A 70,958-nucleotide genomic window follows, 5' to 3' on the forward strand; every position below is an offset into this window, starting at 1 on the left:
ATGGGTTCAAGCCCCGCTTTGGGCTCTGTGCTGACAGCTCAGAGCCTGGAGCCTGCTTCCGATTCTCTGTCTCCCTCTCTGTCCCTTCCCCGCTCATGCTCTGTCTCTCTCTGTCTCTCAAAAATAAATAAACGGTTTAAAAAAAATTAAAAAAAAAAAAGTGCCTCTAGAGATACAAGGCAGGGCAGGGAGCATAGCAGCCGGGGGGAGAACGAACTTTTCTTTCTCAGCCATGCGCAAAAATAAAATTTCCAGAAAATGGAACAGAAGGGAGAAGAAAGATGTCTGTCAACTTGGTACAGAATATCAGTAATCCAGAGGACACGTATGTGGGGGAAGCATGGAGGAAGTGTCCTTTCTTATGGTGGGAAGCTGGGGGAAGGGGTACGGGGAGAAGGGAGGGGAAGGAATCCCACTTAGGGAGAAGATGACTGAGCAGGTTCTGGAAAGGATGCAGCAAAAGCGATGACCATGGCCTCCCCCGGGGCTGAGGCTGAAGCTTCTGAACTGGAAGTTCAGCATCCAGTGCCTTCCGAGAGGGAAACAGGGCCTGTGAGCGAGGGCCCTGTGGACCCCTGCTACCCGCGTCACTTTTCCTCAGGAGCTAGTTTGTTCTGTGCTGTCTGTATCGCTGAGCAGCACCATAAAATCCCACAGGCTGGAAGAAGCAGCGGGATTGTTTGGGGGTGATGGCAGGGAACGAGGGCCATGGGGATACTGCATCCTGCTCTGTGGTTAGTCTGAGGGTGGCGGCCCCAGAGAGGAGGTGGCTGGGTAGCTCAGAACTAAGGGGGAGGCAAGCTCCTTGAATCCTTCTAGCGCCAGGGAAAGGACCAAGGAAGGACCAAGTGTTCACCTCCATCGCCCTGACCACCGTGGGCAAGCGCCCACATGATGCGGCGCATTTGGGGGTCCCCTCAGCCCCGCCCTTTGCAAGGCACTTGTGGGATGGGGAAAAGGAACCTCTCCTTTTGCAGGAGTGGACTTCCACAGGCCAGCCTTGACTGAAATCTGGCAGGAGGCGGGGAGGGCCAGCTCTGTTGGAACACGCTGGTGTGTGGCAGGCTGGCCCTCGGAGGGCTCTTGATAAAGTCCCAGAGCGTTGCCAGCTTCTGGAGGAGGTTGTCAGGCTGTACGTGCATCAGACACACCCCCCCTGCTGTGGCCTTTACCTCGCTGGTCTTGCCATACCCACGCAGGGACCCAACACTCACGTTCCAGTGCTTGATCTCCTTGTCCTCAGGGTCTGCTCAAGCCCCCCACCCCCTCTTCAACCTGTCCTCAAAGTCCTGGTCCTTGGGACAGACCTAGACTTGGTGTCTAGAGCTACTTGTTAGCTGCACGGAAGGACAGAGTCCCAGCTCGTTTTCTTTGAATCGGGTGGATGTGTGTTGATGGTGGTGAGGCAGCTGGGTCAAGGATGCAAACCGTCCAGTTCCCAGTTGCCCGTTTAACTTAATTCAGTTCTGTGACTCTTTTTGAGCACCTCCCATGTGTCGGGCGCAACTCCACGCCTGTTTTGACCGTTGACTTCCATCTCTGCTGCTACTCAAATGCTGGTCATCTGCGCCGCGTGGTGAGAACCCAGGTTTCCGTTATAAAATTTTCCCCTTCGCTTCCCACATTCTTCATGTCGATTGCTTCTCTGATTAAAAAAAAAAAAAAAAGCTATGAACCTCCTTATGGCGTCTGGCACCCTCAAATATTTGGAGAGTAAGTGCACAAATGAACTCTGACTTAGGAACACAGGTTTTCCTGGCAATTCAGTGGAACCCTCAGAGGGTCAGCATAGTTTTCCAAATTTTCCTCGGTTGCTAGATCAAAGGGGTGGGTTTATTTTGACCAGTCCCATCGGCCACCCCCAGACAGCCGGGCTGTCCCCCACAGACGGCTCTACTCTGTGGCAGTCAGGTGGATTTCGGGGAGTCTGCGGCTGTCCGTACTTTCCCAGGCCTATCTTTATTGATGGTGATTAAAGGCACACCACCACATGGCAATATGAAAGTACAAAGCAATTCCCAGGGTAAGGTGCGTGGGAAGAAGTGAGATACTGAGCTCCCAAACCATTCTACTGTAATCACGGTCTGCCAAATCGATGTATAGTTAATCAGTAAGATTCAGGCAGGCAGGTTCCACCACCGGGCAGCAGATAGAAAGGGGGAAGAGGCTGGGGGGGGGGGGGGAGCGGGGGTGGGGAGGAGATCACTGTTCCTCCTGGAAAACTGGGAAAGAAAACGGGAGGGAGGCCACCTGGGCAAGGAGAGTCTGGTGGGCTGTCCCACCCAGGAGCGTCCTGAGGAGGGACCGCTGCTGACCTCTTCTCCGGCCCTCATGCTCTGTTCACGCCAGCCCCTCGTGGAAGATTCTGGGTGACCCAGAAAGATGGAGTGACTGTGCGCAGACACACTGGGTTACATAAGTATAAATACGGTGCACAAAAACACCAGTCTTTATAGAGCACCCCAACACACCTGTTGTTTTACAATGCTGATGGTATTGATAAAGGGGGCTATAAAGTTGAGGGTGAAATGGCCTCTTATATTTAAATAGCAGCTTCCTCTGTGAACTTCAAGTGTTTTACAGCTGAGACTCGACTGCCCTGATGATTATTTCTGTTAGGAATGTGGAACGCATATCTCTCTATACGTTCAGGGAAAACTATAGCAGTGTTGGTTACGAAGCCCGGCTGCCTGGGTTCGTGTTCCAGCTTGTTCGCTTTCTAGCTATGTGCCATAGCTATTCTGTACCTCAATTTACTTACCGCTTAAATGGGGAGATCGCCAGCGCTTATAGGATTGTTGTGAGGACAAGGTATATAACGTGCCTAGAACAGTGCCTGACGTATTACAAATACAGTGTAAGTTTTCAGCTGTTTTATCACTGCTCTCTACGTATCTTTGGCATATAAGATAGGTAGCCTCCTTTCTCTGCAAAAATTCACAAGGTGTTAAGATTTCAAAGAAATGGATGGACCACCACTGTCGTAAATGGGTCCATGCATATTTGACAAAGCCAAAGGCTTCAGCCAGTCTTTTATGAATCACAGGCTGTGGAACCAGGAGAAACTGAAAAAACTATCTGGCTCCTTCTCCTTTGCCAGGGGAGTGGGTCTCTACCACCCGTGTACTATGGTTATGGCTCTATGGGCTGTAGACTTTTGGGTAGGTCTGCTTTGCATTAGTGAACTGAGCCTCGGGCCCACAGAAGGGAGAGTTCTGGAGGCAGGTAAGGGCATCAGTGTGGGCCTGGCATACAGGATGTGTGGGCTCCCCCCTCTTCCTCGGGCCCAGCTGGCCCCAGCCCCTGCCCTCCAGGCAGGAACGGGAAGGGCTGGAAGGGACACTTCATCCACAGGAGCAAACGTGGGCAGGCCCTCCCCGGATCCGGTCACACTTACATGCGTTACAATTGGTGGAAAGATGCATGTCTGAGGCCTGCTCCAGTGGGTTCTGGTAGAAGACCTTAGGGTTTATGGTCCCGACTGGGTCACTTTTGAGAGTGAAAGGTCGTGCTGGTAACAGTCATGGCAGGACACCTGGCATAACCCGGGACTCATGGCCATCCTAGTTCTGTGGTGACACATGCTCCATTGTTTATCTGTCTCTTCAGCTGTTTTTTTATCAGAGATGCTTCCTAAGAAGAATTTTATTTAAAAAATTTTTATTTTATTATGTTTGTTTAGTATGTCTGTTTATTTTTGAGAGAGAGCACCAGAGGATCAGAAGTGGGCTTTGTGCTGACAGCAGTGAGCCTGATGTCGGACTTGAACTCAGGATCGCGAGATTGTGGCCTGAGCTGAAGTCGGACGCTCAACCGACTGAGCCACCCAGGGGCTCCTTTAAAAATTTTTTTTAATAAAGGGGCGCCTGGGTGGCTCAGTCGGTTGAGCATCCGGCTTCGGCTCAGGTCACGATCTTGTGGTTCTTGAGTTCGAGGCCCGCGTTGGGCTCTGTGCTGACAGCTCAGAGCCTGGAGCCTGCTTCAGGTTCTGTGTCCCCCTCTTTCTCCGCCCCACCCCTGCTTGTGCTCTGTCTCTCTCTGTCTTTCAAAAATGAATCAACATAAAAAAAATTTTTTTAAATTTTTTAATTAAAAAAATTTTTTTTTAAGTTTATTTATTTTGTGAGAGAGAACACTCGCGTGAGCAGAGGAGGGACAGAGAGAGAGGAGGGGGAGAGAGAATCCCAAGCACACCCCGCACCACCAGCACGGAGCCAGATGCGGGGCTCGATCCCATGAACCGCAAGATCATGACCCCAGCCAAAATCAAGAGTCAGATGCTCAAATGACTGAGTCACCCAGAAGAAATATTATTTTTAACTCACTAATGTTTTAGCACTTCTATGCCTATGGAAGGTGATGCCTTTGATCTACCAATGAGGCCACTGTTGAACCTAGAGAGCCTTAGTGTATACAGGAGAAGGGAGGGACAGAGAGAAACCCCACAATGGTTGGATGGTTGCTTAAGGTATGTTTGACGGGACTTGTTTCTTCTCTCATAGAGCAGAGGGGCCTGGAGCTCCCCACCTTCTGGTTTGCACTAGGTTGTGTGCTAATATGGTGATGCGACCAGGGGACTTTGCACCTGCCAAGCATGGCCGAGAACATCCATCTCCCTTGGACATGTGAATGCAAAGAAAGCAAGTGCTGTAATCTGAAATCCAGGCCATTGTTTAATGGCAGAAGGAAGACCCCAAAGGAAGGAGCTTTTTCCCACCCCAAATACTCGCCCCTCTGGTCTTGAATTTGACCGTGTTCTTTTATGGAAAACAACAACAAAACAAAACAAAAACACACAAAACTTTTTTTCTGAATAGCTCAAAGTCAAGGTTTGCTGTTTGTTATTTCCTTAAAAAAATTCAAGAAAGAAAAGAAAATTGGGTCCCTAGCCTGAATGTTCTCCTATGTGCCTATTTAATGATTAATAATACCTTGTGGGCTATTGTTTGATGTGGCCTCTGCTGGTTTGAACAGGAGAATACTGATTCACTCTCAAGGCATTTATGAATCACAAGTGTTTACCCTGAGACAATAAATGAAAGGGGGAGATTGAAAAAAAACACCCAAATATGCTGAGTTCTTTGAGCAAAAACTGGGGGTAATAGTCTTTGATACCCTGTGTGGGGCCCACTGTTTTCTTTCACAGAATAAAGATGGTGTAGAATGACCAAGAGGGCGCTTTTGAGTTTTATACATTCTTTTTTTCACTTACTGATAGGGTTGAGGCAACTTTCCCCCTTATTTTCTTCCTTCCTTCCTTCCTTCCTTCCTTCCTTCCTTCCTTCCTTCCTCCCTTCTTTCTGCCCCCAAATCTAGGGTCCAGTGAAAACAGACTGTTAAATTTGCCCCTGATGACCCTTGAATTTTTTTAAATTTTGAAATGATTTTATTTTATTTTTTTTTACTTGTTTAGTTATTTATTTTGAGAGAGAGAGAGAGCTAGAGAGCGAGCCGGGAAGGGGCAGAGAGAGAGGGAGAGAGAGAATCCCAAGCAGGCTCCACAGCTGTCAGCACAGAGCCCAACGCAGGGCTCGAACTCATGAACCGTGAGATCATGACCTGAGCTGAAACCAAGAGTCGGACCCTTACCCGCTGAGCCACCCAGGCGCCCCAAGATAACTTCAGACTTACAGAAGAGCTGCATCAATAGTAGGAAAGCTCTCTTATACCCTTTAACCAGCTTCCCGTCTGTTAACCATCTTCTATCACCATGGAGCGATTATCAAAACTAAGCAGATGATCGTGGTACAACGTTGTAAACTACAGACTTCATCTCAGTATTTTTTCCTGTTAGTTTTTTCTTTCTTTCCCAGGATCCCATCCAGGATTCCACGCGCATTGAGTTCTCTGGTGTCCTTATGTTTTCTTCCCTCCGTGACAGTTCTGAAGTCTTTCCTTGTTTTCCTGACGCTGGGATGAGCACCCAGCCCATGGGCTCTGTCTGATGTTATCTCACGATTATGTCAGGGAGCTGTCTTTTGCGGGGAGAAGGTCTCAGAGACGGTGTGCCCTTCCCAGGACATCGGGGCGGGGGGCTGCATGACGTTGCTCTATTTCCCTGCTGCTGTTGACCATAATTACGAGATTAAGATGGTTTTTGCCAGGATTACCCACTGTAACATTACAATTTCCCCCTCTCTATTCTCCACATGTTTTGGGGGTAACATTTCAAGATTCTGCAAATATGCTGTTTGCATAATGCTTCTGCCCAGCAGATTTAGAATCTATCAAAGGGTCTTGCCTGTGGCAATTATTGCTGTAGTAATCTAATAGTGATTTGTGATTTCCCTCATTCTTTCTACATTTATTAATTGGAACGCTCTTTAAGGAGGAATTGCATGATGTTATACTGTAATAAAGCAGAAATAAGAAATCCATACTCTTGGGGCACCTGGGTGGCTCAGTCGGTTAAGTGGATTTGATTTCAGCTATTGATTTCAGCTCAGGTCATGATCTCATGGTTCAAGCCCCGTGTTGGACTCTGTGCTGACAGCAGGGAGCCTGCTTGGGATTCTCTCTCTCCCTCTCTCTGTGCCCCTCCCCCTCCCCCCTCTCTATCCCTCAAAATAATAAATAATCATTAAAAAAAATCCATACTCTTTTGGAGCCTACATCTTAGAGAAATAGACAAGCAAAATAAATTGAGTGGGTTAGATAATATATTAATAGGTGACAAGTATATTAATAGGTGACAAATCAAGTAGGGAAGGGGGGAGGGGAAGTACTGGGAGCAGCAGGTTGAAATTGCACGGTCTTCCTCTAAGGGAAGGCCTTAGAGGGGGGACTTGAAGCAGGGGAGGGAGCCAGCTTGTGACTATCTGGGGGAAGCTTTCTAAAGAGGAGAAACAGCAAGTGCAAAGGCTCTGGGGCAGGACCACACCTAGCCAATGTGCTCTGGTTTGCTGGTGCAAAGTGAGCAAAATGCAAAGGGGAGAGAGGGAAGAGGAAGCAGAGATTAGCAGGCCCGATGCTGAGGACTTGAGGCCGTTCCAATGGCCTGGCTGTCGCTCCGAGGGAGACAGGAGGCATTGCGAGGTTTTGAGCAGAGGGGTCACAGAATGTGCTTCGTGTTACTGAAGGATCACTTTGGCTGCCCTGTGGTAGGCAAGGGTGGAGGCAAGGGGACCACAGGTAGGAAACTGTGACTTCTATCCAGCAGGCGGCTGCATTTTGGATATAGTTTGAAGGTAGAACTGCCACTGCAAAGAAGAGGCTCCCTTGTGGCCAACAGCGTCAGGCGACCTCCAGAACCCCCCGGGGTGGGTATCCTCTTCCCCCTGTCCCCGCCTTCCCCCCCGACCCCCCGGGCCTTGAAGTGGGGCTTCAGGTACAAGTTTGAGAAGTGCGGTCTGGCACCCTGAGTCTAGGCTCTGTGACCTCTCATAGGAGCCTTCTGTCATCCGGGTCCCCCTTCTGTCTCCCTGCCCCACAGGCTCTCTCTGCCCCAGGGCCAGTCCACCACCACCCGCTCACAGTCTCCCGCCTCTCAGCGCCTTCTGCCAGTCAAGATCCTTGCCAATCAATCCTTCCACGGATTCAGCTCTGCCACCCCCGCCCTGCCCTCCGAACCCCCGCCCCTGTCCTCTGAACACCCCCCCCACCTTCGTCCGGGACACTAGCCAGACCTGCTTCCCACGTGCAGCCCCTGGAGAAAGACGCCACAAGTGTGCCCGGGCCTCGGCGCCCCTTAAACACAAGCACTGGCACCAAGGGCTTCATCAGTCTGTAGCTGGTTTGGGAGGTATATAGTGTACCTTACGAACGAAACTATTCCGTCTCCCATTAATCATGTAAGTACCTGTTGCGTTATACTCCACACATATTCATATTTCTTTTAGTATAAAATTAATGTATGGGGCACCTGGGTGGCTCAGTCGTTTGAGCATCGGACTCGTGATTTTTGGCTCAGGTCATGATCCCAGGGTCTGAGATGAGTACGGAGCCGGCTTGGGACTCTCTCTTTCTCTCCCTCTGCCCCTCCCCTGCTCTCTCTCTCTCTGTCTCTTTCTCTCCTTCTCTCTCTCTCAAATAAAAAAAAAATGTTTCTGCCTCTCCCTCTGCCTAACCCTTCAAGTACAATTGAAATTCCAGGTTTCTTCAGACCGGGCCACTCTGTCCCCAAGGAGGGGTGCTGTAAAAAATAGTTTGGCAAGTCAGGTGAGGGGTGCAGGGAGAGGTAGACATCCCTGAGGGTTCATTTGCTGCTAAGGAGTTTCTCTTTATCTATTGACTGACTTAACTTTATTATTTTTTTTTTATTAAAAAAAAATTTTTTTTAATGTTTATTTATTTTTGAGACAGAGAAAGACAGAGCATGAACGGGGGAGGGGCAGAGAGAGAGGGAGACACAGAATCTGAAGCAGGCTCCAGGCTCTGAGCCGTCAGCACAGAGCCCGATGCGGGGCTCAAACTCACGGACCGTGAGATCATGACCTGAGCCGAAGTCGGACGCTTAACCGACAGCACCACCCAGGCGCCCCGATTGGCTTAACTTTAAAAAATGCATATGGTGGGGTACCTGAGTGGCTCAGATGGTTAAGTGTCCGACTGTGGCTCAGGTCATGATCTCTCGATTCGTGAGTTCGAGCCCTGCGTCGGGCTCTGTGCTGACAGCTCAGAGCCTGGAACCTGCTTTGGATTCTGTATCTCCCTCTCTCTCTGCCCGTCCCCTACTCGTGCTCTGTCTCTCTCTGTCTCTCAAAAATGAATAAATGTTTTAAAAAATGCATATGGTTAAAAACTTCTAGCAGTACAAAACGGTAGAGCGTGAAAAGTACCCCTTCCCTCTGTGACCCCCACACCCCAAGCCCTGTCCCAGGGGCAGTCACTCTTTTTTTTAAATGTTTATTTATGTTTGAGAGAGAGAGAGAGAGAGAGAGAGAGAGAGAGAGCACGAGAGGGGAAGGGAAGACACAGAATCCAAAGCAGGCTCCAGGCTCTGAGCTGTCAGCACAGAGCCCGACGCGGGGCTCGAACTCATGGACCATGAGATCATAACCTGAGCTGAAGTCGGACACTTAACTGACTGAGCCACCCCGGTGCCCTCAGGGGCAGCCACTCTTACTCATCCCTTACATACCAATCCGGGGATTGCTAATGAACAGTCCGTGGCTGGTAGCCGAAAGTAATGACCGATGGAAGGTAAACTGAGGCATGGGTGAAACCCAGCCCCCAGCAACGCACTTCCCAGGGTTGAAGCAGCTTCCGTGCGGCAGGGTCAGCTAACCTGCCATTTTTCTTCTTGTCTTTGGTTCAGACCCCCCAAAGTGGAGTTTGCAAAGACTCCACACTCAAGTGGCATTGGGGCATTCAGCCCTATCGTGTGGGGCTCTGGGTCTGTGCCCTCCCAGGGAGATTTGTTGTCACTGGGATTTCCCAGGTTGGCTGTTGTCTCTCCAGAAAAGTCAGCCAGCCCGAGGGGAGGAGCAGGGCCCAAAGCTACATCAGGAAGAAAGGCAGGTGGGAGCGGTGCTTACAGCAACGTGAGTGATGACAGTGAGGTTTCGGGGGGCTTTATCGATCGTCCTCCCTCCTCCTGTGCCTCAGCGGCTCACCTGAGAGGCAGTGTTCTCAGCTACCTTTCCCGTGGGAATTCAGCGCAGCCAACAGAACCCCTGAACTCTGCTGGGCCTCTGCCAGCAACCTTCAAGCCTCCCCCCCAGCCCCCTAGCCCCCCAGCCCCCCCGCCGATTATAGTGACATGATGTCATTTTTATTGAGGCAAGATTAGATTTTTTTTTTTTCAGTTTTCAAAAGTGTGGTTCACATGATCTCTAGTACTTTTCCTATTGAGTGAAGACTACAGAGCTGCCAATTCCAATTTTCTTCAGCTTTTATCACTAGAAGAAGCTTAACAGAAAAAAGGCAGGGGGAGGAAGGCTGAGTGAACATATTGCCTTTGGCCTGGGCTGTTGGCGTGAGGGTGGCGGGGGACACCCGCATCGCCCACACCCTTTTGTGTAACTGGTGTATAAGGGGAGATGTCAGAAGGCTGGTGTTGGACCCGGCTGCTGGGTAACACACAGCATCTACTCGCCTGCAGGGTTTTAATGCCAGAAAAGGGAAGAGAGGGCCACCTCGGGTCACTCACGGGAGCCAGGAGGGTGTTAGGATCCCGGTCCTTTGGGCGACTATCGGGTAAAACAGACATTACGAAGAACTTTTTCCTCTTACTTCTAATTTTACCAAGTCCCATCTTGGGAGGCCAGATTTCCCATTCATACATCGGTTCAGCGTGTTGACTGAGCATCTACTATGTGCCTGGCTCTGCCGCAGATATGCCGCGAGTAAGGGAAAGTACCTTCACTGCTCTTTGAGGAAAATTGAAGAATGCTGATGGGCATGAATCGTCGTTTTTCGGGTGTCAACTCAGCCTTCAAAATGGGTGGCGTGGTGGAAAATCAATCACGGGAAAACCCGGGATCCCATCACATTTTGGGGGCGGAAAATGAGAGAATGAGGTGTGGAAGAGGAAAGGACATGCAGAGGAAATAATACATGCCTCCCACTTCGCGGGAGTCTTAAAGTAGAGGCAACATTTACGTATTACCACCACTGACCGGCCACATTCAATTCCTACCGGTGTGTTCCTCCCCACAGCCTGTGAAGAAGTAGGGGGTGGGGGCAAAGTTTACCACAGGTCTATACCACACCCGGCCCCTGGCAGGTGCTCATTCAGGGTTTGTTGAGCAAATGTGGAGTAAACCCCCAGTTCCCAGAGGTCAAACAGGTTCAAAAGTAATCAAGAGGTTGGTCGCAAGTCACTTGGTAGGAAGTGGGAGAGTCAAGACTTGAACTTAGAGGTCTTGAGTTCACACATCGAGGCTCATTAGCACTCAGTTCTAGGGGCACCGCCTCTGGAGAGTCAACTACTGTCCTTCCTTTGACCGGCAGGAAGGTGACTCTGGAGGCCACCTCCTTGAGGGTTGTGGTGAGTCTTTGGAGTCACGTGAGTGGATGGAGGCCAAGCTGGCTTCAGACGTGGATGGGACACCTCATGAGGAGAATCTACTTCATGGAAAGGTTCTCCTAGGGTTGTTCTTCAGGTGTGGATTTCTAAGTGGTCCCAAACTGGGTGGGAAATACCCTTGTGGAAGTCTACACAGCTTTCCAATTCCCTGTCTCTGTCAATTATGTGGAACAGAAGAAGCTGAGTTCAGAGCAAACTTGTGAAGAAATTTCTCCCCGTTTGTGTCTTGTGAACCTTGATTTTTTTCTCCTCCAAGGAGGGAGAGAAGGACCATGTTGTGAGTGAGGTAAGTCCCAAGTACTTTGAGCCCCTTCCCCTGCCTCCGGGGGAAGAGAGTCAGAGCACATGCCCAGAAGCTGGCTTTGGTTATGTCCCTGGCAAAAAAATGCAGTGTGGGGACAGGGGGAGGCTGTAGGAAAGGAGGGTCTGTCTGGATGAGAACAGAGATCAGAGCGTGAAAGTTCATCTTGTGTTCTACTCTATGCTAAGAACACGAGACAGTACAGAAAGTTTTGTCCTCGGAGTCGGAGAAGAATCCGGGTTCTAGTCCTGCCTCTTGTAGACTCATGGTGTATGTCCCTCAAGATGGCAGCCATCGCTGCCTCTCGGGTTTCATTTTCCCCATCAGCAGTCTAATGGTTTTCAACCAATGCGTTCGGAGGAGTCTCCTCCCCACGGAGTAAAGAGTCTGAACGTGGGCGGGGGATGCCGAGCTGGAGGGGCTTTGGCAAGCCCTCTGATCCTTCTACCAGAACGACTTGGCTTTCGCTTGTTCATTCGTTTCGCGTCCTCACACGATTTTGTTCAAAGAAAGCGTTCCGTTGCTTTTTGTGTTTCAGCTTGGAAACCACCAACTTGGAGGCGTTCGAAAACCCTGTCCAGCACTAGAATCTTATGATTCTTCCCGTGTGCCTCCCTAACTTTTGGACTCTGTCTCTTCTACCTTGTAGCACGTTATGTGCCAACTACTTGTATCCTTGTTTCCCTCTTTCCGAAGGCTCCTCGCAAGCCAATTCCACAAATAATTATGAGTGTGTGGGGCCTGTTGCAAAGGTTGCCTGGGACAGGGTACATGGCCCTCAAACTGCTTACACTGCAGTGGAGTGGGCTGGAGATAGTTGAATTAAATATCACAATACTACACTGTGCCTTACTTCTAATATTCTTTCCCAGGAACGGGGGGCCTTGTCGTATGTCTCTCAACCGTAGCCAGCATGTGTAGGACACTTAGTAGGTGTCTTGTAACTATTTGCTAAAAGGACTGATGGACGAATGGCTCGTCCCCCTCCTCGGGAGGAATCACAGATGTCCCGTAGTGAGGGCCTTCCCAGGACTGACCGGAGCTATGCGGCCGCTGTGAGCTCTGTGTGCTCCTTGGAGGCGCTGAGCTGGTGACAGCTCTCGGGGGCCAGCCCGTGTTATGGGTCACACTGTGTCCCCTTAAAAAAGATGTTGAAGTCCTAACCCCCGCTGCTTCAGAATGTGACTTTATTTGGAAATAGGGGTTGTTAGAGGTTTGTGAAGGGTTGTTGCAGGTGTCATTAGCCAAAAGGAGCTCGTGCGGGATGGGGTGGGGAGGGCCCTTCATCCAGTGTGACTGGTGGCCTTGTAAGAAGAGGAGAAGACACACAGACGTGCAGGGAGAAGACGGCCACGTGACAATGGAGGCAGAGATGGAAATGATGCTCGTAGAAGCCAGGAATGCTAAGGAATGCCAAGCAAGCTCCAGAAGCTGGGAAAGGCAAGCCAGGGTTCTCCCCTATAGGTTTCAGAGACAGCAGGACTCCGCTGGCTCCTGGATTTCAGACTTTCCGCCTCCAGAGCTGCGAGACAATAAATTTCTGTTGTCTTAAGCGACCAGTTTGTGGTCCTTTGTTATGGCAGCCCCAGAAAATGAATAACATCACCCTCCCCTCGCCAATATTATGCTTAAAAGGAAAATCTATGGCCTCTTTTTCCTTTGCCCTCTATGAAGTGTTCACGGGAAAATAGGTGTGGCTTGCATTTACTGTTTTGAAGAATTAATTACAGTCTTTTATCAAAATACTTCGTGTATTTAAAGCTCTAAAGGCTTTGCATATTGGGTCATATGTGTGCGTATACGGGGTTGTCAAATAAACAGATCAAAAAAGCAAATGGCTTCCCTCCAAACAAACGGAAAAGCTCCACCCCCAGCCCTCATCTTTTCGAAGGCACATTTGCTGAGAATTGGCTGCTTCGGCTCGACGTGAGAACTTGAACACTAGTTTGGTCTGGGGATGAGTGAGTTTCACTTTCCTCTCCAGGCAGGACTGTCTGGATGGGGAGTCACTGTTCACTCCTCCGCAGAAATGATACCACTTGCCTCTGCATGTTTTCCTTGAATTTTGTTTCGTTGACCATCTTCCTGGGTGCAGGTTGCCAGTTCTGGCTTCTCCTCGGGTGCCTCCTGAGGAGATTCAGGAATCTACAGGACCCCCCCCCCCCTCACTTTTAACTGGCAGGGCATTGAATGTCAGGGCTAAGAAAACAGAGCTGCCCACCTGCGGGGCCCAATGACCTCACAGCCCCAGCGGATCCCCTGGTGTGGGCTGGCATCTGTCAGCGACACCCTCGTCCCAAGCCCCACCTACATCATCACACTCTTCTAAGCACCTAACCTGATTATTGTCACTGTGCTCAGGTGAATAGCAGCAGCTTAAGGTTCTGATTAAGCCTAGGGCAGTCTTGCATGGGGGAGGGGGGGGGTGTCTTTTTTTCAGCCTTAAGAACCGAAGATGTGAATAGAAGGAATGCACAGCATTTTGTATTTTAATTCAAAATTCACCACTAACCTCCCAACCTGGGTTTCCAGCCCTAGTAGGTGTGGAGAAGCCCGCCCCACCACCTCCCACCCCCCACCCCTTCCCCACATCTGACTTGGCTGGCCCGGGCTTTCCTGCAGGAAAGGGAAGGTTCTGGTGCCATTTTTCCAGCATAGGTACCATAGTAGCAACACTATGGGTATCTTTGCTCCTCACGTCTTTGGTGTGGAAAACAGTCTTTGCTGCGTTTCAGTGGATGACCAGGGGACCTCCCTTAGGTTGTCTCTGTGGAACCACTTTTCTTTCTTTTTTTTTTTTTTTTTTATTTTTTTTTAACCTTTATTTATTTTTGAGACAGAGAGAGACAGAGCATGAATGGGGGAGGGTCAGAGAGAGGGAGATACAGAATCCGAAACGGGCTCCAGGCTCCGAGCCGTCAGCACAGAGCCCGACGCGGGGCTCGAACTCCCGGACCGCGAGATCATGACCTGAGCCGAAGTCGGCCGCTTAACCGACTGAGCCACCCAGGCGCCCGATGGAACCACTTTTCAACACTGCCCCTGGCTTCCCGGGCAATGTCTCTGAGAGATGACCACAAAGATGAGGAGAACCAGGAGTGATCTCCAAGAGGTGGAAGAACTGGGGGAAACTGAAGGGGAGGTAATTATTCTGCGGCGGTGTTCAGTTCATGAGTTTGTTCACTCATGCATTCACTTATTCATTCATTGACTCGACAGACGAGTGTCAATTATAGGCCATGCACGGTGTGATGTGTTGGGGAAATAAAGACAGTGTCATACATAGTTCAGCGATGCCAGTGTGTGACTTGTGCCTGAGGAGATGTCCGTCCAGGGGGCTGAGAAAGTTCTGGAGAAGAAGAGACATCAGCCAGTGGCCCGCAGAAGGGGGGCTGGACATCAGAATTACCTGGAGGGTTTGCTAAGATGCAGATTCCAGACTCTCGCTCCAGACCTACGGAGCCAGAGTCTCTGCAATGGGTCCCCGGAATCTGCATGTCGATTTTTAGGTACTGAGTTGGAGAATGTCTGCTCTAGGATGTATCAGACTAGTACATCAAACAGGATGGCTCCTGTGAGATCTGGAGCTGGGGTATGTACAAGCCAGTAAGTCTGGCTTTGGGAGAGAAGCCCAGAGCTCCATGTACTTGTAAATTCATTCATAACTGAGACCTAGCGTTGACCAAAGGACAGCCTGTGACGTCTTTTTGCAACATGCAAGGAGAGAGTCTCAGTGTACCATAACCGATTTTGTCTCAAAATGTTTGAACATCTGCTTTTTTTCGATTTCTCTCCCTGTCTTTCCTGAGGACACTGTTTGTATAAGGAGATCGGAAGGCACACGACCATTCCGAGGGGACCGCTGGGGTGAACGGTTTCTGTTGCCTGTTGCTGGGCTGCCTGCTTGAGGAGGACTGACACTCCCTTCTGGGGCTCCTTTTGTGGAGCACCTGTTAGGGCTCTCGCTTAAGTGTCCGGGTAATCTTCAGCCCAGGAGAGAGAGCCCCGCCGGTTCACGACGGCTCTCCTTAGCTCTCCATAAAAACCAGGGGAAAGGGCAGTGAAGGGGCAGGCCGAACACCACTACATGTAATGTGCCATTTGGCTCAGTGAGTAGTCACTGCTGGTGGGGATCTCAGCTGAATGCTGGGTTCCCTGTCCATCCACTTAATTCTTCAACAGAAATCTATGGAGTCCCTTCCATGGCACTGCGTGAGTTGTAGGAGCTTTGGGTGAAAGAAAACAATGCAGCCCCTGGCCTCATGGCATTCCTGATCAGTATGGCAAGAGAACCGAGTCAACGGTGGATTATAGGGGAGTGTTCAGAGAGTTCCCCTGACTGTCCCGGAGAGATGATGACCTGAGCCAAAGTCGGACGCTCAACCAACTGAGCTACCCAGGCACCCCTATTTTTATTTATTTTGAGAGATAGATAGAGAACAAGCAGGGGAGGGGCAGAAAGCGAGGAGAGAATCCTAAGCAGGCTCTGCACTGTCAGCACAGTGCCAGATGCAGGGTTTGAACTCATGAACCGCGAGATCCCGACCTGAGCCAAAATCAAGAGCCAGATGCTTAACCAACTGAGCCACCCAGGTGTCCCTGAGCATATAACGTTTTAAACACTTATTTTCCTGAAGATAAATTCCCCAAAGTAGACTTGCTAGTTATAGGGAGAAGAGCATTATTAAGACTCTCAATACTTATTGCCAAATTGTTTATCGAAAGGTCATGCCAGTTTTCATTTCCATAGTATGTGGGAATAAATGAGTTTAATTCTAAATTATGTGCTATTTGTCTCTTGCCCAAAACGTGATTGAGAATGAATTCAACCCCATCCTTGTATCTGATAGTCAACACAAAGAAATAGGTTTGAATTACGTTAGTTTCATTCCTTCACTTTGAACTCTAAGTCAGACGTGACTTTAGCTTTTCTTATGTGTCATTACAAAACAAAAAAGGTGCTTTTTGCATCACCTGCTAAACCATCATTGAGAACCCCAACCACTGGGCTACTCAAGGTCCCTTGTATCAGGATATATTAACTCTTTTCACTTCAGCCTTGTTTCCATTTTTTATTTTTTAATCAAATGATGATACCTTAGCTCTCAAGAGCTCAGAGTTCACATCCGTGCTTGCGGGAAGTAAAGCCCTCCAAAGCCATCTCTTCCCCTCTTTCGGGGAGCTGGAGAACGGGCTCCGGGACCACTAGCCAAATGCACATCAAATATCAGTGTAACTGATGAGGAGGTAAGCTTTCAAACTGCAGGTTCTTTTTTAACCCCTGTATCGGGGAGTGAGGTGGGACCCCCTCCCTCTTCCCTGCACTAGACTTTGGGGCTTGCATATTCTGCCAAGCAGACCCCGAGTCCGCGTAGTTAAGCTGCTATAAGGAAAGATGGTGGCTTGTCGCTAGAAAGCCGGGAGAGTGGTAGCAACAGGAGAAGGGCGACCGTCCTGCTTGGTGGCAGTGGTGGTGGTGGGCAGTGAGGGGTGAATCCCTGTGCGGGGGGCCAACGACAGAAATCTGGGAGGGGGCAGAGAACAGGAGCCTGTTCTGCTGCGATGAGACCAAGGAGCAAAAGGCAGGGACTGCATCACCGTGCCCCCGATTCCGTGGCTACCTCCTGGTGGTCCTCACCAATCTCATTAGTTACTCTCTTCCCCAGGAGAAGAGAGACGGGAAGGTTCCGCTCCAACCCTCCCTTTGTGTGGGCTGCAGTGTACAAGTCCCTCCTCCATAGAAAAGAGGAGGAGAGAAAACGAGGTTTACCCCTGGGGTGCTTAACTGCAGAAGCCAGCTAACCTGGATGTCTAACATAATTGTCCCTTCCTTCCCTCAGGGATCTTTCTGAATTTTCCCTCCATTTGTTTCTTGAGCTTTGCTATTGTAAGTGTGTTTGTTTTTTAATTGTAAGCAACCTAAATTTCTGTATTATATTACATACAAGTAAATAACCACCAGCTTGGAGTTCTAAGGCTAACGTGTGTAAGAAATCGTGATTAAATCAAGACACTTTGGGGAGCCTGGGTGGCTCAATCAGTGGGCGTCTGACTTCAGCTCAGGTTATGATCTCACGGTTCACGGGTTCAAGCCAGCTCAGAGCCTGACATGTGCTTTGGATTCTGTGTCTCCCTCTCTCTGCTCTCCTGCCGCTCATTCTCTCTCCCTCTAAAATAAATAAACATTAAAAAATGTTAAAAAAAAAAAAAAAAAAAAAGACACTTTGTGGGCGAGGGCTTAAAAGCTAGGGTCAGCCGGAACTCAAGTTATCAAGATTTCTCTACAGGTGGCAGGGCTCGAGTTGGGTCTGGGTGTAAGAGTTGTGAGATCACAGGCGGTGTTGAAGGCAGGAATAATCATGACTAGATATGAACAATTGTCATTCCTTTAGCCCTTTACAGTTTGTAAAGTACTTTAACATCCATTATACCCCTTAATCCTCCCACCAAGCCCATGAGTGGATATTATCATCCCCATTTTGCCCATGGGAAACTAGGTTTAGAGAGTTCCAATGGTAGATCTGGGACATACGTGTCTTCTGGGTCTAAGTTTCGTCTTCACCCCACCCTCTGTCCTCCACACTCTGGGCTGCATGAGGGGACCAATCCAACTAAAAGGGAAGAAGTACTCTAGAGAGCAATGGAAAATTATGGTGTTGAATTAAGGGTGAGCCAGACTGAGGAGGTCCAGTGAAGATTTCATGCAGAGGAAATAGGGAGCCATTGAAGGCTTTTGAGCAGGAGTGTCATACGATACAAGTGGTAGGATCCACCAGTCTATAACTGGTGTGCACAGGGGCTTGGGAGGTAGAAAGGAGGAATATGGGAGTAGAGAGGCTATGAGGTGGCTTCTGGAAGAACCCTGGGTCTCCCGATTTATTGTTAGTACCCAGGATGTTGTTGACTTCCTTCTTGGGATTCACCACTGGGCCCTGGAGTTGGAATTAGACACAACGGAACTATTCTGTCCCTTTCATTCACTGTCTTTATTAATGAGCCAGTATCTCTGATGTTTGGCGCATGTGATTTTCGGCATTTTTGTTCTATGTCACCTCAGGGCCCCATCTCTAAGCAAAGCTGTGATTAAAACCATGTGCTAACATGATTTAGAGTTGGAGCAAACATCGACTTGACTTTTATTATAGCTAATGAATGTTTACTGAGAACCAACTATGCTCTGGGTGCTGTGCAAAGTCCCTCTGTTGGGGAGACCGGAGGAAGGGGTGGCAGAGAAGCTTGTTCAGGTGCTCCCTGTCTCAGGTGGGAGAGGAGGCGGGGAGGGAGGGTGTGGGGGAGGGGAAGGGGGGGAGGTTAGACAGGGACACAAAGAACGCCAGAGGGGACTACCAAGGCTGGCTCCTTTTCACACCACGAGGACCAGGATTAGGCATGGATCCACCTGCAGCAGTGAATGTCCCACTCTGAGGTTGCCTTTGTCGTCTGATCAAAGGTTGTCTCGGAGCCCCAACAGCCCCAGCCCTAGCGAACTGCTCCTTTCTGCTCTGAGGTGGCCAGCCCTCTGAAACTGGCTTCTCCAGAATATCGAGCTGGGAGTCTGTCTCCCGCCCCTCCTCCCTCAGATCTGCTCCCCGGGGGCTGCAGTGGAGAGCCCCACCCTCTAAGGGGAAGTCTGTGCTTCGAGGTGCAACAGGACGCCTGAGTCCAGCGTCACTGTGTGCCCTTGGGCAAGTTTTTTCTTCTCTTTGGTTCCTTCCTCTTTCAGAATCGGAGCGGCTGTAAAGATATGATGGTGATTTACTGCAGAATTGCAATGTACGTGCGTGTGTGCGTGTGACTTGCTGTTTAATAGGGTGCTAAGACAGCAGGGGGGCTGGCCTTTCTGTCCCCCACCCCCACACGTGTGGCTCTCATTACTGTCAGGAGGCCTTAAGTCGGGCCCCATGGAGATGAGAACAGACCCCTTAATTAGGCACCGTTCCCAGAGCGAGAGAGGGACCAGCCTGGGCCTGGCTGCCTGGCGTCGCGGGGAGCCCAGCCTGCAGGGCTGAAGGGGGGTGGGAGGGGGAGGCTGAGGGCCGGGGCATCTGAAGGACTCAGCAGGTTTACACTTCGCTGACCCGATGGATGAATGGGGCCCTGTCCACCCACATGGGGGCCTGGAATCTTCAATTATGGCAATTACATCAACAGGTCGGAAGGGCAGCACTTTCCACTGAAGAGGTTCAGGGCTTAAAAGAAAAATCCTAAAGCCACTGTTTTTTTGTTGTTTCTCTCTCTCTCTCTCTCTCTCTCTCTCTCTCTCTTTTAAAGGGATTGGGTCGATGGAAGAAGACCCCCATCTGCAGTCTAATTGGGCTGTGGGCAGAAAACAAAGATGTGGCACGTTTTGGGGGTAAAATGTGGCTGGCACGTGTTCACCCGCCTCTGGACTTCTGGCTCTTGTCTCGGTCGACTTTGTGTTATAGTTCCCCGTACACGTGCATCTCCCCTGTCGTCTTCCTGAGGGTGGGACCTGGCACCTTCATCTCTGACGCTTCCCAGCATGCAGCGCAGTGGGCCCCAGTCCAGGCCGCACTGAACTGGCATCCGAGGGTGGGATGAGGACTTGGAGGCGTCATGCAGGCTCTCTGACCCTTGGTTTCCCTCTCTAAAAAATGGGCATGATGCTTTCTATCCTTTCTCCTTCCTAACATTTTATTTTTTTTTAATTATTTTTATTTTTTTAATTTTTTTTTTTTTAATGTTTATTTTTGAGACAGAGAGAGACAGAGCATGAACGGGGGAGGGTCAGAGAGAGGGAGACACAGAATCTGAAGCAGGCTCCAGGCTCTGAGCTGTCAGCACAGAGCCCAACTTGGGGCTTGAACTCATGGACCGTGAGATCATGACCTGAACCGACTGAGCCACCCAGGCGCCCCCTTCTTAACATTTTAAAGCAGACTGGTTCCGGCTACGTACTCAAGCTAACTGGACTTTTTTTTTTTTTTTTTTTTTTTCTCTCAGCCACCCTGTCAGGTAGGCAACACTCAAGTGAGTCTCCGGCACTTAAGGGCATGGCTGTGACCTGGGAGCCTGCTAGAAATGTAGAATTTTAGGCTTCACCCCAGCCAGGCTGAATCCAAATCTGCATTTTTTACCAAACTCCCCAGGAAATTCGAGTGCACATTAAAGTTTGAGAAGCTCAGGGGTGCCTGGATGGCTCAGTGGGTTAAATGCCCCACTTCAGCTCAGGTCATGATCTCGTGGCTCATGGGTTCGAACCCCACGTCGGGCTCTGTGCTGACAGCCCAGAGCCTGGAGCCTGCTCTGGAATCTGTGTCTCCCCCTTTCTCTGCCCCTCCCATGCTCATTCTCTGTCTTTCTCTGTGTCTCAAAAATGAGTAAATGTTAAAAAAATAATAATAATAACAAAAAGTTTGAGAAGCTCAGCTCTAGACCGAAGCTTGCATACAATAAGCATTAGTTGAGTGAGTGGACGAGAGTGAACCTTGTGGCCTTGCCCTCTTCTACAAAATGGGGACGATGATATTTGTTCTTTCCTATATGAGGGGTGCTGGGAGATCACATAAAGAAACATAGTGGACTGTGGAATAACATGGGTTTGAATCCACTTATATGCAGATTTTTTTAAGTAAATATACAATGTTGTACTGTCAATGTATTTTCTCTTCCTCCTTTCTTAATAACATTTTCTTTCCTTCAGCTTACTTTATTGTAAGAATACAGTATGTAACACATATAACATACAAAATATTGATACATCGACTATGTTGCCCATAAGGCTTCTGGTCAACAGTAGGGTATTAGTAGTTAAGATTTTGGGGAATCAAAAATTATACTCAGATTTTCAACTTTGAAGAGGGTCAGTGCCCCTAAACCTTGCATTGTTCAAGGGTCAACTGAACTTTGTAATTATAAAGGTATTTTATCTGGTCACTCACAGGTCCACTCAATAAACATTTGCTGAGAAGCTACTATAAGGCGGGCTTGGGGTTTGTACAATATCATTCCTGTTTGAGAACAATTTGAAGTATTCTCAAAGTCTGATTTTTTAAATTTTACTTACTTACTTCGAGAGAGCGCGTGGGCACAAGTGGGAGAGGGGCAGAGGGAGAAGGAGAGAGGATCCCAAGCAGGTTCTGTGCTGTCAGCACAGAGCCCAGCGCGGGGCTCAAACTCACAAACCCGTGAGATGGTGACCTGAGCCGAAATCAAGAGTTAGACGCTTCACTGACTGAGCCACCCAGGCACCCCCTACAAGGCTGAATTTTACAAGCAATAACTACAACAAACGAGTTGCTATCAAATAGCTATGCTCAATACAGGAGAGGGCAAGAGTGGGCAACAGTCTATTCTGATTGTTGGGTGGGTTAGGAGAGGCTTCGCAGAAGGGGTAGCATGAAGCTTAGCTAGGCATGAGCCAGGTGAAGGAGGAGAGGGTCCTTCTAGATGGAGGCTTTGAGATATGAAAGGGGGGGGGGATTGGGGGTGGCCTTTAGTCTTGAGGTCTAGTGAGAGTGACCAGAGTGAGAGTGTATTTGCAGAGGGTCCCGTGACTTGACTGGTAAGTATAGACGGGGTGGGGATGTGGGGAGTCTTGCTACCTGTTTGGTTTCTTTGGGGCCCATTGTCTGGTTTATTTTAGGTTCCAGTCCTGTGTTGGGGTTATCAGCCTGAAAGTTATTGTCCGGCCTACAATGTTAACTGCCTAAGAGGAAGACATCGTTTTAGGTTTTTTTTTTTTTTTTTTTTTTTTTTGGTCTGTTTATTTGTTTTTCTTTTTATTCCTCACCTGCTCTAAGAGGTGATGGCTTACTGCCAACACCCATGTTCTACTTCTGAAGATTTTAAAATCTTTTTGTTTTGTAAGTTTTATTTATTTCGAGATGGAGAGAGAGACAGAGAGAGATTGAGCGTCCCAAGCAGGCTCTGCACTGTCAGAGCAGAGCCCAATGCGGGGCTTGAACTCACGAACCATGAGATCATGACCTGAGTTGAAGTCGGTCGCTTAACCTACTGAGCCGCCCAGGGGCCCCTACATCTTGAGATTTTAACATCACACGGAGTAGTGGGGGATTAGTTAAGGAACGGAAGTAGGCTTCCAGATATATGCCTTTTCTTTTTATGACCCAGTTGGGAGGGCAAGCTGGCACCTTTGCTGAGAATTGAGATGTCAGCAGTTTAGGAAATGGCCAAAGCCCTCCTGCAGCACCAGTGACACGTATCACCGCCCTGCTCCCCTGCTGCCACCCCACTGCGTCCACAGCAACAGCAGTCACGGGCTCAGGACAACATATGTGGCTCTCAGCCGCCAGCGGACGACAGAGTAGAGATAGCAGAAACTCTGGTACATATGGAAGAGGCGGCTCTCACCCGAAGCAGCCAACGATGCCGCTGGGCTCTGCCTGCTCACGGTGGGTGAGACCAGAAGTGAGTGGGTGACGCCGTATGGGTGCGTGCAGAAGTAGGCACAGAGCAGAGCAGGTACAGGGTGTGGACTGAGCTCTCCTGGGTCAGGAGACTCTCAGCTTTGACATGAGGCTTGACTCTCTTTGCTTGTCCGGACTGGCTGTGTGCGTCTGCGTCGCCCGAATGCGACTCCATGATGGAGGGGGACGGACCCCAGCGCTGGGGGCTCTGGGGGCTCCTCAGTATGGCGGGAGAGTGGCTGGATGCTGGGGCTCCTTTTGCTCAGCTCAGAGGTAAAGGCAGGGACTCGGTCTTGCTTGTATGGGACAGCGCCCTTGGGTGCTGAGTTAATATATAACCAAGCTTGCAAAAAGGTTTATCTGTTTGTCTCTGGCAAGGACATTTGGGCAAATGGTTTTCTGCCCCACTGCCCTCGGTATTAGTGTTTATTCTCTTTGGGCAAAGGAAAGAGATGATAGAAGTGTCCCATACCACTGGTCCCTTTTAGTTCTCCGTTGCCAACTTTGTAAAAGAACAACTCTAGGGGGCTGTTGCTATGGGTGGAGCCTCGCCATAAGCTTGGGAAGCAGCACCATGCGGAGAATTTGCCTGAGATTTGCAGCCAGGTAGGACTGGATTCAAATCTGGACTCCTCCACGTAGGAATTGTGATACTCGGGAAAGTAATTTACCGCTTCCCGCCTCAGTTTCCCCATCAGTACCACAGGAGTGACCTGCCCTTCTTGCTGGACTGGAGGGAGGGGGAGCAAAGGACACAGTGCAGAGACAGCTGCTGTGCTTGCTGGTTTGCTCGCCACTGGGTGTGACCCTGGCCCCACTGGTCTAGAGATGGAGACTCGGAGGGCTTTCGGTTCACGAAAGCCATTTCAGTGTCAGCCGGGGCAAGCAAAGGAACCCAGCGTCAGCCCTGCAGCAGCCAGAAAAGGAAACTGCAGCCAGGAATGCCCCACCCTGCAGGGCCCCTGTGGCCACCACACCTGCCCTCAGACCCACACAGACACCACAGAAGAGGGAGCCCCGCCGCCCTCAAGTTTCCTGGACTCATTCTCGACACCCACTCTCACTCCGCCTGACCTGGCACTTGCTCTCCCAGCTCCGGTTGCCCTGCCTTTCTGGGTTTGACCCCTGCCAGTTCCCTGTTCTTGTCTTGAACCCACTCAAAAGTAACTCCGATCAAACACCCATGGCACGACTTTTACGGCCCCTGGTGTACCCGCTGCCCCTGTCAGTGGGGCCGGCAGCTGGGTGCCGCTGAAGAAGCCTCCTCCCTCTTCTGGGTGCTGTGTTGGCTTCCGGGGTGGCATTTCCTCCTTCCCTCTCTATTTCTTTTATTTTTTATTTTGTTATAGCTGGGGAGGAGCAGTCTTGGAGGAGTTTTTGAGTGAACACGACATATGCCTGTTTCATCACGAGTGCAAATCAGCAGGAGGAAAAAGGATGTCCTTAAAGTGACGTGAAGCCATCAAAGGAGCTCTCAGGCCCCCCTTCAGAAGGCAAAGGGAAAAAAAAAAAAAAAAAAAAAAAAAAAAAAAAAAAACCTGAGCAAGTTCCTGACATCAACATCTGAATCTTCCTCCTCTGAATCCTGTAGAGATGAAACGTTTCTCTGTCTGCTCTGAGCCTCAGTTTCTTTTTTTGTAAAATGAGGACAATAACGATTCCAGCGTAGGCAACTTCATCGTGTTGCTATCTGGACCACAGCAGGTACTGGATGTGAAAGTACTTGGTAAGCGACGCAGCCCCATGCACCTGACAGGGGCGGCCCACGTCAGGTCTCAGCCGCATTCTGGGTTGAGGTCTGTGTATCCTCAACTAGGTCATTCCTGGCTGTGCGAAGCAGCCCCCTGCAACGGCCCCTGAGTTTCCAGGACTGGAAAACAGATGAATTCCACATGCTCCCTTTCCTCAGGCTTTTCTCCCAGATGGGGTGTGCCTTGCGGGTGGTGAGGAAGCTTGAGGAATGCTCAAGGGTCCCTTTACGGGAAGTCTCCAGATGCGATCTCCTGTGGCAAACACCTGACCTGAGGACCCCAACTCCCATCATCGCCCTGTTAGAGGAGGCAGACTGTGGGAGGTCATGTGGTGCTGATACGTGACATTGCCTCCCCACGCAGGCAGGAAAAAGAAAGTCCTAAAGGGCACATAGTTATTATTCTGATTTCATAGACGAAGAAACCGAGGATAAGAAGGGTTAAGCTCCTCCTTCACATTTGCATGGCTAGTAAGAGGGAGAGGTGGCATTTGAACTTGGGGCAGCCTGACTGCAAAGCCTTGACTGGTTCCTTTATATCACCACGTGTGATACAATGGTTGTCACGTGTGTAATAATGCTTGTCTCACAAGATGGAAAACTGCAGAGGGTCCGTGAAAGAAGGATGGGTAATGTGCCGTGCAGTTTTAGAGGAGGGAGGGATCACTTCCGGTCGGAGAAATCTAGGAAACCTTCATTGAGGAGGTGGCTTTTGCCTCCAGGTCTTGAGGAATAGGCCAGATTTGGACATTCAGAGATGTCTATTCTTCCCGTCAGTTGTCCCTTCTGCAGGCTGTGTGGCTGGCTTCCCACATCTGGTGAATCTTCGCAAAATCCATTTAGTCCCCAGCCTCATCCTCGTTCTCACTGTCCCCGCACAAGAGAAGTCCCGGAATACTGGGAACGGGAGAGGAAGTCACTCCAAACTGGGTTCCACTAAAGAACCTTCCTGGAACAGGCCCTGGGGAGAGGTCTGATGCGGTGGGTCAATTAAGAACCGGATTTTATTGCAGATTTATTGCAGCCTTCCTTCCTTCCTTCCTCCCTCCCTCGTGTCCTGAGTGCCTGCTCTCTGCCTAGGGCAGTGCTGAGTGCTGGGGACGGGGAGGTGGGGGCCCACTCTGACACAGTTTTTCGCCCCCGGGGAGTCTCAGTGTTTAATGATGGGAGGGATAAGGTTGCAGGGCCCCAGGGTCCCAGTGTTTGCCTAGAAATTCAAGAAGCCCCCAGGGTGGGGCAGGGTGACCCCGTTGAGGGGTGTGGGTAACTAGAGTAAAAGAAAATAAGCTGGCCATACAGAGCAGGGGAGGGGGCGGGGGGGGGGGGGCCGGGAAGAGGGTGTTTGGGGGAGGGGCAGACGCGGAGGGGAGAAGCTTGCAGGGCAGCCAGAGGGGGAGGCCCGGGCCTGCTGCTGAATGAGTCAGGAGCCGGGCAGCTGGCTCACCCAGAGGCCGCCCCACCGCACCTGGCCTTGCCCACAGCTGTGCTCCAGCGAGCGGCCCACGCCAGCAGCCAGCTTTCATCAGGGCAGCCAGAGCAGAACTTGGCTGCTTCATTGATTTTCTTCTGCCTCTCGCCGCCCACTCGGTGAGAGCTTGTAGAACACGGCCTGTATCAGAGACGATTGGGTATAAACCAAGGATGAGAGACGCTGCACGACGTCCTTGCACCCGCTTCCTTCCCAGATGCAGGGGCCGCCAGCACAGGGCCTGAAGTTTCTCTGCCTACGACGTGCGCCCTTCAGCCGGCTCTGGGTCCTGGCCCAGCCGCACCATCAGGGGGGCGGGGGGGGGGGGGCTCGGCCTTGGAAGGATCTGAGGGTAGCTAGGCCAGCGGTTGCTAAACTGACAGATGGTTACCTGGGAAGCTTTGAAAAGTACACGGTGCCAGGCTCTGAGCCCAGACGTATGACTCAGTAGTCAGGGTCTCGTCCCTGTCCGGTTGTTGATTCTGCAGGTCCCACGCTCGGAGGGGTGGTCCCCTGGGGCCGGTGAGGCCCAGGCAGCACTTTCCTTCCTTGCGCTTGGCAACCAGCCTTTTCTTGTGAATTTATCGTTCTCATTAAGGGAATGGCTCTCAAAACCTGCTGAGAGGACCAACGCTATTGTGCTCCTGAATGCCGGGCTGACCGGCCAGGAGAGGGTTTCTGGGCTGGCTCTGTTCCATTTCATCATGGAGAAGGAGGCTTTCCCCCCGGGGGTGGGCAAGCGTTGTCTGTTGCCTTGAGATGCTCCCCCTCAGCTGTGGGGAGAGCTGGTCAGCCAGAAATGTCCTCCCCAGGGCTCAGGCCTACCCGACCGAGAAGAGGGTCTGTGGACAGACGCTGCTGCCCGCCTCCCCTCGCGTGTCACCATCCCAACCTCCAGGGCTGGCTAAAGAGCAGGCTGTCTTCTGGAGGAATTGAGACGTGGGGCATCTCTCTGGGAAGTCATTTTAAATCTCATTTCTAAGTCCCAAGAGGTGCTCAGCAAATGGATAGTAATGATTTTTATTCCATGTGCCCGAGATTTGCTCGTGCAGGCTTTCACGGGTTCGTTCCCTGTGACGCCCTGGGAGGAGATGGGACAGGGGACCATCTTCCCATGCTGAGCTCAGAAAGGGAGTGGGCTCCCGAAGCGTTTGGTCCTAAAGGACCAAAAGTGTGTGTTAGGTACCGTCACGTTGTTGAGAAAGAAAGAGAGGGAGAGAAGGAGGGCCAGAGGGGGAGAGAGAGAGATGGAAAGACAGAGGGAGAGAAGAAACAACTGATAAAGCAAATGGGGTAAAATGTTAATAGTGAATCACCTGGCTAAAAACATACAGGTGGTTTTGAATATTTTGACAATATTTTGAAGTTTTAAATTTATTTTCAAATAAAAAGATTTTTGAAAAGGGGATGTGGTTTATTCAAGGACATAGCAAGTTGATAGTGGGCCCCTATCCACATAAGGCTCACCTGTGACATCACCTCTGGATTTATTTATTTTTTAGACTGGACTTAAGTGCCAGTTCTCGAGTGAGCCTTCCCTGCCCTCCCAGACTAGACCGTGAACCCCGATTTCATGTACTTATCACAAGAGTTACGAGTGAATTATTTTCAATTTGATGCCTGTTTCTGCTGCTGGACGGTAAGCTCCTTGAGGACAGGACCTCATCTGCCTCATCCCTGCCAGATCCCAAGGCTCTAGCACAGAGACTGGGATATAGTAGATGCCCAGCTAGTATTTGTTAAAAGGCCGAATGAGTGTGTGAGTGTCAGAGCGCGGCCCCGGATGTGCACAGGTGGACACACGCACAGGTGCGACCATGCTCAGGCTCCGCTCTCTTGTTCCATTGCTCTGTGTCATATGCCAGGATTTACAGGGCAGCTGGCAGGGTGGCATCATGCCTCTGGAAATGACATCTGGGAATGAATGACATCCTTTGGGAAGACAGGATGACGCTCCTTCCCAGCCAGTGCCTCCCTCCCCTCCCCACCTCAAGCCCAGAGGCTCTTCCGGGGGGGGAGAAATGATGCTCTGGTAGCAGGTGGTGGAGGGATCCCAGAGACAGCAGGCTCCGAGAGGGGGGCAGGGATGCAGAGGGGAAACCGCTGCCTTTCCGGAAACAAAAGAGCCCTTTAAAGTCACTTGATATCATGTCTTCCTGCCCTGGGCCTCTGCCAAGCCTCCCTCTTCCTATTGTGGAGCAGCAGGGACAACAGAGACCTGTATTTGCTCCCCTGCTGGTGCACTGCCCTGGGGACTGGGAGCAAGCGTCGTGCTGGCAGGCCTCCTGTGCCCACAGTGTGCCCGCTAACTGAAGAGTTCTGAGTTTAGGTTTTGATGGGTCACACATCCACATATTTCAAAGTCCAAAAGTGTGGGCACATGGGCGGCGAACGTCCCCCTTGCGCCCCGTCCTCCATCCATCCAGTTCTCCTTTGGGAAGGTTTTGGTTCTTAGGAATCCTTCTAGAGATAGTTGATGCACATACAAGGAGATATGCAGGTGCCCTGCAGGGGCAGAATTCCACATACACTGTTTCTATCTTGCTCTTTGCACTTAATGATGTGTATTTTACTTTCTCGGTTATGTAGTAGTCCGCGGGGTCGGTGTCCTGGGGACACGGTGCTCCAGACTTCCCCTGTCAGGCCGTGTGCATGAATCGCACACTTTTCTTCCTGGATTGTACTGAGTATTGAGGACTGATGGAAAGTTACAGGTGAGAGGAACCTTACTCCTGTGCTGCTTGCTCAGGCTAGTAACCACTGGCCACAGGTGGCTCTTGGGCATTTGAAACATGGCTAGCCAGACTGGGATGTACTGTAACTGTCAAATCCTCAGTGAATTTTGAAGATTTAATTTTTTTAAAGTGTCAAATATCTTATCAGTAAATACATGTCTATATTTATCACAAGTTTAAAATATGATTTTTAAAAATTATCTTGGTTAAGTGTTTTTTTTTTTTAACAATGTGGCTACTAGCGTATGTAAAATTATATAGATGGCTCACATTTATAGGTGGCCAGGATGTTTCTAAGGGGCTATGCTTCCTTGGAGACTTGGAGCCCCGGGAGGGGGCTGGGGGTGGGAAGGAGCTAAATAGATCAGAAGGGGAGGGAGCTAAGGAGTGGAAGCAGATGGCTGGCAGCAGGGTGTTGAAAGCTCCCCGGGGCAGGGGTCAGGAGGACTGGGTTCTTGCCTGCCTCGGTGTGAATTTCTGGGGAGCCCCAGAACCAGCCTCCTCCCTTCTCAGTCTCCATTTCCTTCTGTGCGCAAGATGGTGGGCAGGATTTGAGAATGTTGCCTCTCTTCTCTATCCCTGAGCTAAAACAGCGCCCAGCACAGGGCAGATGCTTGCTGACTGAATGAATGAATGAATGAACGAGAATAGGAAGTGGAATGAAAACTGGGAGTTTCCCTTTCCAGGTTAAGTGTTAGCCTCATCAAAGAATCAGGACCTGGAGGCCCCCTAGAGATCGAAGGGTGCCTGGGACTATGAATCCAAGGCTCAGAATTGCAGGAGTGACCTTGCCCCAAGTCTCCCTGGGGTGTTGGTGGCAGACCCAGTACCACAACCAAAGCCCCATCCAGAACAAAAAGGCTGTTACAAATTAGTAGCACTCTTGGGAATGTCTGCTGCGAATGCAGCTGGGCCACGGCACCCCTCCTTCTCCCCTTCTAGCCATTTTCAGGGTGTGGGGCAACATGTCTTACTGCTATCAGGGGTCAGCGAGGGGGTTTTCATAGATTATATTGAAAGAATTACAATGGTGAGGGAAAGGAGCCGAGTTCCCACAGAGTGTCCGGTCACTCCTGTGGGGGGCTCTGGGAGCCGGGCCCGGCTGCCTCTTTCTCTCTGGGAAGCAGCACACACAGTTTTTAATAATTAAGTAACTTTAATTGTCCTGGGAAAGCCGAGCTCGCCTTGGGGCACGCTGCACAAACTCATAATTAATGTTACCAAGAGAGATTAGCAAAGGAGAACTGAGAAATGATTCACTTTTTAAAAAGCGCCTCGCTGTTAAGCCTTATTATCCTAAGTTTAGAACCTCATTTATCTGCTTTGAGGGGGGGAAAAAAAAAGAGAGACCCAAGACCCAGAAACTAATGCATGTGAAATTAAAACTCCATGTCTTTGTAATCTCATTTAAAATCATCAGATGGGAAAATGTTGCCATTTATTGATCCCACTCTGGTGACCGAGGGAAGATTTAAGACAGAGGAACATAATTAATAAATAATAATGCATTAATAAAAACTCAAGCTTTTTCCTGTTATCCTGTTATCATCGCATTGTAGTTTTTTTTTTTTTTTTGTTTGTTTGTTTTTTTTTTGCAACAGCGTTTTCTCTCTGGCTGTCTACGAAAGACATCCCAAAGTCTGCGTGATTACGTCGAGTCATGCAAGGATTCTGGTGGGGTGTCTGGCCTATCAGTGTTTGGTGCGTATTTGATGAATTAATGAACGAGCGAGCACATTCACGCAAGATGGGAGGACTCTAGAAAGCTCCTTCCTCGCACAGACATGCCCAGGTGGTAGGAGCGGTGAGCCCGGCCCGTGCCTGGGGAAGGAGTCTGCGGTGGTGACGAAGGAGGGGGAAATACAGTAGGTGGGGGCGGGCGGGGCGAAGCCGTGAAAATTAGGAGTGGGTGTAAGCGCCAGGGCGCAGCGTGCAGCCAGCCACAGAAATCGGGCCTCTGCTGGCCCCTGTGCATAATTAGTAGCCAGAAATAGCACCTGATCGGTGGCCCTGAACGAGCAAGTGTGTTTCCGTGCAGGTCCTCATGTCTCCACAGCACTGCCCTGCTTTCTTCTTCCTTTCAGACAACAACTATTTGCATCCCAAGTGATGGGTGTTCCACTCTTTCCAAGCACCATTCTCCACAGGGATAGATGGAAACAGCTGGAACGGAGGGGGGAGACTTTGGCTGTAAACCTAGACAGATGTTCTCTTCTTCTCTCTGAGCCTCAGTTTCCCCATCCACAAGACAGGAACCATGTTTGGGCTTCCCCGAGGCTCGACCAATGGTGTGGACGGCAGCTCCTTGGCAGGTGGGAAGAGGATACCAGAGGTGCCTGGAGCCCCTTTTCCAGGTAGCTGTGGGGGAGGTTCTGTGATGCGTGCTTCTTTCCTTCTGGCTTCTCCACAGCCTTGGTCCTAACCCAGGGGTTCGCTTCTCACCGTGTGCCCACCAGATCCGGTTCAGACAACCCCTGTTCCCTCATCCTGGAGTGGGGGGAGCTGGAGGGGGATTTGCTTCCTGTGGCCACATGCAAGGGCACTTTTCCTGAGAGCTTTGCTGTCCCTGAAATGTCACTCAATCCTGGGGGGAGGCTGGTGGGTAAATAATGAGGAGGTAGCTGATTCAGCTCAAGATGTGTGACTTCTCTCAAGTTCTCTATGTGTAAGCAGACCACTTACAAAGAATGAAATCTTTTAAGATGTGAAGGAATGAAGCCATTCTCTTCCTGGGGCTGTCCCTTTGTGACCTCAGGCAAATTGTATCTGGGGCCTTTGTTGCCTGAGGGGAGAGGGTAGAAGACACCCCAAGGAGACTCCCTTAGAGCTTTTCCTGAGCACGTAGAAACTGAGGCACTGGGCACTGAGGTGTTGAAAGTGCCTGAGGCTGGGGAAAGCATTCAGACCTGCAGGTGGAGAGGAGGGGTACAGGGGGACAGGGCTCGCCATAGTCCCCCAGCCCGTTCTATACATTACACATTGCTAAGTTCTTTCCCATCCACGATCCCACTTGATCCGCATGAAAATTCCAGGAAGGAGATATTACCATTCCCATTTTGCAGATGAGGAAACTGAGGTTTCTGAGATTTTAGGTGACCAACGACTCAAACCCAGGTTCTCAGACTCCCACCACTCTGCCCAATGAGAGGCTGCCCATCATAATCTTGATACTTTCTTCTGGCTCTTAAGTACTGTGATATGTTCCTTGTCTCGTCCAACATGTGACGCCATATATTTAATTACAACCTTGGGGTTCAGACAACATTTTGTTTCTTTCACTCATCTTTCTGGTCATCAGTCCATTGCCTTTTCAGCTTATATGCTTATATGTTCCGAGACTAGTACCCACTGTAGCTAGTCAGGATTGCTGACTCTGAGTCTCGGGCGAGGTGCGTGTTTTAGATTTCAGTTTGATCACACAGGCCAATAGTAGATAATCCGAGTTGTAAGAAAGAAGAGTAAAAAGTAAGCCCGTCCCCTCTTGTTCTCTATACTCTGCCCCTGAGGGCTTCTCCCAGACACAACCACTGCTGTCAGTTTTCCATGCATCCTTGAGGTGGTTTATGCAAAGGCAAGAGCACACACAGGTATGTGTGTGTGTGTGTGTGTGTGTGTGTGTGTGTATGTGTGTGTGCTTCCCTTCTTCCAAAATGGCAGCATACTATAGGTACTAGGTCGTATTCTCTTGCTTATAAAACTCTATCAGGGAGATTGATCCATACCAGAACATAGAGAGTCAGGCCAATCTTTCTACATGGCTGATTCACATTTCATTTTACTTAGCCTACATCTCATTAAAAAAAAAATTTAATGTTTATTTTTGAGAGAGAGAGAGAGAGAGAGAGAGCACGAGCAGGGGAGGGGCAGAGAGAGACAGAGACAGAATCCGAAGCAGGCTCCAGGCTCTGAGCTGTCAACACAGAGCCCAACGCAGGGCTCGAACCCACGAGCCATGAGATCATGACCTGAGCCAACGTCGGAAGCTCAACTGACTGAGCCACCCAGGCACCCCCATTTCATTTTTTAAAGCTACTTGCCTACTGATGGACACTGGGTTGTTTTTGTTATTTTGTTATTTTGCCATTCACATCACCCCTTACCATCCAAGCCTTAATATTACGATTGCCTAGGAGTAGTCTGGTGCGGTGGAAATTGCTGGGGCCACAGGACTGAGATATGAGAGTTCTATCCCATCTATATTAAATTTGCTATTTGACTTGCAGCAAGTGCCTACCTCCTTGGGCCTCAGTTTCACCATCTGTCAAGGGGGACACTGGGCTGATCTGGTGTCCTTCCAACCTGTCTCTGAACCCTTGAGTCTCCCCACACCCCAGAAGCAGCAGGGCTCCCCATCGAGGGTCAGCCAAGGCTGCGGCTGTGGGTGGGCTCCGGGGGCTTGGTAACCTGTGAACCTCTCCCTTGCTGCGCTGATCTCAGTAATGCAATATCGAACCCAGTCAGGCAAGTTTAGCCTTGCTCTCCCCAGGATCCAGTGTGATTCAAGGCCCGTAGCGTGGCTTCCTTCCTCAATTAATGACTTGAGCGTTATGAATGACTAATCAGTTCAGCACTGAGAAGAACTGGGTGGCTGAGTAGGGGCTGGGGTGGCAGCGAGGCAGATGGGCTGGGTGTGGAGGGGGCTTTAGCCTCTCTGCCCTCTGCTCAAATGCCTTTGGGTCTCCATGCTTTCTTTTAAGGGGGGAGGGGTGAAGAGGGTCAGATGTCCTACCCAGACGCCAGGCTCCAGTGTCTCCTAGAGTACGTGTCCCTGGGTTGTTGTCCCTGTAAGCAAACTTCTCCAACCTCCTCTTCCATCCTGCAGTGGGAAAGCCAAATGCTCATGGAGAAATCCCAGAGTGGAATCTGAGGCAGGATGGCTGGATACGTCGTTTTGTATGATATACTGTGTACCTAGGAAAAAGTTTTGAAATTAATCTATTCCTGGGAGAAGGCATGACGTGGTGGGGGGGAGTGTTCTTTTTGCTACCCACCCCAGACGGACGGACTCCTGGCTTCTCACCCTACTTATCTTAGGCAGCTTGCTGCAGTTTCTAGGATTTCTGGGGACTGGAGGGAATACTTCTCTAAAGCAAGGCATCTGGTTCACAGCCCACTCTACCTCACTCCACCCCCTTTCTTTCTTCACTGACCCCTTGCAGGCCGGAGCGCCCAGCCCTCTGTTTTCTAGTGGTGGTTAGGCAACCACCCTTTGTGGTGGCCCCTGAGGGCACGCCTGGACCATTACTGCCCAGCCTATGTCCCCATGGGGCCTCACGCCCTGGCCTCACCTGGCCCTGTCCCCCAAATCTTGACCAGAGCTCCTCCACTCTGGACATTGTGTCCTGGCATGGGTCCCCCTCCTCTCCTCCTCCACCAGGTTGAGCACTCCCTCGGAGCTCCCTGACTCCTTGGAGAAGGGGGGGGGGGGGTCCTTTCCTGCTGGCCTCTCTTCTTCGGCTTCATTTAGAAACTGCTCTCCTGACTGGCACACGAGATGTGCCACCTCAGCCTGTGCCATTTGGAACTCAGGCCACAGGAAATCTCTGAGCATCCTGTGTGTGTGTTGGGCCACCTGTCTCCAGCAACATGTGCTGGGCCCTGTCTCTGGGGTTTGTATTGGGACACTTGCTCTGGCCCTTCCACAGGCAATCAACTCATTGGGATGGCGGGGGGGGGGGGGTGGTTCTCTAAATTTTCCTTTCTTCCCAACATATTTCCTTTCCAGGGCTTCATGGGCCCATGTGCCCTCTTGAGGTTGAAAGGCATCAACATTTAACCAGTGCTGTGGCCAATGCAGACGTTCCGTTGTTGAATGAATGGATGGGTGGGTGGTTCTTATCTTGGGCAATGTCACATTCCCTTCACCTCCAAAACCTTAAAGTTGCCTTTTGCTACATTACCTGGACCAGCCAGCTGCTCAGTCCTCCATCACTTTCTTGGGCACAACTCTGCCTTCCTCGGGGCAATGGCAGCCAAGTTCATCACATCAGAAGTTCACTGGCTTCCCGACCTGATTGAGTGCAGTTGGATTTTGTGCAAATCATCTTCAGCTAAAATCTTTAATGATTTAGGATGAGTCGCCCTACTTGGCCTTTTTCTAGGAATCCCACCCACAAATTTGCTTTAAGATGAGAACCTCCCCAAGAGGGAGGTGCATACCCCAAAAAGTGCTCTCTGTGCCCCCCCCCCCACCTTCTGCTCAGTGGCTCTGGACTCTGGGCCTTGGGTTTCTGCCTTTCCCCTATAGTATTGGTACCCTGGGCCTATGGGTGCATAGGCCCTGGTCCTCGGTGAAGAGGTGCTGCTTGGGGATGAAATATACACCAACATGTGTATTTCCTGAGACTAGAGAGGAAAGCTAATGCATTGCCTACTTTAAGATTAACAAGCTATTTGACTAAAGAGATTTTTTTTTCCTTTCTGTTCTCCACTTCATCCCCTTTCTTTCGGGTGCTTTTCACACCAAGTCACTGAAATCACAGGGTATGGGAGGTATTTTTTTCTTTAGAAATCCTTTTTCAGGCAACTATGTCAAGAATGTTTTCATACTTTGGGTCGGATGGGGAGGGAGGAAAAAAAAAAAAGGCTTAATCCCCCCAGATGGGTATTTCTCTGAAAACAGACATGCAAATGTTGGGCTTGTCAAACCCTAAAATGTTTTCTTTATTCTTGAGAATTATGGCAGACTGCCTGCTGAGCCTGGGAGATCTGACAACTGAAGGAGGGAGCAAGCAGAGTGTGGGAAAGGGCAGGCAGTGGAGGCAGAGGCACGCGCCAGATCAGCCAAAGACAAGGGACAACCGTCCTATGCCCTGTGCTGCAGACTATCCCTTCTGGCCCCCTCACGTTCTGTTGGGGGGAAGCTTACCTTTCAGGAACTGGGGGTGAGGATACAGAGCGAAGCTAAATGCAGGCTCAGGAACATCCTTGCCTTCGCTCTGCCCGTGGGAGGCTAGCCTGCGTGCTCCCTCCAGGAGCGGAAGCTCGTGCCTGACAACCCGAGTGTAACATAGAGACATAGAAATTGGTCATGCATGCAGTCATCACCTGAGGCTTCTGCTGAGACCTGGGGGATGGGAGAGGGGGCAGATTGAGCAAATGCTTCCTCTGGGCTACCAAATAATTGCAAAGCCCTTCACTGAGACCTTGCCACCCCTAGGTGATGAGTTCACAGCTCTGTGGGAGAGAGAGACAAGAAAACACGCATGTTAGCGCAAGGCAGCCTGGGCCGAATGCGTGAAGAGAGGTGCGAACATTCCCCACCCCACCCCACCCCCCAAATATTGTTCAACCATTTACAGCAGGTGAGAAAATGGCTTTAAGATATTTTGTTGCGTCCGGAGCTCTAGAGAAGAATGATTCTAAGTCTTTTAGGCTTCAGTTTCTCCTTCTCCTGGCCTTTTGCCTAATGAAATTATGGAAACAGGGCAGGGGTAACCCACTCTGCATGGATGGGGGTGCTTGGATTGGGTACAAGTCTCACCAAGGCCGCAGGAAGAACCATGGAGTGGCCTGCTATCTCCCTCTCTGGGTTGTTTTGAGAATCAAATGAGGGAATGGTTATGATTATATTTTGTATGTTACAAATCAGTAAATAACTAAAGAGTAGGGCTACTTCTTTGAGAATTACTGCCTTGAAAGCCCTAACGATGGCTTCAATTTACCGAACAACTGCTATGTTCCAGGCAACGTCTAGGGTGTAACGTAAGCTTGATGGGGGTCAGGACTTGGTCTTGTCCCTGGTATAGCCCTAGGGCCTGGAGAGAGCTGGTCACATAGTAATCCTTCAACAGCTATTTTGTAGAGATTGGAAAAGTGATCTCCAATCCTGACAGTCCCCTGGGGCTTTGGCCCTGCTCTGGGATCTGGAAGCTTGGAAAGGTTGAGCAGTCTTTCCTAGGTTGGGATCAGAGCTGAGTCCATCTGTCTGTGAAGTTCAGGCCCTTTCTATGATGTCTGGGTCACCTTGGGGCCTCTGGGTCATCTGTCTCCTGACTTTGTTGGGTTTAGTTGTCGTTGGCAAAGTAGGCGGCTGGCAAAATGTGGGGGTCATAGGGGCAGCCTTGGAGACAGGCAGGTTCTTCCTTTCTGGCTCTGTGGACCAGACAGGTCCACCCCAATTAACTGCAGAAGTGCCCTGGACTCTTCTTTTCAGGAACAGAAGAAATAGTATCTGGGGTAGGTGGGAAAATGGTCCCTCAAAGGCATTCACCACCTCATCTCTGGAACCTGTGGATATGCTATTTTACATGTGAAGGGGAATTAAGGTTGCAGGTGGAATTAAGGTTGCTCATCAACTGACCTTGAGATGGGGAAATTGTCTTGGCTTATCCAAGGGGCCCCCAGTGTAATCACAGGGATCCTTTTTTTTTTTAAATGTTTATTTATTTTTGAGACACAGAGAGACAGAGCATGAACGGGGGAGGGTCAGAGAGAGAGGGAGACACAGAATCCGAAGCAGACTCCAGGCTCTGAGCTGTCAGCACAGATCCTGACGCAGGGCTCGAACTCACGGACCGTGAGATCATGACCCGAGCTGAAGTCGGACGCCCAACCAACTGAGCCACCCAGGCGCCCCATAGGGGTCCTTTCAATGGGGAAGAGGGAGGCAAGGGAGACCGTGTCAGAGTGATGTGATGTGATATGATGTGATGTGATGTGATGTGAGGAAAACTTGCTTGGCCACTGCTGGCTTTGAGGATGGAGGAAGGGACCACAGACCAAGACCAAGGGACCAACAGACCCCACCACCCCCCCCACCCCCCGGTCTAGAAGCTGGAAAAAGCAAGAAAACAGATGGTCTCCTAGAGCTTCCAGAAAGGACACAACCTCGTCAAAACCCTGATTTGCACCCAGTGAGACCCATGTCAGACTTCTGAGCGCCAGTGCGATCAGAGAATTGGAAACTAATACAGCATCTTAGCCAGGAGCAGGCCTCAGGAGGGTTTAGCCTGTGCCTTGGACTCAGGGACAGACATGGTGGAGGCAGACGTAACTCTCCCAGGCTTTCCGGAAACCCCCTCTTGCTCCGGCTCTAGTGCAGCCCGCAGGTGCCAGAGGCTTTGAGCACTGTTGTGGAGATGCTCTGACTGCACTTCCCTCTGGGCCGCCTCACAAACCTCTCACTCCCTGTCCCGGGACTGTCTGCTCTGTAGCATTGACATTTACCAGTGTGTATCCTGGAACCGCACGGGACTGCCCATGACCGCGGGGGCACAGGAACGTAGCGATAAGTGCTCTCCCCTTTCAGTGCTTGGGTGGGCAGTTCTGAGATGCTTTCCACAAGGCTTTTCAGGAGTTCCCCAGGAAGGGTGCCAGGTGGAAGCCGCCTCAGGAATGCATCCTTGTATGTCTCCCTTCTTCCTTGTTTCCCTCTCAACTGGATCTCACTCCTGCCCCCTGGGATCATCACCAGAATGAATACCTGGATGGGAACTTTTGTTTCCAGCCCTGCCTTTGGAGGAAACTGCTGAGACCATATGCTGAACAGAACAGCTGTTCATCTAGTATTTGCTCAGAAGTATGTCCCCCGCCCAGCCTCACAGAGCCACGAGGGGCTCGCGAGGGCCAGGGTAGCGGGTGGTAGGGCACTCTGGGACATGCCGAGAGCAGCACAGCTGTAGACGAGCCTGCCTGGGGTCTTGGCTGAGGATACTTCCTGGTCCAGTTAGAGACGGATGAAATCTGCAGGGGTCGTTTCCAGGCTCTCGGGGATACCACAGGCCCTGCTGGTGTGGTCACCCGAGTCCCCTAACTCTCGTGGGCTTCCCTTAGAATGCGCCCACGGTTGCTATCATTCCGGGCGGGTGTGCTTCTGATGAACTTACTGACACCCTTAGCAAGCAGGCTACAAAATGGGGGATTTGTGGGCGGCTGGGAAGCTGGGAGCCTCCTGGCCCCACGGCTGGGCAGCTGTTCCCAGGGCTGGCTGAGCATGTCTCTGCAGTGGGCTCCTTCCCTACCCCCACCGGAGGCTGCCTCTGTCATGCTGATAGGCCAAGCTGCCTCTTGGATCTGCAGCTTTCCTACCAACCATGCCCAGAACAGATGGAAACGGATCTCTTGGGCATCTCCAGCTGATGCAGATTTCACAGCAGGAGGAAGAGAGTGGGGGCAGCAGACAACCCAGCCCCTTCCCACGGCCACTTGGGAGGCCACACGGGTTGTTCAGCTGTCCACCCTCTCTCGTTGCGAAAGAGGTGGGGCTTGGGGTGGGGGATCCATTTCAGCGGTAGTGAGCCTAGCAGCTAGAAATTCCAAATACCCCAGTTCCTTACGGTTTTTAGCCAGAGCTCCAAGGGGACCCCTTACCTTGCCAGAGCAGAGTTTCGGGCCTCCCTGCATAGCACTGCTGCACAAAGGGCTAGACTAGTCTCTAGGGTTCCCCCCCCTCCGCCTCGCCTTGTAGCCTGTGTTCTATGCTCCCATCCCAGTCTCCTGCACAAGCACATCCGCTATATCCCTCTACACCTGGCCCGGATACCACTTTCTCCAGGAAGCTGCCCCCTTCTGCTCCCCTCCCCCATTTTGGCAGTAATGTATCCCTCTTGCCTTGGTGGGGCCCAAAGTCTCCATCAGTGTGGCTCAGATGAAACCAGTTGCTTTATGCCTGGGGTCATAATTACTCCTGTGCTTGGTCATGTTTCTTATTGGCAGGGTCCTTTCTAGAGCAGGGAATCTTCTTTCTTGGCTTCATAGTTCCCATGGGAGGGGCCTGGTAATGTTTCTTTTGGTCTGGTTGGTTTTGTTTTTATTTTTAATGAGTGCCTATGAAAAAACTGATGCCAAAAGCTGCTTTCCCCCCAAACCCCGTCTCAGCCCCCCTTGGGCTGCGATAAAAAAATGCCATTGACCTGGTGGCTTAAACCATAAACATCTATTTCTCACAGTCTTCAGGGCTGGGAAGACCAAGATCAAGGTGCCAGCAAATCCAGATCGCTGTCCGTCGGGAACCCTCCTCTTGATTTGAAGGCTGTGTCCTCACATGGCAGAGAGAGATGTCCTCCTTATAAGGTACGAATCCTATCATGGGGGCTCTACCCACATGACTTCATTTAAACCTACTTAACCTCTCAAAAGCCCCACCTTCGAGTACCATCACAGTGGGGATTAGAGTTTCGACGTATGATTTATGCGGGGACACAAACATTCAGTCCACAGCCCATCCTGTAATCGTGACAACCTCTGTAACAAATATTGAGAATTCTGTTCAAAACAACTCTCTTCTGAGTGCCAGCCGTGTTACGGGCCTGGGAAGCTGGAGAGAGATATTCAGTGGTGGCTGAGACCCAGTCCCTGCCCTCTGGGAGCTTCCGGACTGATGGACTTGCTGCTGCCCCCAGACGACCTGTGTCTTGTCATCATCGCCAGGATGGCTGGGGGCTGTGGGAAGGGGGCAGAGGCGTCTGGGGGCGGGCGTGCCACCGCCTACGGGCTCAGGGCAGCTCCGTCCCTGTCACCAACTCTGGCCCACCCGCCTCGGCTTAGAAGATAGAGTCCCATGTGGACACCAAGTGAGAGCTGAGAAGCCTCTTCCTCCTGTTGGTTGGTTTGTTTATTGTCTTATTCAGGCCTTTCGAGGCTTTACAAGTCCCCAAGAACTTGAAGTTTTGTCATGTTTTCAGATGATGCATGTGAGTGTAGAGTTGTGCTGTCCAAATGTCCAAATGGTAACTGCCAGACACATACGCATTTACATTGTTTCAGTTAATTAAATGCAGTACAATTTATTTTCACTATTTAAATTTTTTTCATGTGTATTTATTTTTGAGAGAGAAAGAGACAGAGCGTGAGCAGGGGAGGGGCAGAGAGAGAGGGAGACACAGAATCCGAAGCGGGCTGTAGGCTTTCAGCTGTCAGCACAGAACCTGACGCGGGGCTCGAGCCCACGGACCGTGAGATCATGATCTGACCCGAAGTCGGACGCTTAACCCACTGAGCCACCCAGGCGCCCCAGAGGCAATACAATTTTAATTTCAGTTTTTTAGTCACATCATCTGCATTTCACATGGGTGCTAACCTCATGTGGCGAGCTGCTACCACATTGGGCAGCGCAGAATAGAATGGTCCCATCAGCCCCGAATGTTCTGTTGGATAGCTTTGGTACAGAAAGTTGCTTTCTTGCCATTTGTTCTTAGCGTTTTATTTTTTAAAGAGTTAGCTACGTCTGGTCTTCTTAAATGACCCCCCCTCTTTGGTGTCTCCTCACATAATTTTTTGAGGACTCGAGCTGTTAGTGTTGACGGTAATACCCTGCAGGCCCAGCCCGACCTTCACTGTTACGTGTTTCATCAGCTTGGCCTTTCTGTGCCCCGCTCTCCCTGGGCTGGTGATATTGTTCATCTTGCCTCTCAAACCTCTGTCAGAACAAATGCAAAGGGCTTTAGGCTGGCCAGAAGAAAACATAGCCCAGATCCCACGTAGCGAAAGTGATAATGATCTTTTGGTACCTGGGGAGAGGCTGCCCTTGCTTGGGACAGATCACACTTGACCCGGTGCCCTCCCCTCGGGTGGGGTTGCGAAGGCAACCAGTTGTCTGGGGGCCCGCTTTTCTCCATTTCAGCCAGAACGCTTTAAAACACAGCACCTACCTGATGAGTTGGAGAGATCGTCTAGACAAGCTTCATCTGAGTTATATTGTAACATATTATTACCATAGTACATTGTATTGTACTTTTCTTCTGGGTAAATGTAATTCCTTTTACATTTACTACTACGTGCATACTTTTGATATTCCAGGAAGGAAAGGGGACATCTTCGGTGGGGCAGCCAATGCAACTTCCACGGTATTTTTTGGCCGGCTGGGAGCCCATGCTTGTGTAATGCCGTCAGGACAGCATGCAGAGAATGTCACTCACTGCAGGACCCCACTGACACCAGGGCAGTCACGATATAGCCAAACCCCATGCCAAGGGACACCAAAGACAAAAGCCTCCGTGGGCCACATCATTCGCCTGCAACATCCCTCATAGTGTAGTGGCTTGTATACCTGGTCACTGTTAGTAGTGGGCATAGAGAGATGACAGACACAGATTCTTGTCTTCTGGCCATAAAACCAGCTGCCTAGAATTTGGCGAAGTGACCAGTTTTGTTGAAATAAAAACCTCGGTTTTACGCAGAAGTGATTCACTGCTCTGCATCCAACATCAACATGCTTCCTGCTTTCCCTGTGTCTTTGAATCCAGATGTTGGCTTAATACATCCACAGAGCACCTCCCACATGCTGAGCACCGGGCTCAGTGCTGAGAGGGATCCAGAGATAATCCGTGAGGGCCGAGGGCCCAGGAGCTCACAGTCCACGATGGGGATGCCACCCGTGTCCAATAACCGAGGAGACTGTCACCAGCCCTCTCGGTGGGGCCCCCCAGACCAGAGCCACTGGGAAAGAGCACAGATGTGCTGAAGAACCATCAGACTCAGAGCTGGCAAAGTGTCTTTAGAGCTTTGCTCTCCAGTGGGTTGGGCCAACCTTCTCGAGGGGTCCTTGCCGCAAGACTCCCTAAGGTTCTGAGTGGCCTCGGTAGCTGGTGTTTGACAGGCATATGGGGAGAGGCCCATGCCTGCTCTCCCAGAATTCTGTGTTCCTCTGTATCCTTGGCAGGGTCAGAAGACAGAAACCATTTCTCACAGTCTCGGCAAATGTCAGCCCCGGAAAAGACCCCGAAGAGGGTTTAATCCAGTCTCCCTCATTTGTGGCAACTGAGGCCCAAAGAAGGAAAGCAGGGATGCAGCCTATCTTGGAGAACTCAGGGTTTACATTATTGCTTTTAAGGTATCTGAAGAAGAACGCAGAGCCGGACGAGGGCCCTGCCGCCTGCGGCACATTCACAGAGATACTCTGTCAAGGGAAGGAAGGGAAAAAACAACAGCGAACAAGCCATCTATTCTTGTCTGCGCCATTTTCCCATGTCAGGAGCAGACTGTGCTGAAAAATTTAGGTTTTCTGCTTTCATGCTTCCTTTCACTGCACTCTGGACAAAATGCCTTTCTTTCCTCCCTTTTCTTTGGCGGGATCCTGACCAAGGCTGTAGAAAAAGAATCTTTTTAAGAACATATATATCTATCTATCGATATACATTCAGCCCCTGACAGTGACACGGAACTGTAGTGCCTCTTAATTACCCAGGAAGTGACAAGGTCAAGAGGTGTCTGAAAGCCGCCTTGTGCTTCTGGGCATTGGTTTCTCACCATTGTCGCCGCTTCACAAGCTGGAGTGGGGGCCATGGCGCCTGGTTTTTGTCCACTGTTTGGAGTTCTTCCTTTCTTCCTTCCTCACTTTTTTTTTTTTTTTTAATTTGAAAAGAAACTTCTGGCATTTGGGGTATTGATTGAAAATTCGTAAAGGCAGGACGCGTTTCGGGTTGGCTGACCAGTGATAATTGCTGCTTGGGCGCTTGAGGAGGGGGTCAGCTTCCCGCAGCAACACCCTCTCCTGATGCCCCCATTCTCTGGCTCCTCTCCCACTTTCTTCCTATTATCTCTGGGCTTTCCGGGAGAAAATGACAATTAAAGAGAAATGTTCATGCCCACGTGTAGTCACTGGCTATATTTATGAGGCACAGAGCAGTTTGTGCCCTTTGCGCTCCGTGCAGAGTTTTGAGGCAGATAGTAGTGTGTTTTAAAGGAGGGGAGCTGAGGCTTTGAGTCACGGTCACCAAGAAATCATATCATAAATACCAAAGTAGAACCGTTGGTGTTTCTGAAAACTTCGGATCAAAGTTTTAGAAATTCCTGGAAAGGGTTGTCAGCTTCTATTTGGGGATTAGAGAAGCCAGAGCCTTCACTAGATAACTCAGAAAAATGAGTGGTGCACAGAGGCTTACCTGAATACTTTGTTCTTCAGTAAAACCTATGGAAAGGGATTATATTCCCAGAGCAGAGAAATGGTCACTTACTGGACTGATAACAGAGGAGGTCTTCAAAATGCTGCCATGTCCTAATGGATGTGAGACTTTTGACTAAAAAAAGAGCCTACAGCATGCAGGTCTCCAAACCTTAATTTTCCTTGTCATTGGAGCGACCTGTGCAAACATAAATCTGGAATCCTCCGCAGCTCTTAGGAAGCAGTCAGGGGTATAGCATTTTTCTTTTCATCGTACAAACGGAACCTTGGAAAGCTAAGGTCCCAAATCCAATGGTGTTAAACACAGAAAGAGTCCATAGTGAGAAATCTTACAACTCTTTAGAGAAGTCTTGGATTTTCTTTCCAAATCTTCATGCTTTTTATCAAGGTTTGAAACATACCTAGAACAGATAAGCCAGCCCACTGGCTTTAGCTTGTAAGGTATAAAGAATGGAGTGAGAGGCTGGGAGTCAAGGCAGAGTTTTGGTCTTACTTTACATCTGATCTTGTGCAAGCCATGTTCCCTTGAAGAAACCTTGGTTTCCTCATCTGAAAAACGAGCAGTTGCACTGGTTGCCGTGGGGCCCAAAGATTCAGCTGCAGCCCAAAAAGCAGGAACAAGACATGTATTGACAGCCACTTTAGAATGCCAGTAAAAACTCATCAGGCTTCAGGTTAGGGACACATTAAAATATATCTGGGCCTTTGTCATCTGCAAATATTGACTGCATAAGACTTCGGGTTCAGTCTGAATTGAATATTCCCAATGTGTTTTCCTGAGATCAGAACTAGATTGTGGGTAGGTAGACACACAGTGTCCTCGTTCAGTGTTGAATGACCACTGAATCAGAAAATATACTAATGCGATGCAGACGTCCAGATATGACCACGTCCCAAAGCTCTGGAAAATGCTGCCGGCCTGCTGTTTGTCTCTCCATTCAAAAATTCATACATATTCCATGCATCCATGCATCCATATATCCATCTACCCACCAACTCACCCGTCTGCCCGTCTGTCCATCTCACTCATCCACATGCTACATGGGACACAGGGACGAGTGTTATTAACAAGGAGATTCGGAAACGCGTTGTGGGGCTCGGATGAAGGGAGACATCCCTTCGAGCAGAGGACATCAGCGAAGGCTTCACGGAGAGCCGGCATTTAAGCTGAGTTTGGAAGGATGGGCAAAGTGTGAAGAAAGATGTGTGAGCAAAGGCATGGAGATAGGAAAATACTGTACTTGTCTTGGGGCACAATGACTAGGCCAGAAGGAAAGTCAAATGAGCAAGAAGATTGAAGAAACATTAACTCTGGGCATCAAGGCAATTAAAGAGGACTTTGGAATGAGCCCGATTTACAGGAGAGAGAGCAGGACAGAAGGAAGTTAAAGAAGGTGGGAGGGGCGGGGAGATACTAGACACTGACCAGCGAGTTTTGTTATGGGAAAGGGTGTGTGAATAAAATATAGAAAGGCAAAAGGAAACCATGAGTATTGTGTGAAGTTTTACAAGTGCCTCACATTCATTTTCTAAGAGTTCTACAAGGAACTCTTTATAAAACTTTGAAAAGTCAAGGAGACTTTACGCTCATAAGAGACTCATTAAGGAGTGGGAGGTAGGAGGGTGTGAAAGGAATTTCACTGTTTTTGTGTGAGACAAGAGCCTTTCCACCTTCCTGCACCTGGCCTCTTATGCTATTTTTCTGAAACTGCAGACATGGAAGGTCGAGTGGGTGGAGTCCACTGCTGTGCCCTGAGCCAGAAGGTTCTGCAGCCCAGAAGCACCGTGTGCATGGAGGGCTGGAAGAGGAGCAGAGACCTGGGCTGGACTTCCGCCTCTGCTCCTTGTTAGGTGCATGACTCGGGAGAGTTGCACAATCTCTTTAAAACAGTATCATTAAAATGTTTGTACTTCAGGATTAATTACAGTGAAATACGAAAACAGAAAGAAACCCCAAACTTTAAGTCCCCAAACGTGCTGGCTCTTTCACAAAGTATCTCATTTTATCGTTGCTGTACCCACTGGGGTAGGTGTTAACTCCCCTATCTTTCAAATAAGAAAATGGAGACCAGAGAGTTTGAGTAATGTTCCCATGATCACACAGCAAGTTAAGCAGTGGCAGAGCCGTGTTCCAAACTCAACACACAAATTACTTAGCCATTTCTGTGCTTTGGTTATTGTAGAACTCTTGGACACAGGGATTCCTGACAGCCCTGGGCTATTAAATAGCATATATCTCTATAACCGAGTTTGAGTAGAAGAGGGATGGAAGTTTCTGGAAAGGAGCTAGGGAAGGTCAGAGGAAAATAAAGAGGAGGTTTTTTGTTTTTGTTTTTTTAATAAAAGACAATTGGGAAGCAAAATAACATTCAAGTTCCTTAAATGGAGTCTTCAAAAATGTGGGAGGGAGCGTTGGGGCAGAGGAAAGATGATGGGGCCAGGCCGAGGGGATGATGAGGCCAGCCGACCTCAGTGCCCTGTGGCTGCCCAGAACATAGTCTGCCCTGTGGCCAGGGGACCTAGTGACCAAAGTGGGAGGCAAAGCAAATAATGCTTTGTTGGTTTTGCTAAAAGAAAATAGGAGAAATACAGTTTCCTCCCTGACGCCCATGTGCTGAGCCAGCTGCCTCAGACCCCCCTTGCTGGACTGTGGTCCTCTGCTCCTAAGATACCTTGAGCGTTCAAGTGAAGAAACCCAGACTTTTTAGCTGTGGTGCCTTTTTCTCTTCGTATAATCTACAAACAGTGACATGCTCAGATCTCAAGTGCTCTGTTTTGACCAATGCACATCAAGGCCCAGAACATTTCTGTCCCCACTGAAAGTTGGCTCGGGGTCCTTCCCAGTTAATCCCCGCCTCCTCCAGCAACAGTGGTCTGATTTCTATGGGCATTGTTCGGTTTTGACTATTCTGGAATTTCACATAAATGCAATCGTACAGAATGTTCTTCTCATATTTGTCTTCTTTCACACAGCATTGCATTTTCGAGATCCATCCATACGGTCGCATGTCTCAGAAGATCATTCGTTTTTATCCATCAGCAGTATTCCATTATACGAAGGTAGTGTAGCTTATCTATCTGTTCTCTTGTGACGAACATCTGGGTCGTTTCCAATTTTGGCCTACAATGAAAAAAGCTGGGGCGCCTGGGTGACTCAGTCGGTTGGGCGTCCTGACTTCGGCTCAGGTCACAATCTCACGGTTCGTGGGTTGGAGCCCCGCATCGGGCTCTGTGCTGACAGCCCGGAGCCTGGAGCCTGCTTCCGATTCTGTGTATCCCTCCCTCTCTCTCTCTCTGCCCCTCCCCTGCTCATGCTCTGTCTCTCCCGAAATAAACATTAATGAAAAAAGCTGTTGCAATCATTCACGTATGAGACTTTTTGAAGACTTGTGTTTTCATCTCTTAGGTGAATACTGGTGAGCAGAGCCACTAGGTCCCAGGAAGGATGTGCTGGTGTGTCGCAGTGGACTGGGACCCACTAGCAAGGGCTCATTTCTTCCCAACGTTGCTTCAAGTTGTATCATATTGACAACCTGCAATCGGTCCCGGAGGCAGTATTCATAGCAGCGAGATCGGCAAATGCCATAAATCGGGCTTGTTTTTCTTCTGGGGAGCCAGTCGTTAAACATTTACCAGTTTACCACTGGGTAGATGTATGTTTAACTTTTTAAGAAAACCAGCAGTTTTTTCAAAGTGGCTGTACCAGTTAGTATTTCTGCCAGTGATGTATGAGGGTTCCAATTAATTGTTCCACATCCTCTCCGAGATCTGATGGTGTCAGGTTTTACATTAAGCCCTTCTGGTAGGTGTGTGGTGAGACCTCATTGTAGTTTTTGTGTTTTGGCTTTTCTTTTAGGTTTTTATTTATTTATGTTGAGACAGACAAAGAGAGAATGAGCAGGGGAGAGGCAAAGAGAGAGGAGGACAGAGGATTTGAAGGGGGCTCTGTGCCAACAGCAGAGAGCTGAATGTGGGGCTCGAACGCATGAACCATGAGATTATGACCTGAGCTGAAGTTGGGCCTTTAACCGACTGAGCCACCCAGGTGCACCCCCTTCATTGTAGTTTTAATTTGCATTTTCCAGGTGACTGATGATGTTGAGGGCTTTCACATGTGTTTTTTGTGGTCATTTGTGGGTCTTCCGTAACGTGTCTGTGTAGCCTTTGGTCATTTAAAACAAGTTGTATTGTTTGTCTTTTTATTATTGAGTGGCAGGAGTTCCTTATATATTCTGCATTTTAAGCCCTCTGTCAGATTTATGTTTGGAGAATATTTTCTCCTCGTCTGTGGTTTGCCTGTTTATTTTCTTCAGGGTATAATTTTTTATGAGCAGACACTTAAAACTTTGATATTATACAGTTTATCAATGTTTTATTTATGGCTCATATTTTCTGTGACCTCTCTGAGCTCTCCTGTCGTGTTTCCTCTGCCTGGAGTGGCCTTCCCTGTTGCCTCTGTCTGGAGAACCACTCATTCTTCATCCAACATAAAGGTCACCTCTTTAGGTAGCCTTTTCTAGACTTCCACTAGCATCATTCTCGACACTGTACTTAGTTCATACGTCTCTGATCGTGCTATGATGTAACTGTCTCTTTATGGGTCTTTCCAACCTAACCTGATCGGGAGGCCTCAGTGGGGACCATGGGTCTTCTGGATTGTGTTCTCGTTTGTACCTTCTCTTTCTCCTTCTCTTCTGCTCCTCGACCCCTCTCTCATTTTCATCAGCACCCTGCTGGGGATCTGGCCCGTAGTAGGCTCCCAGTGAATGCTAACTGATTGAGTGAATTAACTTGAAAGAACTCAGGACCTTGTGAATCTTCATGGTTGACCTCTTTGTCCTTTGGTTACCTTGTAATGGTCAAGAATATACTGGGGGTAGTTTATTTCACAGAACAAAAGTGAGTTTGAAAAATTCTACCAGGTTCTATCAAAGTTAGAGCCACTGAGAATCCTCAATAAGGATTCACGAGGATCAAGTGTGATTCTGCTGGGAAAAGGTTAAGGTTGGGCAGCTCTGTGTTCTTTGTGTGTGTGTGTGTGTGTGTGTGTGTGTGTGTGTGTGTAGGTGGGGGAGCAGGTGTGTGCAGGGACTCTAATCTGAACTGCATCTAATCTCTGAGGCGCAGTTAACAAAGCACTGGGCTGGTGGTTGGACAAACCTGGGATCAAGCACATTTATAGCTACGTGACCATAGGCAAGTGACTTCAGCTCTTTAACTCCCTATTTCTTTAGGTATAAACCAGGGGGCAATAACAGCAGCCCTCCCACAGGGTTGCTGTTGGAATGAAAGGAAACGTACCTAAGGCAGCTCTGCAAATAGTGAAGTTCCCAGAACAGTTTCTGTCCCCTAGGGTTTGGGCAGCTCCTGTGGAGAATGCTTGGTGGCTTCCTTGCTCTGTGGGTTTCTGGGTGCGTGAAAGCTCCCTGTGATCTCCGGCTTCAGCACTGTATCTGACTTAAGCAGCGAGACACAGTTCTGGAGCTGATAGAATTGGAGGGGCTGTGGGAGTCCACACAGAAGCCCAAGGGAAGCAGAATACAGGCGTGCCCACCATCCCACAGAAACCAAGGTCCACCCCAGGTTCTGAGGACCCGTTTTTGAGGCACTTTTTACTTGTCTTTTTTTGCATCTCTGCCAGGGTCGCCAGAGTGGGCTGATCAAGGCTTCCTTAGCCCATCAGTAAATAGGGGATTGTGGGAGGGGGTTCTTCCGGGCAGAGACTGGCAGCCCCCACCTTACAGACTCAGGGGTGCAGGACCGACTGGAGGGAGAGGGCCCCCCACCCCCACATGCCTCTGGCAGTCCCCCTCCGCATCTAGAGGCAAGAGCAGCGCTGCCCTCAGCGAGCTCCTCCTCCCCAGTCCAATTTTCCCCTGTGCTGAACCCGGGGTGCCCATCACCCCCTCCGCTTTTCCTCTCGGTCTTCTGGGGCCTGGACGAGAGAGTGGGGGTCAGCCCGTGTGCGTGCCCAGAGATGCCCCCTTAGCGTTCCTTCCTTGCGTCGCTGTTCCGCGGGCCTTGAGCGCCGGGGCCAGCCACGCCGGCTTGCACGGCGTCCGCCCCGGGTACCCGGACGCCCGCCGCCCGGGGGAAGGAGCCGCGGCGGGTGGGAGTCGGAACCTGCGGGCGGCGGCTCGTCGCTGCCTTGACTCGCGGCCAGGCCTGGCGCGGCGGCGGCTGTGGAATGCGCGAGCGCCATGTGTCACCGCCCCGGACTGTGGGAAAACGCTGCTCCGCTCACCTCCCAGCAGCTGCCCTGCGCCCGCCCGGGGCCGAGCGGGAAACAGGAGCCGCCTGCCGCCCAGGCCCCGCCGGCCTGCGTTTCCCAGCCGCCCGCCCCCGGGCCCCGGGAGGGCCTTCCCACCCCCCGCTCCCGGAGTGGCGAACGCTCCAGTCTCTTTCGGCCCCACCAGGCTAGCCTTGTAGCTAGCCAGCAGACTTCTAGATGCAGACCTCACTCCCAGGAGGGCCTGGGGAGCAGGCGGGGCGGCTGTGGCTTGAGGGGAAGGCCCTGCCCGCTGCGGGTGTCTGACGGCGGTTGCACCTTTCTGGTCCCCGACCAGGCGCCCCAGGGGTGGGGCCCGGTGGTCTGCGAGCTCTGAGCGGGAGGCCCCACTGTGCCTACCTTCCCCAAACCAGAAACAGCTTCCTCCTGGGCCAGGCAGGTGATCTGCACCACCTTGCACAGCATGCCTTCACTTTGCGAGGATCCACAGCTCCAGCCCAGCGCCTGGTTTAAGCAGGAGTCAGGTGCGGCCCAGAAATCCCCCGGACCCAGGCCTTCTAAGTCCAGCCTCGCTGGGGGACCTTTCCAAGGTCACCCTGCTGGGTAGCTCTGGAGTGACTTCTGAAATATATTTATTTTTGAGAGACAAAGAGAGACAGAGCACGAGCAGGGGAGGGGCAGAGAGGGAGAGAGACAGAATCCAAAGCAGGCTCCAGGCTCTGAGCTGTCAGCACAGAGCCAGAAGTGGGGCCTGAACCCACCAACTGTGAGATCATGACCTGAGCCAAGTCAGACGCTCAACTGACTGAGCCACCCAGGCGCCCTACCCCTTCCCGCCCCAAGTGACTTCTAAAAGCCAAGTCTATTGCCCCTTCTGCCCCCCAACACCCCCTCTCCCACCCCCCAGGCATCATGCCCTTTCTCATTAGCCTGCTGCCCCTAATTGAGTTCCCTGCCCTAACTAGAGAAGTTGGGAGGGAGGCACATGGGGAGGGCAGTAAACCAGGAACCCCAGCAGCTTTGCCTCAACTCAGCCTCCTGCTGCCAGAGGTCCTACAGCTGTTACCTTGGCCCATATTCCCTGGGTTGCCCCACTCTACAGCCCTGTGACCCTGGTTAGTGAGACCTTCATGCATCTCAGCACTGGACAGGCATCTTTCCATGTCTGCAACTCACTTTCACTTGTCCTTCAATGTCTTGTCCTGTGGTTAGGGTGCAACCCCTCTTCCCTGCCCTGGAACTTCTGAAACACTTGATTTCTGTTCCTTCTAAGGCATTTATAGCACGTACAGCTCATGATTTACATGTCTTCTGCAGTCTACAATTTCTTTTCCTTTCTTTTCTTTTCTTTTCTTCTCTTCTCTTTTCTTTTCTTTCTTTTCTTTTCTTTTTTTAAGCAGGCTCCATGTCCAACATGGGGCTTGAACTCATGATCCTGAGATCAAGAGTCATATGCTTTACCAACTGAGCCAGCCAGGCACTAACCCCCCCCCCCCTTTATTTTAGTTTCTTTAAAAAAAATTTTTTTTTAATGTTTATTACTTGAGAGAGAGAGACAGAGAGAGACAGAGAGCAAGCAGGGGAGGGGCAGAGAGAGAGGGAGACACAGAATTGGAAGCAGGCTCCAGGCTCTGAGCTGCCAGCACAGAGCCTGACGCAGGGCTCAAACCCACAGACTACCAGATCATGACCTGAGCGGAAGTTGGTTGCTTAACCGACTGAGCCATCCAGGCGCCCCCTTTTTTTCAATTTCTTAAGGATAGAGACTATGGGGGTTCTGCTTATGGTATCTGTTCTTTGTTGGCTGAATAAACTAGCAAATGAATGCTTTTCAAGTGCAGTCTATCACAGGCTCATAATCTCATTGACCAGGTGTGTGACCTTGGGCAAGTTATTTACCCCCCCCTTTTTTTCCTTACCCTCTTTAAAGCTCAATTTTCTCCCCCATAGAATGGATGTAAGTTCAACTGGTAGTGGGTCTGAAGTGGCTTGTGTAGTGTGAGTGGTTGGCACACAGCAGGTGCTTTATATTTTTGGAATATACACACATATGTATATATAAGATATATAAATTATATACATACAAATAGAAAATATTTAGTGCATGGATACTTTTCAGTCTGCATGTAAAAATATGCACATAAATGACAAATATTTTCAGTGACTGCTCAATATGATACATCTGTCTCTTCATTAGCTAGCCTGGTGCTTGGAGAAAATTCCTTCTCGTATTAGCGTGAATCATCTTTTGCATGCTTGCCCCTTCCAGTGCCCTACCATGGGCCATGGGGACAAAGCCAAACGTGGACACAGAGAAGTCAATGTCTGGGTGAGGTGACTGCCACGCAGGCATCCCACAGCTGCACCTAAAAGACTTCTGTCCCCACGGGACCACTGCTCCTTCCCCATCGGTGCATGACTTTTTACCAGCTAGGCACGTCTTGAGCATCTCCTGTGTGCCATGCTTTTTGTGGGGCCTTTGGATGGTACAGACCCTCACGTTCCTCCCTGCAAAGAGCTTTTTTCCTCATTGGAGGAGCGAAGTGGGCACACATAGGGGAAATTACTGAGTCAGCAAGATAGAGTGTTGCTAATTTAGTGCGATCATGTGAGGGGCAGGTGACAAGTGATAAAGGCTCTGAGGAAGGAGAGGGCTGTGATGGTGGGTATTATTAGTCAGCTGCGGCTGCCATAACAAAATACCATAGATGGGTGGCTTAAAGGACAGACACTGATTTTCTCACAGTTCTTTCTGGACGCTGGGAAGTCCAAGATCAAGGTCATTGTTCATTTGTCTCTTGGTGAGAGCCCTCTTCCTGGCTTACAGCCAGCTACCTTCTCCCTGTGTCCTCATATGGCCCTCGCGGGGGAGAGAGCGAAAGAGAGGGAGAGAGAGACAGCTCTCAAGTGTCTTTTCTTATAAGGACGCTAATGCTATCGGATTAGAGCCCTACCCTTACAACCTCATTTAACCTTAACTACTTCCTGAAAAGGCCTATCTCCGAGCACAGTTCACATTAAGGGAGTTCGGATGTCAGCATAGGAGGGTTTTTTTTGGCGGGGGGAGAGACACAATTCAATCTATAGCATTGGGGTAAGGGTGACTCAGTCTACAAAGAGACCTCTTTGGATAGGTGGACAGAAGGCATGCCTGGTGAAAGGAAGAGCCCAGGCACAGGTGCAGAGGCAGCAGGGATTGAGCAGTGAGGAGCCTAATGTGGCTTGGGTGGGAAGAAAGTTTGAGAAGCTTGGGGTATGGCCGGATTATGGAGGGCTTTGAAGGCTGAGTTTGCGCTTGGTGTGCCTGGAAATAGGAGCTGAAGAAGGTGTGGGAACGGAGGAGTAAACATTTTAAAAGCTTCTCGTGGGCATGAGATACAGGAAACCTCATCCTAGTTTTCACTAGGGCACTGAGGGCACAGAGGCTGAGAAAGGCCACGTGACCAGACTAAGGTCAACAGCAGGTCAGTGCTCAGATACGGTTGGCTGGCTCCAGTGGACACTTCCCATTGTCTATCTTGGCACTGGAGCACCAGGTAGGGAGAAGGGCCCCGGGGGGGTCCACATGCTGGGTGGCGACTGGTGACCAGAGGGAGAGAGCAGAGGTGGAGGCGGCTGGAGCCTGCAGCAGTGAGGTCGATTCCGCCCAGCTGGCAGGGGCAGGTGCAGCCTCCACGAACCCCTCTCAGCAGTGAAGAGTGGAGTCGAACCGATCTTGAGGAGTGAGGCGGGTCTGGAATGATGGGCGGCAAGAAACAAGGGCGTTTCTGTGTGTTGGGATATTTCGGTTGCTGTCATCATAGTGGTTTGGGATGGCACCCTGCACCGTGCATTTCAGGGAATGCTTTAAATACTAGCACACACCTGGGGCGCCCGGGTGGCTCAGTCGGTGGAGCGTCCGACTTCGGCTCAGGTCATGATCTCATGGTCCGTGGGTTCGAGCCCCGTGTTGGGCTCTGTGCTGACAGCTCAGAGCCTGGAGCCTGTTTCAGAGTCTGTGTCTCCCTCTCTCTCTCTGCCCCTCCCCCTCTCATGTTCTGTCTCTTGAAAATAAATAAATGTTAAAAAAAAGGTTTTTTTTAAGTACTAGCACACTCAATCAGACCAACATACCAACACATGACTGTACAGATAGAAACACCTGGAAGATACTACGTGTGCATGAGCAAGGTTTTTCTGATATGTCAAAATCCACGGCTCTGACTTCTAGGGAGATTAGCCATGTTCTAGATGAAGCAACTGAGGCTCAGAAAGAATAAAAGCAGCCTAAAGCCACACAGATAGTAAGTGGCAGAGCTGGTTGACCCCAAATCCCTCTGGCTCCATTATCAGTCCTCTCTCCACCCCCATGACGCCAACACTGGGTCTGTTTGATGCTCGGATTATCAGGTATCCACGTGGTAACTATATTTTCCAAACCCCAAACAAGGACACATGGTCTGACAAGTGTGAAGGCGCTCACGGGGACAAGAGACTAGAATGTTTTAAATTAAGACCATCCCAGCAAATCCAGGACATCTGGTCATCATAGATATCTTGGGGCTGCCCACACCCTTGGCACGGGGCTGGCTTCTGCCATTTAATACCCTTTCCTATCCTGAATGCCCGAGATCTATTTTTTCGGCTGGAGCATATGCCACAGACAAGTGAGAGATACTTAAAAAGATCAAACAGCTGGAGAGAGATCGCAAGGGACATTATTTTTAGGGCTGGCTAAAAGGGGAGAGAGCAGGAGAGGGCAGGGCAGTGGCAGAGGGTCAGGGGACTAACTCCTAGGAGGCGTGAGGCGCTGGGAGCTGAGGGCAGATTAACCCTGGAGGATTTTCACCGCTGTCAGGAATGCTGCCCCACCTCCCCCTCTCCCAGCTCTTTCCTCATTTCTTCCCCTTGCTCTGCTTGAACTTTGGCCGCTCCCTTCCTGCCTCCCACTCACATCTGCAGCTATGCCTGCGGCACGTAAGGGAGAGGGCGGATGGCTTCTGTGCAGTGGAGACCGTGTCCTAGGTACTGATATGCTTGTAGAGTCCACTTCTGTGCAACCGGCCCAACAGTGGCGGGTTATTGTAGAGTTTCTACCCTTCTGTGTGGGGTTGTACGTGAGGCTGTTCTGTGAAGAATGGGGACACATGTGTTTTGTATTCAGGGGGAGCTGGGGTCAACGTCATGTTGATATTGTTAGGATAAAATGCCAGTCTTTGGAGCATTCATCTGGGGAGGCTAACAGCAGTGATTTGAGGTTTGTGTGTGTGAGGTTGTGTGTTTGTCTTATTTAAGAAATGAAACGTGAGGTGGCAGGTGGTGTGTGTGTGTGTGTGTGTGTGTGTGTGTGTGTGAAGAGAGAGAGGGAGAGAGAGATTAGGCATTTGCTAGAAAACACATGGTCATACAATGGTCATAGAGTATTAGGGACGGGCCTCAGTGAATTTATAGCCCCTCCTGGGCACTTTATAGATGGGGATTCTAGAGTCTAGACAGAAAAAGTTACTTTTCCAGGGTCAATAGCTTGTCAGTGTTTGTACTGGGCATGGTCTCCAGGTCTTCTAGTCCAGGTTTAAGGCTTCCCCTTCCCCTCTCAGGCCACGTTCTGCCCCTGTCTTACACAAGCCCTAAGATAGGATTGAGGATGGGGAGGGATGAAGGGGAGAGGAGATGTGATCTCTAGTGTCAGGGTGTCACAGACTAATTGGGAAGGTCATGGCCCAACTAGAGAACAGCTCCCAACTGTACTGGGTGGGATGTCTGATTCAGGGATACAGCCCAGGGGCCTGGAGAACTGAGTTACAGGTGTCGCCATCGGGGCTGGGGTGGCTGGGGAAGAAAAGGGAATGGCTGTAGGAGCCACACGGACAGCTGGCATGATGTAACATTGCTTTCGGTGACACTTTTTGCTCCAACTCTTGTCTGGAGGTGGTTAGTTGAATTCAATTGTACCAGCCCTTTGATTTCCCTGAAAAGCCTATTAAATTTCAAACTGATGGCTCCTAAGACTTCTCTGTAGAGAGTTAAATGTCTGTGACAGAGACAGAGGAGCTACTGGTTAATATCTACTTCTAAGTCAGCCCAATATGGTGAAGGAAAGCCATTAACTAAACGGTTGGCAAAGCTAATTTGTCATTCCAGTGTTTTAAGGTCTTGTGCTTTTAAAATATTCTTTCAGGGGGGTTCCTGGGTGGCTCAGTCGGTTGAGTGTCTGACTTCGGCTCAGGTCATGATCTCATGGTTTGTGGGCTCGAGCCCCAGGTCAAGCTCTGTGCTGACAGCTCAGAGCATGGAGCCTACTTCGGATTTTGTGTCTCCCTCTCTCTATGTCCCTCTTCCATTCATGCTCTCTCTCTCTCTCTCCCTCTTTCTATCAAAAATAAATAAACTTAAAAAAATTAAAATATTCTTTCAGGGGCGCATGGGTGGCTCAGTCGCTTAAACGTCCGACTCTTGATTTCAGCTCAGGTCATGATCTCACAGTTTGTGGGCTCGAGCCCTGCATCAGACTACGCACTGACAGTGGGGAGCCTGCTTGGGATTCTTTCCCTCCCTTTCTCTGCCCCTCACCTGCTTGTGCTTGCCCTCTCTCTCTCTCTCTCTCTCAAAAAGTAAACAAATAAACTTCAACAACAACAACAGCAACATGATTCTTCCAAAGCATTTCAAAGGTACCTCTGTCTAGTTTCTCTTGGGGAGCACAAATTAGCAAGCAATACTTACCTGCCCACAGTAAGCTATCACTGAAGTTACTCATCTAGTTTTCCTTTTTATCTGGAAACCTGGTTGAGAGCCTCTGGAGGGCGGGGACCCTGACTCATTCATCTCTGCACCTCCATGGTGGCTCCTGTATGCTCCTTCCTGCCCAGTATTGGCTCTGAGGGAACTTGTGTTGGACTGAACTGATGATCAAAGCTGGTGGCATGTTCGAAGTTACTCCCCGAAGCCTTGAGCTGTGAACAGCTGGATCTATCAGCTGTGAACCCATGGTCATACTAACACCTCACACGAATTTCCACTGTAAGCAATGTCACCTGATGGCGAGTGTCTTGAGGAAGGGAATGGAGTCTTACTTATCTTGGGATCTTTATACCTAGCCCAGTGCCTGGTACAAAGTAAGAGCTCAACAAATGTTTATTGGATTAGATAGAAATGAAACACATTTTCTTTATGAGACTCCTTCTGTCCCCAAACTCAGGCTACATATTACAAGTAAAAGAGATTGAAAAAGCATTTCCTCATTTGGAAGGGGGAACTGTTAGCTTCTTTTTCAAGGTCAGCAATTCTGATCTGATCCCTATAGTCCACACAAGAAGTGACGACTTCTCTGATACTTCAAAGTCTCTTTCTCTTACCTAGAGTGAAATTTTTTTTTTAATTTTGATTTTTTAAAGTACAGACACATCTTTCATCCGTGCAGGACAATGTATCTGGGTTGACAAGATGTGTTCTCGGTTTCCTCATTTAGGTAAGCTTTAATCAGTTCGTTCCTGCCTTGTTCCAGTCCTGAAATAATTTTTTTCTGACCCAGAGTTTATGACAGAAATTCACATGAGAGAACAACTCTGCCTCTTTCTGGGATTTTCATCTTTTAGATCGTTAGTATAAGCACCCCACCACGACCCCATTCTTTGGATGATAACTTTATTTAAGAACATGATCTTGGGCTGCCCAATCATTCATGTGACTACTAACTGATCCAGATGAACTTTACTGGAATGTAAATACTGTAGCTGGAAGGCAAGATCAAAACCATTCCCTGTACAGAAATGTTAATCTTTCTATTGCCAAGGGGAAACACAGCAGTTTAACATGTAAGGCGATTTCACGCATTTTTACATTAAGCAGAATCTTGTGTCCATTTTGTATGGTTGACTTTGTTTACAAGTAATAGGTAAAGGTCAAAGGTCCACAGAATTGCCTGATGTTCCTGTTTGAATGTCAGGCCAACCATAGATGTTTGGAGAAATCACTGTTCTGACCACCGTATCAGCTAATATTATGTCACCAGAGATTGAATGAAAGAACTACATTTCCAGTCATGTGTGTGTATGTGTGTGTGTGTGTGTGATGTGGTGGTGGACTGGGGGGTCTCATAGGTTCATGCAAAATAGCAAGAGAGAAGGTTAAGCTTAATGAACACGCTGTAACAGATCATTTTTAATGAAACAACCTCCCTAGATTTCCTCTGTATATTACGAAATCAGAAAGAGTGAATCTTTTTTGACTTACAAGAACGTTTATACTTTCCCTGGTACTAATGTCATTGGGTCACATTTAGATGGAACACTTGGGGAAGCTGGCCTCTCTGTAATCGATGCCAAATTGAGAGACTAATAGTACATAAAATAGCCTAGGGCCTTTCGGGATTCAGACGGCTCCAGGCTGTCCCCTAATCCAGACTTCCCTCCTTCAGATCAGATTTACCTAGAACCTTCTGGTTATTATAACACCCTTCTATCTCTACCTTCAAAGAAAAAAAAACATAAAAAAGAATTCAAGTTACAGCAAGTTCATTTATAAAGGCACAATGGGGATGGATGAAATTGAAGTACTTCATTAGGTTCGATCAATAGTCAATCCTGGCTACACGTTCACCTGGGGAACCTCAGAAAAACACTGAAGCTGGGGCCACTGTTCAGACCAATTAAATCAGAATCCCTGGGGGTGTGGCCTGAGCATCTGTATTGTTAAAGCCTCCTCCAGAAGATTCTAATGTGCAGCCAGGGCTGAGAACCCCAGAGTTACGGAATTGAAACCAGGGAATTAGGAAAGTAGTGATTAATACCATGCCAAGCCCAATAACAAGCTGAAGAGTCTGAGCTTTAAGTTTAGATTTTTTAAATGTTTATTTATTTTTGAGAGAGAGAGAGAGAGAGAGAGAGAGAGAGAGAAAGTGGGGGGAGGGGCAGAGAGAGAGAGGGAGACCCAGAATCCAAAACAGGCTCCAGGCTCCACCGACCTGTCGGCACAGAGCCCAACTCGGGACTCGAACCCATGAACCTTGAGATCATGACCTGAGCTGAAGTCGGAAGCTTAATAGACGGAGCCACCCAGGCGCCCCTGGAGCTTTTAATTTAGGACAAATCTCCGATGTCAGAGCTAGCTGGGACTGTAGGGATAACGTCTCGTTTTAGAGAGGGTGACTGAGGCTCAGGGGCTTATTTAAGGTTGGATGGCAAGATAAAAACCGGTTCTAGAAATCAGGGCTTTTCCCTGAGTGCCTCTCCGCCTAAAAGTTATATTGAAAATGAAGAGAAAAGATCAATGCCTCTGTATGTGCCTAACCATCCATTTACTTAGAACGATTTAAACATGAAGTGGTTTTCAGTGGTGGAAACCGCACAGCTTTGCAGCTCTCAGACCTGAGCGTCAGGCATCTAAAGGTTTCATCACTTATTAGCTATTGTGTGTTCCCCCCTGAGCCTGTCTTCTCTGTAAAATAGAAATTAAGACTAACTACTTCCCAACATTATCCCAAGCCCGATGATGAGTCGGGCATGTGCTTTGTGCCATAGTTATGTGCTCAATTAAATGGTAATTACAATTGTTAGCTGCGTTAACCTTGGTTCTTTGCATGAAATATCGTAATCTTGCAAAGGCTGGCTTTGGTTTCCATCTATTGAAAACCTAGATCCCAACTGAAGCCTTCTTATGAAGGAATGAATGGATATCCAATCTGTGTTTTCTTGTTTACGACGGAAAATATGCAACCCAAGGGAAACACAGGTGGTTAAACGGTTCGGTGCCTCTATTTTTATCATATGCAGTGGGCTCTAAGCATTCACATGCAAATATTTTAAGTAATACTAACTTCAGGAAGACTAACTTTTCAAGGTTATGAGGCTTCGGGTTTCCTAGGGCAAATTTAGGCGCTTCTCTTTCAGCTATTTATTGAAAAATAGCTTCAGATCCAATACAGACGGAATTCCAAAACCACTGGGGTGGGGGTTGGGGGGAAGCTCACAATTAGCGTTGAAAAGAAGCATTTTTCACCTAGGGTCTTTTTGTTTCGCATTGCATCCCTCTTGTGTTGCAAAAATTAAATATCTTCCTTGGGAGAGGGAAGCCAGCTCCTCCGTTGCTCGCTTGGGAAATGGAGATGGGGGACAGAGACTGGGCAGGTCCCTGAAGAAGGTGGCGCCCCCGCCCCGTGCGTCCCCCAGCCCTGCCCCCACCCCGCCCGGGCGGGCGTGTGCGGACGTGTCTCGGGCGTGACCTCGGAGCAGCTGCGCCACCGCTCAGCCCCGCGGCGGGAGAAACCCGAGCTCCCAACAAAACAGTTCCATCTTTGGCAAGCCCTCTGGTATTTAAGGCGCTGCCGGTGGGGAAAGATGCCGCGTGCCTGAGACGCTCTGGGAACTCACGAGCTTTGCTGCCCTGGTTTTACGTTTCTGAAGCGTCTGAACATCTGCAGGGGAACCTCCCGTGGGTGGCGGGGCGAAAACAGAGAAGGCATCTTCGGGAAGACTCCAGGGAGCCTGCTTCATCGTCAGCGTTGGGGGGAGGGGGGAGGGGGAGGGGGGGTTGGGGGTGGCGCCTGGAGGTTTCTTTGCCTCTTTTCTTTTTCCCTTTCTGCAGGTATCTGTGGGATCCCCAAGGGTCCCCAAGGACGAGCTCTCCCTCCCCCAAAGCTGAGACAAGTTTTCCTAATGCTGAACTGCCTCCACCTGCATCAGGTCCTGGGGAGCAAAGCTCGAGTTGCCAGAAAAATGATGGATTCTCTTCCGGGAAGAAGTTTGAGGCCACGTTGTTTGCTTACTCTGTGCTAAGCATTTTAATGCGATTCATTTATTCCTCACAACAACCCTATGAATCTTGTGAAATAGGAATTCTTACCATCCCTGCTTTATAACAGACCGCAGAAGGTGCGCAGAGAGGTTCAGCAACTTGCTCAGGGTCACCCAGCTAGTAAATGGTAGGGCCGGAGTTTAAATAATTGCCCCAGGGCCTGTGCTAGTAACAACCACTGTTCCCACCAGTTGAGAGATGCTGCTTCTAGAACATCAACGAGGTGGAGCTCTGGAAAGTGTGGAAGTCAGGGCAAGTCAGGACCTTCCTAAATGTTCTGATTTGGTCAGAAAGAGCTGGGGACAAACGGGCTGGTGTATCCAGCCTCACTAGGAACCGTGTATGTGCTGGCTGTTTTGGACATGTGGCGGGTGGTTAACGCTGTCCTGTCACTCTCAGGGAGAGCTCCCTGGCAGTTGGGCTTACCAGAAAGGGTTAGTGGCAGGAGGTGGGGATCGTAGTCGGTCTGCTACTGAGTGTAAGTCTGAAAGGAGAAGACAGAGGTTTGAGAGGACATGCCAGGGCCTCGCCTGAGAGTCAGGGAGTGGGGTCAGTCCCACCTTCACTGCCCCAGGAAGTATGCCAGGCACTTGCAGGCCTCCTGCTCTGAAGTCTGGAAAGCCAGTTCGTTGATAGCAAGGTTGGCCAGACTGTCAAAGAGTGAGAAGTTGTGCCCCATCCGGGACATCCCTCTCCTGGTATGGAGGCATGGGGAGTGGAATGAGCCATTAGAGGAGGCTCCTGGGGAGAGGGCAATGAAAACGCCAAGGTTCTTGGACAATTTGGGGCTCGTTTCTCTGGGGGTGTGGAAAAGAGCTAAACGCACCACCTCCCCTGTGCACATTGTACGCCAGGTTCACTTCGCACTGATTTAAATGTCTCTCCAGGCTAACCCTTGCTTGCGGGTTCCACTCCCTTTGTGCAAACAGCCCCTATGGTGCCACTTTATGCCCAGCACATTTGCCTTCAATCAGGCAGGAAGCGCCGTTTCCCCATGACCCCCACCCCTGGAACCTATCGATACAACGAGGGGCCTGACATGGGGCAACTTACAGGAGGTGCCTCCCCACCCACCATCAAAGGACCTTGATAAGGGCACAGAGCAGTCCTGGGGCTATACCTGGGTCCCCCGGACTGTATCTGGGCCTTCCCAAGCCAACCCACAGAGTATAGTATTCCTTCAGACGGACAAGCCAGCGTGGTGGGACATGCATCGCTTTTGTGTGTTCCTTTATGGCTCTGCCGCTGACTTGCTGTGTGACCTTGGTCAAGTCACTTAACTTTCCTGTGCTTTCGTCTTGTCATCAGCAAAATGGTGATATGCTAATAACCACTTCGGAAGGTTTTTATAAGAATTAAAGGGAGTTCATACATGCGAAATGTCTGGCACATGGTTAAGTGCTTAATAAATATGGGCTTCTGCTTTGACTGCAACTCTGATTCTCATGCAGCTCTAGGCAGCTTGCTTGACCTCTCTGGATCTCATTGTCCTCATGTGTAAGACTGGTATAATACTATCTGTTTTATTGGATTGTTGTGAGAATTAAACAGTGTTAATTACTATTGTAAAGTTTGCAGTAGATGACTATTCTTTATGTGCTGCTTTAGCCTAGTTTATCGGCCAGGGGATGGCTTGATTTTCAACTATGAAGATGTTTCTCATAAGAGCTTCAAACTAGTGACCATAGCCGGCGAGGGTGCTTGGACACTTTGCTTAACCTCAGCCACGTCCCTTTTCCCAGCTGTAAAATAGTATGATAATAACCACCCCCTAGGAATCTCAAGGATATTACAAGGGGAAAATACACAATAATATATAAAGCACTTTGAGCTCCTCTGAAGAGAGACGCACATAAATGGAAGGTGGTGTTCTAAGGTGGAGTAATCACGGGTTTCTCTCCCCTCTTTTTATTTAATTAGGAGAAAACTAGTCATTAAGAAGCCTGGTCTTGTTAAAACTGTGGCCTGGGAAATTGTTCTCTTGGCACCTCATCAGGACTTGTGACATGGCAAGTTTCTGCAAAATGTGGGCAGCAGGGGACCTTCCCTCAGGCTCAGTGACAGGTCTGCAGATCGTGAGGAATTTGCTGTCTGAGGGCCATGGCCTGAGGTGGCTGACGCAGAGCCGGCTTCCCGGTCTCCTGCTCCCCCAGGTCAGCAAGCAGACTGCCCAGCTCAGTCGCGTTACACCCCAGGGTGGCGGAGGGTGGGGGGGGTGGGTGTGGGGGCTGAAGCCACCTTATATGCATGTTTCAGCTTGCTGCAGACCTGGGATCCAAGGTCTTCCACCATGGGTCCTCTTGGCTCCACTGGGGTGACCTCAGGGCTCTTGAAAGCACCTTCTGTTTGACCTTTTCTCTCTAACTCGGTACACGGATGAAGAAATCTGCCTACTCTCCTTCAAATGGGTCATAGGAGAATAGGCGCTTGGGTCCTACATTTGCCCTGCACTGTGCCTCTCTTCCTGAAGCAGCCCCCCCCTCCGCCCCTTGCTGGAAAGACTCCCTCCTCTCTGCAAGTCCCAAGCTACCCTTTCTCTTGGATTCTCCTGAAAGGCCGCCTCTGCTGGGAAGCCTTCCACAGTCTGTCCAGTCACTGTTGCCCTCTTCCCCTTCTAGACTCTATTCGGTGTGGTGTGACTTTTGTGTTCGTCCCTGACTCTGGTAGAAGGAAGGGGAGGAAAGTGAGCTGGCGACGAGAAGGACGCCCAGCCAGATGTCACAGCCAGATTTACTAGCCCAATGACTTGTGCTGTTTTCCCCTGGCAGCATTGACAAAGACAGCAGGAGGTTTTCTGGAAAACCCTGAGATGGGCATTTCTTTTAAAAATTATGCATTATTTTAAACATGCAGAAAAGATAATGGGCACTCATGTATCCACCCCTCAGATTGCCAGATGTTAATGTGTCACCGCATTTGCCTTAAACATGTTCTTACACATGCTTTAAAAGAAGTGAAACTTTTAGAGATAGCCAAGGCCCTCCTCCACTGGGTCGCCATTTTCCCTCCCTCCTTGGGGTCGCCACTGCCCTTCATCATTTCATAAGAGGCCCTTCACCTGCCTCTGCCGATGGATTTAGGTGACCAGTAAACTGCTGAATTGTAGTATGTAAAACGTGAACTCCTATCTGCATGCCTTCCTTGCACACACCACCGATACCCAGGAAATCCTCTTGACCCAGCCTTCCCCCAGTCTCCACTGCCACCATGGGTCCAAGCCATCGTTATCTCACACCTGGACCATTTGTTCCCTAGACATTTTAGAGTCTTAGTGGGATCATGTTACCCCTTTGCTCAAATCCCACTAATGGCTCCTGATGTAACTCAGAGTAAAAGTCGAAGTCCTTGTGGCCCACAAGGCCCCCTATGTGATATCTGCCCCCACTCCCCCGCCTCTCTGACCTCACCTCCACTGAGCCTGCTTCCCTCTCCCTCTCTCTGGTCCAGCCATGCTGTGTGGCTCACTTTTTCTCAGATGCACCAACCTGGCCTTGCCCTGCATTCTCTCTGGCCACTACGCTCTTTTTCCAGATACCCACCTGGTGGAACCTCTCAGGTTCTTCAGTTCTTTGCTAACATTTCACTTCTCAAGGAGGACAACCTGACACACCCTAGTTAAAAATGCAACCAATGGGGCGCCTGGGCGGCTCAGTCGGTTAAATGTCTGACTCTTGATTTCGGCTCAGGTCATGACCTCACGGTTCGTGAGTTTCAGCCCCCGGTCAGGCTCTGTGCCCAAGGAGACTGCTTGGGATTCTCTCTCTCCCTCTCTCTCTGCCCCTCCCACACATGCTTTCTCTTGCTTTCAAAATAAATAAATAAACAAACATTTTAAGAAAATCATAAACATAATAAAAACGCAACCTCTTCCCTGCCGATACTTCTCTTACCCTGTTGGAATTTCTCTTTGTCCATAGCACTTACCTGCTGGCAAATTGTAGCCTTACTTATTACATTTATTATGTATTCCCTATCTTTTCCTGCTAGAATGTAAGCTCCATGAGAGTAGAATTTTTGTCTATTTTTGCTCACTGATGTTTCCTTAATCCCTGCAAGAGTACACAGCACGTAGGTGCCCCATATTTGGTGGATGATTGAATGAATGAATGAATGAATATAAACTGTCTTCCTGGAGAGGGGTCAGAACTTTCATCAGATTTTCAAAAATGCCTGTGACACACACAAAAAAAGGATAGGAACCACTGACATAGTAAATCATCAACAAGTTTACTGGAAATTGTTGCTTGCCAGGTAGACTGCCTAATGAAGCAGAAGGTCATGAGAAAGTCATTCTCCTTCTCTGACTTGCGTCTCCCTGGAGAACTACTGCCGGTAGCTACTGGGACCTCCTTCCCTAGGACTGGCACTGAGTGTCCCTGGATCCAGCCCTGAATGAGGTAGGGAGCCAGGGATGCCTTGATGGAGAGTGTGGGCAAGGGCTTTGGCAGTGGGCAGGTTCCAGAGAAGCTGTAACTTTCTTTACTCCTTCTGTGTCTGGGGGCAGAGGCTGGATGTGGCCAAAGCGTCCTGAGCTTCCTTGGGTGAGCTAGGCAAGATGCCCAGACCAACAGGAGTTCTTCCTGCCTTGTAGGCTCAAGTCTAGGCAAGGAGCAAGCTCAGGAAATCACGTAAGAGTCCCAACACGGGGAGACCAGACATCTGCCTTTGATGCAGAGAGAGATAATAGGTGAGTGGGGGGAACCTGGAAAGCAAAAAGATACCAAAGGCCATCTGGAGGTGATAGTGGGAGTGAATTGGAGGTGAGTCAGCCAGCTCTCAGGGGAGTTAAAAGACAAGTGGGTAATTGTGGGTGCAGCCGTCGGGTCACACAGAGAAAATGAGGAACAAGTGGTTAATTGGGCCCACAAGCCCAGGATCCCGCCTGTAATTAGCAAATTGCAGGGCTTTGATATTTGCTTTGGTAACAACCTATGTAGTAAATTGCAGGGAGGAAAACTGCACCCCCAACCTGGGAGGTGACCCTGTGTCTGTATTCCCCAAACCATTGTCTCACAAACACTCGTAGGCAGTACACCCGTGAGTGCAATCCCAGCATCGGGGTGAGGGGGCCTTGCACCTTTCTGAAGGCTGACAGCAGCCTGTGACACTTTCTGTGTTCCCCTTTACTCCTAGTTTAAGTTTTGGCCAACTCAGAGGTGAAGTTGAGGCCTCATTCCCTGGTACGGGCTCCCGCCATTCACACATTGTTTCCAACGTTCTCTTGAGCCACACAGCCCCTACTGTAGAGTTCCTTTAGCCAGAGATATGACCTAGGAGTGACTATGGGGAATTCCAATGTGAGTGTCATAGGATTGTCTGGGGAGAGACAAGAGAGCCCTGTTGCAGTGTTGTTGAAATCTGTCCATGAGGATGGCCTGTGCTGGTCCCTGATCAGAGATTGGCCGTCACAGATTTCATATCTGTGTTTATCTTTGCAAGCTTCTGAGACGTTCTAACCAGAGTGAAGACAAGAAGTATAGGAAAATTGCTTTGGGATTGTCATGGTAAAACCTTAGGAATTGCCACAGATGCAGAGAGACTGGTGAACACATGCATGGAAAGAGTACTATGCAAAAGTGTCAGGAGACCTGGGTTTGAGTTTGGATTCTCTACTCTTTGTTGGGTCTTATCTAGTCACTTAAATACTTATACATCATCTTTGTCAGTTACTGGTCTGTTTTTATTGACTTATTTTTTCTCTTGGTTATGGGTGAACATTTTCTTGCTTCTTTATATGTCTAATAATTTTTTATTATGTGGTAGACATTGTGTAGCTATGTTGTTAAGCATTTGGACTTTGCTATCTTCTTTTAAAGGTGTTAGACTTTGTTTTGGCAGGCAGTTAATTTATTCAGGAAATAGTTTGATCCCTTTGAGCCCTGTCTTTAAGCTTTGTTATGGAGGGTCCAGAGTAACCGTCACTCCAAGAATAGTTCAGCCACTTTATTCCGGTGTAACTCCTCTAGGCTCTCCATTGAATGCCCCAGGTGTTGCCACAGACTCTCCACTTTGGTCGGTACACAACCATTTCCACACCTTGAGAGAGCTTTGGGTTGTTCAGCTTACCACTATTTTCTGGTCATTTCTTTTGCCTGGTTTTCTTGAATTTCACTTTATACACCCATGACCTAATATGCAGCAGACTCAAGAGGATATCTCTGCAGATTTATGATGTTCTTTTCTGTGTATCTCTTCTCCTTTCTGGAATTGATCCTCAACTCCCAGCCACCTTTGTCTTCTCCAGTCTCTGGACTCTGTCTCCCCTGCTTAGCAAGGCTGCTAGACTACGCTTGTGATTTCCAGGTGGAAATTGCCTCCCAGCATAAATCCAGAGTTACTTTAAGGCTCAGCCCATTGATCTTTTCTCTTGGGAATTACAGTTTTACACTGCTTATTTCCCAGTGTCTTAAAGTGGTTGTAATTCTATCAAGACTAGAAGTTGAAGTCTTCTCAAGTTAATAAAACTGCAGTTTCCCCGAAGCATAGAAACAGAATGTGCTGATATTTGCTTCGGAAGTTAGTTATGATAATTAAAATATGTAAGAGATCGGAAAGCATATATAATAATGCATAAAATAAGCAAGGAAGCATAAAATAAGGACAATTAACCAATACTAGTTTCACCTTCCTTTTTCTTTGACATCAGTAGTATAAATGGATTTAGCATTTTCATGAAATTGTAGAATTCTAGAGCTGCAAGGGATTTCCTGCAGAGAAGAGGAGTTGGTTCAAATGCCCCATTTTACAGATGAACAGATAGAGGTTTAGTGAGGAGAAGTGATTTTCCCAAGACCTTATGACCCGTTAGTAGAAGAAAGACTGGAACTCAGGTGTCCTAGGTTCTAGTCCATGGGGCATCCAGAATATTCAGATCATTTATTGAATATTACTAAGTTCAGAGCACTGAACTAACTGCTTTATTGCCTCTATATAATGTCCTGGTTTGCAGAAATGTTTAAAAATTGATTTGGGACCTTTATATAGATTCAGTAAATCAGCGTATGATTGTGGGCTTCTCAAGAGTGGATGGATCTGAATGGCGTTAACTGGAGCAGCCTCCATTGTCTAATGCAAAATGCTTTGGACATTCTAAATGCTTCCAGCATGTAGCTCCCTTGAGATATTCCGTTGAAGTGCTTCAGACATATGAACATGTTAGGTAATTACTGTAGCTTTATGGCTCCATCAACCGTGGTTATAGGGCAACTAAGGATTTGCTCTTCATTCAGCCATTCTAGAGACTCAATGCAGAAATGGATGAGAAAACTTTACAGAAAGTGATCAGGATGTTGCCAGATGTGAAAAAAAGAGCACCATATATGGTGTCAGGAGGCCTGCATCCTAGACCTAGACTTGTTACTTCTCTCTTCTGGGCCCTGATTTTCCTATCTATAAGTGAAGTGCAATAAACTGCGTGGCCTACAATGTGCATTCTAGCTTGGAGAGTCTTTATATCTGGAGCTCTATGCCGTGCTGTCCCTAGTCATACACATGATGTGGCTTAGGGGTGGTGGCGGGCAGGAGCTGAGTGTGGACGATGTGGAAAGGCATTCTAAACCAAAGGGGGAATGAGAATCGAGGTGATGAAATAGGGGTATGGCTAAAATGGAATTTGTGATCTGATCCACAGCTGGAATGTAGAGAGGAATTTGAGGACCCATGAGCAAGCGCCCTGGGACCCCTGTTTGAGAAACTCTGCATTAAAAGTTGAAAAGCATCACTTGGTTTGTCCATCCAACATCAGAGATTGCCAACACAAGTGTAAATAATGCAGAGATTAAAAAAGAGAGGTAGGATTGATCAGAAGGTGGATATTCTCGCTGTCTTTCCTTAAGATCACCTCTTGGGGCCCCTGGGTGGCTCAGTCGGTTGAGCGTCCGACTTAGGCTCAGGTCATGATCTCACAGTTCGTGAGTTCGAGCCCCGCGTCGGGCTCTGTGCTGACAGCTCAGAGCCTGGAACCTGTTCAGATTCTGTGTCTCCCTCTCTCTCTGCCCCATCCCCACTCATGCTCTCTCTCTGTCTTAAAAATAAATAAAACATTAAAAAAAAATTTTAAAAAAAGATCACCCTTGACACAAAGACAGAAAATTTCAAAATATTACATAGAACTCTTCTCTTCTCCGAGAACAATGCTCAGAGTTTTGTAGCCTCTGGTTTGCAAACCAGTGGTGAAAGGGCAGAGTGGTAGGTAATACAGGACATGCTGATTAGGAGGAGATTCTAGCCACTTTGAATACCTGGCTTCAGGATTGGAAATTATTCTGTAAGTTGTGAGAGTGATTGAAACTTCACAGGCAAAAGACTTATCTGTTCAGCTCTGTGTTTCAGCTTTCTCTGGTTATGGCATGGAGGAGGGACTGGAGGGCGTTGAGACAGGACTGGCCGGGACACTGGCACAATAGCCCAGGTGACAAAGGATGAAGGACAAAACAAGGAAGACCCTGACACAGGGCGAGTGATGGAAGGACTCTGAGAATGAAGAATAGTTGGGACCTGTCTGCTGACGGACCAGAGGTGAGGGAGGAGCCTGCATTGCTTCTATGTGTTCACGCCAGGTAAGGGAGAGCATGGGGATTGCAGAGCCCGCCCTGCACCACCCCCCCCCCCCCCCCACCAAGCCTGAGCAGTGGTTCAAAGTCGTCAAATCTCAGTGTTCATTAAACTCATTCAGAATTTCTTCTATGGCAATAGAAGGATGAGTGCACCTGTTCCCTGGAGCTTTTGTAGGGACTGGTGGATTGGTATATATGAAAGCGCCTAGGATGTTTTAGTACAGGGTTCCCAGGTAATGTTAATTTCATCCATCCAGCTATTTATTCAAATCCATGCAAATTTGGAAGGAAATAATTAGTCCCTTCAGGACCGTGTCAAACATTTCAAATTCATTTCGGGTGAAGAGATGACGGCTGAGGTGTCTCTGTGGGGTCAGCCCACTCCTGGTCACTGGGCTGGGCCACAGTTCAAGGCCTGAAACTTGTTTCTGGCAGCATCAGGTCCCTTTCTTTCCCTTCCTTTCATTACCACCCTCCCTCCCCCTGCCCCAGGCAGTCTACTTCTAGGTCTCTAATGTAGAAAATGACAGAAAGAAAGTCAAAAAGAAAGAAAGGCAGGAAGACAGGCAGGAAGGAAGGGAGGAAGCAAAGAAAGGAAGAAGGAAAACGAGCATTAAATTGATGAGTTTATTTTCTGTTGGCATCTTCTGAGGACACACTCCTGCCAGGCATGGATCCATAGATGTGTAAGAGATCGTGCCAATTCTCTTCTCCAGGACTGGACAGGAGCACCGGGATCGAAGCCCACAGGGTGGCCTTGCCTGGGGGGAGGCAACCGGCCCTGCTGACGGGGCCCCATGGAGCCTCACCTCAGCTACAGATCCTTCACGTGTGAACAACACCAGGCCCTCTTCCTCAGTCTCCTGCTTGATTTGCACCTCGCTCAAATCAGCCAAATCCTCACCACTGGCCTGTCTTTTTCTCAGCTCCAGAGGACCAGCGTCCTGGAGCAGGTGAGACTCCTCACTCAGCTCTTTAGTCATGACTGCAGCGCCAGGGGCAGAGCTGTTTGCTGGCTGGGTAAAGCCAGAAGGAGGGAGCACTGTCAGGAGAGCAGGGATTTTGGCAGGAGCACGATGAGGAGAGCGGGGAGCACCATCAGGAGAGCTGAGATTTCAGCCATGCCCGTTCTCCCCTTTCCCAGTCTCCTCTCTGTCTGTGACCCAGGTCACATATCCTCTGGCAAAGTGACTGCAGCTACGCTCTCGGAGTCAGAGAAAGCCTGCAGGCTCTGACTTCCTTTCTTTGCTTCCAACCCAAACTGGACGTTGCACTTTTACACACCGACTGTTGAGCGGGCTGGGTCTAAGTCCTTTCCCCTCAATCTGCTGTGGCTGCTTTGACAAGGAGGATGGCAGAAATGACCCCTAGATTCCCAAACTGGGTCATAAAAAAGCCATGTAGCTTCTGCCGTATGCGCTGGAGACTTCGCTCTCTGATCCACAGTCCCCGCTGAGCCCAGCCTTCTGACCCACCCACGAGCCTGCCATGCGAGTCAACCTAACTCACACCCTTCAGAGCAGCCCACCTGCCGGCTGAATGCCTCCGCGTGGCTGCGGCTGGTGCCATGTGGAACAGAGCGGCTTGGCCAAGCCCCGCCTGAATTCCCGACCCATAAAAATCATGACTCATGAGATCTCATGAAATGGTAGTTTTAATCTACTGAATTTTAGGATGGTTTGATATACAGCAATAGACAACCAGAATCCTGGACGTCAATGGCAGAAACCTTGCTGATGGCTGTTGACAAATTTAGGCCGATTTCATGTGATTTACCTCATCCGTCTGCTCCTGACCGTGAGAATTCCCTTTTGCTTAAAACTTGGATCGAGTTACCTCTTCACGGAGCCAAAACCTCACCTGGGTTCGTGGACGGCTCCGAGGCAGAGCAGAACTTGCAAGCTTCCGGGGTCTGGTTTGGTTGTCAGTAAGCACCCGCATCCAGCCAC

At 49.6% G+C, this 70,958-nt stretch overlaps 2 long non-coding RNA genes across 2 annotated transcripts; one reads left to right on the forward strand and one right to left on the reverse strand.

Annotated features, from left to right (window-relative positions):
- Nucleotides 1-22,765: 22,765 nt before the first annotated feature.
- On the forward strand, nucleotides 22,766-41,139 carry LOC132683533 (uncharacterized). The gene is made up of 5 exons (XR_009612278.3): nucleotides 22,766-25,391; nucleotides 27,381-27,475; nucleotides 28,468-28,592; nucleotides 30,215-30,967; nucleotides 39,503-41,139. It is a non-coding gene; the product is annotated as an uncharacterized LOC132683533 (long non-coding RNA).
- A 6,972-nt stretch (nucleotides 41,140-48,111) lies between these two features.
- Nucleotides 48,112-50,504, reverse strand: LOC144617426 (uncharacterized). Its single transcript, XR_013557948.2, has 2 exons — nucleotides 50,084-50,504; nucleotides 48,112-49,635 (listed from the first exon to the last, which is right to left on the reverse strand). It is a non-coding gene; the product is annotated as an uncharacterized LOC144617426 (long non-coding RNA).
- Between the last annotated feature and the right edge of the window lie 20,454 nt (nucleotides 50,505-70,958).

This window comes from Panthera onca, chromosome C2 (genome assembly GCF_046562875.1).
Source record: "Panthera onca isolate mPanOnc1 chromosome C2, mPanOnc1 haplotype 2, whole genome shotgun sequence".
NCBI lineage: Eukaryota > Metazoa > Chordata > Mammalia > Carnivora > Felidae > Panthera > Panthera onca.